A 72089-nucleotide genomic window follows, 5' to 3' on the forward strand; every position below is an offset into this window, starting at 1 on the left:
TTCTCTTGCCTCAGCCTCCTGAGTAGCTGGGTCTACAGGTGCGTGCCACCACACCTGGCTAATTATTATATTTTTAGTAGAGACTGGGTTTCACCATATTGGCCAAGCTGGTCTTGAACTCCTGATCTCAAGTGATCTGCCTCCCTAGGCCTCCCAAAGTGCTGGGATTACAAGCATGAGCCACTGCACCCAGCCAATTTTACCTATTTCTTTTTACTTTTTAAATGTGGCTAATAGAAAATTATAAATTAGGCAGTTGCAGTCGTGTTCTCCGAGTTCCTGTCTCTCTGCCAACACCGCCGGATGGCTTCCCAAAACCGCGACCCAGCAGCCACAAGCGTCACCGCCGCCCGTAAAGGAGCCGAGCCGAGCGGGGGCGCCGCCCGGGGTCCCGTGGGCAAAAGGCTACAGCAGGAGCTGATGACCCTCATGATGTCTGGCGATAAAGGGATTTCTGCCTTCCCTGAATCAGACAACCTTTTCAAATGGGTAGGGACCATCCATGGAGCAGCTGGAACAGTATATGAAGACCTGAGGTATAAGCTCTCACTAGAGTTCCCCAGTGGCTACCCTTACAATGCGCCCACGGTGAAATTCCTCACACCCTGCTACCACCCCAACGTGGACACCCAGGGTAACATATGCCTGGATATCCTGAAGGACAAGTGGTCTGCCCTATATGACGTCAGGACCATTCTGCTCTCCATCCAGAGCCTTCTAGGAGAACCCAACATTGATAGTCCCTTGAATACGCATGCTGCCGAGCTCTGGAAAAACCCCACAGCTTTTAAGAAGTACCTGCAAGAAACCTACTCAAAGCAGGTCACCAGCCAGGAGCCCTGACCCAGGCTCCCCAGCCTGTCCTTGTGTTGTCTTAATTTTTCCTTAGATGGTCTGTCCTTTTTGTGATTTCTGTATAGGACTCTGTATCTTGAGCTGTGGTATTATTTTTGTTTTGTTTTTGTCTTTTAAATTAAGCCTCGGTTGAACCCTTGTGATGTATATTAAATAAATGCATTTTGGTCCTTTTTTAGAAAAAAAAAAAAGAAAATTATAAATTACATGTGTTTTGTATTATATTTCTTTGGGATGAGCTGATTTAGATCATACAAAAGTATACAGAATAAAAGATGAAAGTTCTATTTCATTATCCACCTATGCCTCCATTTCTGAGTTGTCATTTACTTTTATTTTTATTTTCTAATATGTGTATTTAAGGCTATATTCTTTATCCAGACTTCTGCTTTGGGTGCATTCTTCAGATTTTATATGCATATGGTGCTTTTGTTTGTTTTTGACAAAGATTATTGTTTTCCATCAGTACTTTAATTACAAATAAAGTTACTTGTACTTAAGTAATGCATGACTAACTTTTGGTTATTAAAATAAAGACAGTGAACTCTTCCTGTTTCTCCATAACCACAATCATTTTCCAGTACTCATTATTTTGGATATTGGCATTGTTACCTACCCACTTGAGGGCAGAAATAAAAATACTAACATCTGAATAATAGGAATACTAAAAAGAGAAAAATACTAATGGAGAGAAGGAAATACTTCAAGAAATAATTGAGACACATTTCTCAAAAAAATTTTTTTTTTAAAAAGAGAAAGACCTTTGGTTGAAAGGGCCAAAAAAATTCAGACAGAAAAGAAAAGGAAAAACCCACCCACAGACGCATTATACAGTATTACAAGAATTTCAAAGATAAAGAGAAAATTGCCGGGCGAGGTGGGTCATGTCTGTAATCCAGCACTTTGGGAGGCTGAGGTGGGTGGATCTTGAGGTCAGGAGATGAAGACCATCCTGGCCAACATGGTGAAACCCTGTCTCTACTAAAAATACAAAAATTACCTGGGTGTGGTGGCAGGTGCCTGTAATCCCAGCTACTTGGGAAGCTAAGACAGGAAAATCACTTGAACCCAGAAAACAGAGGTTGCAGTGAATCAAGATCACGGCACTCCACTCCAACCTGGGTGACAGAGTGAGACTCTGTCTCAAAAAAAAAAAACAAAAACAAAAACAGAAACAACAACAACAACAACAACAACAAACAATACTGCAACGAATCATAGCAATTTCATTTATGGTAGCCAAACACTTGAAACAACCCAAATATTCATCAAAAGGATAATGGATAAGCACACCGCAGTGTAGTCTCACAATGGACTACACCTCAACAATAGAAAGGAATGAACTACTTACATGCTGCAACATGGACAGATATTGCAAACATTATGTTGAGTAAAAGCAGCCAAATATAAAACATTAATACTGTACGACTCTAGTGATAGAATCCAGACAGTATTTGGGGGTGGAAGGAAAGACTTTCTATAGGAAAGGGCATGTGGTAACTTTTTGGGGCAATGGAAATGTACTATATCTTGTTTTGGGTTGTGATAACTTGGGTTTTACAGTTTTTAAGAGTCACCAAACTGAACACTTAAGATCTGTCTATTTTATTGTAGTGAATTTTACTCTGATGTCTTTAAAAATGATGCTTCTTTTAAATAAAGAGCTAATTTAAAAAACTTAAGTGCCTAGAACTGAACAACAACAAAACAAACATTTTGTTTCAAACTTGTGGGCCGCAGCAAAATTGGTCCTTTAAGGGCAATTTGCAGTCTTAAATACTTACATTAGAAAAGAAGAAAGCCTCAAAATGAGTGAGCTAATGTCCATAGCTAAGAAGTTATAAGAAACAGGTTGGGCAAGGTGGCTCACGCGTGTAATCCCAGCACACTGAAAGGCCGAGGCAGGTGGATTACCTGAGGTCAGGAGTTCAAGACCAGCCTGGCCAGCACGGCAAAATCCCATCTCTACTAAAAATAATAATAAAAAAAATTAGCTGGGCATGGTGGCGCGTGCCTGTAATTCCAGCTACTGGGGAGGCTGAGGCAAGAGAATCACTTGAACCTGGGAGGTGGAGGCTGCAGTGAGCTGAGATCACAACACCACACTCCAACCTGGGCGACAGAGCAAGGCTCCATCTCAAAAATAAAATGAAGTTATAAGAAACAATAGCATTGGCCGGGCGCGGTGGCTCAAGCCTGTAATCCCAGCACTTTGGGAGGCCGAGACGGGCGGATCAGGAGGTCAGGAGATCGAGACCATCCTGGCTAACACGGCGAAACCCCGTCTCTACTAAAAAATACAAAAAAACTAGCCGGGCGAGGTGGTGGGCGCCTGTAGTCCCAGCTACTCCGGAGGCTGAGGCAGGAGAATAGCGTGAACCCGGGAGGCGGAGCTTGCAGTGAGCTGAGATGCGGTCACTGCACTCCAGCCTGGGCGACAGAGCGAGACTCCGTCTCAAAAAAAAAAAAGAAAAAAAAAAAAAAAAAAAGAAACAAAGAAACAATAGCATTAACCCAAAGAAAGTATAAGAACAGAAATAATATAAATAAGAGCAGATATCACTGAAATTAAGAAATGAAGATAAAATATAAAAGATTAAAAGTTGCTTCTAAAAATGTAGTTTAATTTTAGTAAAATGCACGTAACATATAATTCACCATCTCTTACATTTAAAACTTTGATCCATTTTGAGTTAATTCTTTTTCTTTTTCTTATTCCTTTTTGTTTATTTTTATTTTTTTAGAGAGACGTGGTCTCTCTATGTTTCCCAGGCTGGCGTGCAGTGGTTATCCACAGGTGCGATCATAGTTCTCTGTAGACTCAAACTCCTAGGCTCAAGCAATCCTCCTGCTTCAGCCTCCTGAGTATCTGGGATTACAGACACATGCCCTTGCATTCATTACTTTTTAGTTAATTTTTGTATTAAGAAAACATTTGGAGCCAGGTGTGGTGGCTCGTGCCTATAATCCCAGCACTTTGGGAGGCTGAGGTAGGAGATTGTTTGAGGCCAAGAGTTTGAGACCAATCCGGGCAATATAGTGAGACTCTGTCTCTACAAAAAATAAAGATAAAATTTAGCCAGGTGTGGTAGCTCACACCTGTAGTCCCAGCTACTTGGGAGGCCGATGCAGGAGGATGACTTGAGCCCAGGAGTTTGAGGGTGCAGTAAGCTATAATGGAGCCACTGTACTTCAGCCTGGGCAACAGTACAAGTGCTTGTCTTTCTCCAAAGGAAGAAAGAAAGAAAAAAGAAAGAGAGAAAGAGAGAGAGAGAGAGGGAGTGAGGGAAGGAGGGAGGGAGAGAGACAGAGAGAGAGAAAGAAAGAAAGAAAGAGAGAGAGAGAGGGAAGGAAGGAAGGAAAGAAAGAAAGGAAGGAAGGAAGGAAGGAAGGAAGGAAGGAAGGAAGGAAGGAAGAAAGAAAGAAAAAAAAAAGTTTTTAGGTTGGGCGGAGTGGCTCACGTCTAATCCCAACACTTTGGGAGGAGGAAGCAGGAGGATCACTTGGGCCCAGGAGTTCTAGATCAGCCTGGACAACATAGCATGTCCCTGTCTCCACACACACACACAAAGTAAATAAATGCACAACAAACATTTGGTGTAAGGTAAGGGTCCAACTTCATTCTTTTGCATGTGGAGATCCACCATCTGTGGAAAAGACTGTCCTTTCCCACTGAATGATCTTGGCACCCTTGTTGAAATCATTTAACTGTAGATGTCGAGGGTTTATTTTTGGGCTCTCTATTCTGTTTCATTGGTCTATATGTTTGTCTTTATTCCAATACCACATCATAGTAAGTTTTGAAATCAGAAAGTGTGAGACCTCCAACTTTATTTTTCTTTTACAAAGTTGATTTGTTTTGGTTTGGTTTTATATTTTGTCAAGATTGATCAGGAGTAGAAAGAAGAGGCGGTGGCTTGCGCCTGTAATCCCAGCACTTTGGGAGGCTGAGGAGGGTGGATCACAAGGTCAGGAGTTTGAGACCAGCCTGACCAACATGGTGAAACCCTGTCTCTACTAAAAATACAAAAAAGTTAGCTGGACATGGTGGTGCATGCCTATAATCCTAGTTACTCAGGAAGCTGAGGCAGGAGAATGCCTTGATCCTGGGAGGCGGAGGTTGCAGTGAGCTGAGATTGTGCCACTGCACTCCAGCCTAGTCGACAGACCAAGACTCTGTCTCAAAAAGAAAAAAAAAAAAGAAAGAAAGAAGAGAGACACAATTCTGACTGCTGGATGTGTGTGTGTGTGTGTGTGTGTGTGTGTGTGTGTGTGTGGTGGTGGTGGGGGATGTCTAAAGCCCCACTCCAGGATTTCCTATTAAGCAGGTGAGGCAGAAGTTGCACAGAGGAGCTGGGCTCCTATTTCACACCTAGAGACAAGGAAGATGGGAGTGCAGGCTAGCCTATGTCTGGGAAGAAGGCAGGGACAGAATTCCATGGACAGCTAGCAGTGTCTGCCACAGTTGTGTCTTACATTATTCTTCTTCCTCAGGACTAAATGGCCCTTGCAATCCAAAAAATCAGATCTTCAGATGTGTGGACACTTTTTTTTTCTATCATTGATTTGACTATTTGCTTTGCTCCAGTTTTAGAAATACTCTCCCAATTTCATAGCATTCTGTTTATCTCTAACTTTTTGCAAGTTAGTGAGAAACTGTCTCAGCTCAATTTCTCAGGTCACTGACAAAAGCTTCTACTGTGTCCATCTTTCATTAGATTAACAAATTTTAGCCATTACATGTTTTACTTTCCAGTATCTTGAGCTGATATTTAATGAATGCAACATAGTCTAGAAGTTATTGCTCTCTTAATGATGTGTCTTTAATCTTCAGGTTTGTCAGTTCTGCTGAGTTTGGCATAGTAAGACCCTTCCATAATGTGGTGTTTCAAAACACAAATGGTAAGATGTGGGGCTGTGTAATTGTGAGGTTAGTGAGAGGATTGCTCTGAGCCTCCAACTATAGCAGGTTCTCAGGATGTGGCTGTGGGTCCAAATTCATCCTGGTCATGGCTGTGGTTTGATACTCCCTGGTAGCAATTGTCCACCCTGGCTTACATATTGATGGGTTCAGTTTGGGGTCTTGTGGCTTCCTGGAACTTACAGAGAACAGCAGTGTTTTCAGGAATCTCTTCTGTTTGTGGCCTGTTCCAGGGAGAGTCGATCTGGAGAATCTTTGGGACAACAAGGACTGTACCACTTCCTCCCACTTCTGAAGAGGGTCATGTGCTATTTCCCTACCTGGATGTGCTCTCCTCCATGCTCTCCTCCCTTATCCGCTTATCGCAAGATACGATTTATCTTGCTCCTATTTGAAAATGAGGTGTGGGGGAGGAAGGGCACCATCACCAGTCACCATAACACTGAATCCAAGCTCACTGTGTTTATTGTAGGTGTCTTTCACAGTGTTGATGGTTTTCCACCATTCAGTTCTTGCTTATCTGCTCATTTGTGTATTTGAGACAATCTTGATAGCCATCTCCTGCTTTCTTTCCACAGCTATGTCTGGTGGCTTTGTGTGTGGGGAGGTGCAGGGTGGGTGTGTGCCCCTGTGGTGGGGGTGCCAGTGGGTTGTCTCTGGCTGTGGGAGTTCCATCTTCCCCAGGGGTCAGTAGCAGCCTGGAGCCACAGAGCCTCCCTCATCCCCACACTGGCTGTGCCCACACCACCTTGACAAATGCCAGGACGCCCTCCTCCTTGCCTGGGTTTGCAGTTTCCTTACTCACTCCTGGCTCTGCAGCAGGCCCCTCCTTGGCTGCTATCTGGGAGTCTCCCACATACACCTAATCCTGTGTGCTGTCCATCCTGCAGGGCTTCCTGATATATAGGTCCACTTCTGATTGTGAGGCCTGTGATTCCATCTTTGGGCCTCACAGGGCCTAACATGAGTTCCCAGGCACTAACTAGATATTTCCCCACCCAGCAGGAAAGGCTCCCCACCAGCTAGTTCCCCAATCAACTGGATCTGCTGCACCCTACCCACCTAGACCCCAACTTAATGGATTTCACCTTTTGCCAGCTGGGCAAAAGATTCAAACATGCCAATCACATCCTCATGTGGGATCCAAAGGTCACCCCACCGTCTCATCACTACAAAGCCTGCCTCCCACAGTCCCTGCTGGCTCACTCTGCTCCCCATGGCAGCCCCTATGTAGCCCTGCAGGGTTCTACTCCTGATCAATCTTGACAACTCCTCCAGACTCTGAGCAATAAGCTGCTACCAGCCTCTTCTGTCCAGTGTCAGGTACCATGTCTTTGGCCATCACATCCTATTGAGGGCGGGAGATCCCTCCTCCATCAATGGGGCGAATAGGAAGTGATCCAAAAGCACTGATGACACACTTTGCTGTATGCTTTTCCTGTACTATTATGGATACATTAGTTTATTTTAAGATATTTCTTCTCTGACTTCATGGGATTTGGGACAGGAGGGGTGTTAATGACATGTGCTCAGTCTATCTTCCCATTAAGTTACTTGGCTTTAAAAAAGATTAGGTTGTTTAGGTTTTCTTTTTTTTCTCTTAAAAAATGTGAAAAATAGGCCAGGCACAGTGACTCACACCTGTAATCCCAGCACTTTGGGAAGCTGAGGTGGGCAGATCACCTGAGATCAAGAGTTCGAGACTAGCCTGGCCAATATGGTGAAGCCCCGTCTCTACTAAAAATACAAAAATTAGCCAGGCATAGTGGCCCATCCCTGTAGTCCCAACTACTCTAGAGGCTGAGGCAGGAGAATTGCTTGAACCTGGGAGGTGGAGGTTGCAGTGAGCTGAGATCATGTCACTACACTCCAGCCTGGGTGACAGAGCGAGACTCTGTCACACACACACACACACACACACACAAAAGTGAAAAATAATGCTGTCATTTTCACCCTTCTACATTTCTCTTTGTATACCTTTGCTATGATTTCTTTGAGATGGATTCCTAGAAGCTGGGTTGCCGATGAGGTGTGTACATTTAAAATCTTAAGAGATTCTGACAAATTGCCCTTTGGAAAGGCTGTACCCATTTATACATCCACCAGCAACACATCTGGGATTATAGGTGTGAGACAAATAATATCCACAGCTGTGAACATATGGGGAAATGCACAATCCTTTAAATTTTGAGAAGTAAATGATTTTCTGCTTTTATTTTATTTTATTTCATTTCATTTTATTTAGACAGAATCTCACTCTGTCACCCAGGCTGGAGTGCAGCGGTGTGATCTCGGCTCACTGCAACCTCCACCTCCCACATTCAAGCAATTCTTCTGCCTCAGCCTCCTGAGCAGCTGGAATTACAGGTGCATGCCACTACGCCCGGCCTACTTTATTTTTTTGAGACAGGTTCTCACTTTGTTGCTCAGCCTGGAGTGCAGTAGCGCCATCGTGGCTCACTGCAGCCTTGACCTCGAGGACTCAAGCGATCCTCCTGCCTCAGCTCCCCAAGTAGCTGGGACTAATTTTTGTATTTTTTGTAGAGATGGGGTTTCGCCATGTTGCCCAGTTGGTCTTGAACTCCTTGGCTCAAGTGATCCACCCACCTTGGCCTCTCAAAGTGCTGATATTATAGGCATGAGCCACCGTGTCCAATCGATTTTCTAATTTTATTTGTAATGATGTTTTTGAAGAATAATGTACAGTGACATGTGTGTACCTGGAGTGTACAGTCTGATGAAGTTTTTACTGATGGATTCACCTGTATGACCACAAGCCAGGTCAGGGTGTAGAACACTTCCAGCTCTTCCCCAGCAATTACCTCCCACCAGCCACAGTTCTGACTTCTATTGTTATAGTTTTGCTTTTGAGCTTTTTATAAGTGGAATTATACACTACGTGATCTTGTGTACTTGACTGCTTTTGCTCAACATTATGAATGTGAGGGTCACCCACATGGTTTCGTGTGGGTGCAGTTTGTTCATTCTTGTCGCTATGTACTATTTCATTGGGTGACCAGATATCAGTTTACTTTCCATCCTTTTGTTGATGGAGGTTTGGGCTGTTTTTAATTTTTTTTTGGGCCATTTCAAGTTTTTTTTGCTATCCACTTGAAGGTATTTACCTTTTGGTTCTCCTTCATGTTAGTTTCGGTTAGATGTTTACTTGGGAGTGGGATTACCAAGTCATAGGGTTTACATATGTTTAGCTTTGGTAGATTCTGCCAGAGTTTTCCAGGATGGTTGTGTCAAGTCACATTTTCAAGAGCAACATATGAGAGCTAGTGTTCCACAACTGATACTTAATATTGTCGTATTGTCAATTATTTATTTATTTATTTATTTATTTTTTAGAGACAAGGTCTCCGTCTGTCACCTAGGCTGAATGCAGTGGTGCAGTCATAGCTCACTGCAGCCTCAAATTCCTGGGCTCAAGTGATTCTCTGGACCCAGGTTCCTGAGTAACTGGGACCACAGGCGCACACTATCATGCCCAGCTAGTTTTTTTCTTTTACTCTAGAGACGAGGTCTTACTTTGTTGCCTGGGTTTTTCTCAATCTCCTGGCCTCAGGCAATCCTCCCACCTTGGCCTCCCAAAGTGGTGGGATTACGGGTGTGAGCCACCGTGCCTGGGCTGTATTATCAGTTTTAGTGTGTGTGTTTTCTTTTTTAAGATTTTTTTAGACAAACATCCTCAGGGTGTGGTTTTTGGATGGGGGCCATTTGCAGTGTCTCCTTCCCTCAATTCTTTTTTTTTGGGGGGGGAGGGACAGTGTCTTGCTCTGCCCCCCAGGCTAGAGTGCAGTGGCGTGATCTCAGCTCACTGCAACCTCAGACTCTTGGGCCCAAGTGATCCTCCCACCTTAGCCTCCAGAGTAGCTGGGACTACAGGCTCGTGCCACCACGCTTGGCTAATTTTTTTGCCATGTTGGCCAGGTATACCTTCTGGACTCAGGCGATCCACCCTCCTTGGCCTCCCAAAGTGCTGAAACTACAGGCGTAAGCCACCATGTTATTTTTATTTATGTAGACTTTGGTTGGCAATAAGGTTGAATATCTTTTTATGTTTCATTGGCTGTTGCAATTTCTTCTGCTGTGAATTTCCTGTATCACCTTGTGCCTATTAAAAATAATTCCCAATGTTGTTTACTTTAAGCTTCACAGTCTTTTTAAAAAAGTGATATAAACATGTCTTACTTCATTTCCCTTGTTTGCTCTTAACTTCCAAATGCTCTTCAACATGCATTATGTTGCCTGGTTTATTAAAAGAGTGAGACTAGAGAGAAAAAAGATGTTCTCGCATGATGAAGAAAGAAAGAAATGCTTAAGGGAGCCTGTGGTGGGTGGATTGAAGCCAGAGTCCTGTGAGGTGTGAGAGGCAGAGGGGGCTTGGTTTCCATGGCTGCCTCTACCACATTCCGCCTCCCCTTCTTTTCTTTTTTTCCTTTTTTAAAAAATCCACAATGTAAACAGCCTTCTTGTCTCTTTTTCTGATTATATAAATAATGCACAAAGTCTGTGAAAACAAGACAAAACCACACTCTATTGAAGTATAAAGACCACACCTGCAATCAGACCCCCTTAACGCTTTGATGACTACCCCAGAAGGCAGGCATCCTGTGAGCAGGAGCCCTGGGTCTCATTCCCATTCAGGACTCCTCTTGCTTTGATGACTGCTTCCCAAGCCTCTGCAAGGGAGAGATGTATGGTTTGCACTAAAGGGGCACCTTGGGCACAAAGCCCTCCTGGGACTCAGGGTGGAGGAAAGGGTATAGCCATGAGATTCTTTTTTTGATATGGAGTTTTGCTCTTGTCACCTAGGCTGGAGTGCAATGGTGTGATCTCGGCTCACTGCAACCTCTGCCTCCTGGTTCAAGCGATTCTCTTGCCTCAGTATCCAGAGCGGCTGGCATTATAGGCGCCCGCCACCACGCCCAGCGAATTTTTGTGTTTTTAGTGGAGAGATGAAGTTTCACCATGTTGGCCAGGCTGGTCTCAAACTCCTGACCTCAGGTGATCAGCCCACCTTGGCCTCCCAAAGTGCTGGGATTACAGGTGTGAACCACAGTGCCTGGCTCTTTTTAAGTGCTTGACAACACTTGAACATAGATCTATTCCAAAGGGACAGCTGGTACAGGCATCTTAGAAAAACCAGCCTCTCCAGAGAAGAAATAAAAAATACATTAATTAAAGGCAGCCCTCTGTAACTGTCCTTACCATGACAATTCCATTTCCTTATTCCATTAGAAATTCTTTGAGGACTGACACTTTCTGCTTGAGAGTCTTACTCATTTTATACCCCCACTGCCTGGTGAATGAATGTATAAATGAGAAAATGAATGAACAGCATAGCCCTCTTACTTAGCAATATAGGTTAAGTTTTAACATGTGAAGTCTTTTGTATTCTTAACACTTAGCCTAGTACCTGGCACAGGTACTAGGTTGGTACTCAGTAAACATTTGTTGAGTAAATGAATGAATGATTGAATATGTTTATAAATATGTCAAATGAATTTTTTGGACTTGCCTTTAAAAAAGTCAGGGTAAGTCCATCAGGGCATGATGAAGGGCAGAGCCCATTGGGTGGCATTGAGTTAATTCAGTTCAGCTGATGCTGGTTGAATTTGCCACGTGCAGAATGCTCTGCCTGGCACCACTGCAGCAACTCTGCCCACGTAGACCAGTTCTACTGAGCACATTTCTCACACAGAAAATAAGCCCAGTTATTTTAAAACATGAGGCCAGCATACAGAAACTCACAACTGCCTCCAAAAATTATGTTCCCTTCCAAGCCCACGCAATTGTCCTGGATGCCGATTTTCTGTCAGGAATGGGGCTTTGTTGTGAGGGAATCAGACACCCTGGAAATCAATGCCAGGAGACCACTGCTTCATCTGTAGGACTGGGGCTGATGCAGGAGCCTCGGCAGCCACAACCAGCTGACTTCTCAAATGACAGCAAAGCCGTGAGAAATGTAGATTTTTTCATTTCCTTGATTATAGTTTGAGAACCTTTGTCCTTGTTTTCTTAGTGACTGAGTGGATCTTATTTTACTACTTTCTTCTTTTAAACACACCATAAAGGAGGAAAGGAAAGAAAATAAAGCTACAGATAGTTTACCAATCCAAGGGGGAAATAGCTTCAACAAACCACATTTACATTATGACCCAGCTGGGCATCTTTGCTTTTATGAAACAGAGCTGCTTTGGAAATTGTTACATAATTCTAACCAGAGTGCAGATTTCCTAACCATATTTACACAGAAACTTTTTTCAATTTTTATGATTTATTTTCCAATAACTCTTCTTTAAGAAAAATAGCATCAAAATTCTGTGATTCTTCTTTCTTTACAGTTTCAGGGGGCAGAAAATTCAGCTAGAACTAAACACAAATAATCTAATGTTTTGAGATTTGATTTTTTTGAATTACAGCAGAACCCTATTGTGGTAGGATTTGTTATTTGACATATTGAAAACTAATTGAGTTGAATTTAATTCTCTAGTATACAATTACAAGTGCCAAAATCCTCAGACCTTTTTTTTTTTGAGACAGGGTATTGCTCTGTTGCCCATGCTGAAGTGCAGTGGCGTGGTCAATAGCTCACTGCAGCCTCTAACTACTGGGCTCAGGTGACACTCCTTCCTTAGGCTCCCAAGGCGCTGAGATTACAGGCATGAGCCACTGCTCCTGGCCCAAAACATACAGACTTTTGAAACAGGGAGGGCTTGTGGAGACATGCCTGGTCTGCTAGATTTACAGCTGAGGCCAGAGGTAATTGCTTTTCCAAAGGTCACCCAAGGCCTATGCCTTCCTCGTGCTGGCCCAGCAGAGACAATTAATTTATGAGTTGAGGGCAAGTGTTCTGGAAAGAGGCATTCCATAATTGTGAGATGGGTAAGTGGGCAGGGATCTAAGGAGGTAGCCACGAGCAAGCCTGTGATGATTCCAGCTCAGGACGCAGGGTTGACCCAAGACAGGGTTGGTCACCTTGATGATACCACAGACAGGCACAGAGCACAAGGCCTCTATTCAGATTCAGCAATGGGACTGTGTCCAGTGGACATGACCCAAGAGGCCTTTCTCTCAAAGCTAACCAGCCAGCTATAGTTAAGAACCCAAGATAGTGGATTGGCATTTGCGCAGAGTCACCTAATCTAAACTCACAGATTTCCCCCTGCCATGTGCGGAATTCCCTTTTTTTTTTTTTTTTTTTTTTTTTTTACAATAATCTGCTCACATATCTGGCTTTCCCATCTGTCTTAGTCTGTTGAGGCTGTAATAACACAATGATGTAGACCAGGTGGTTTACAAACAACAGAAATCTGGAGTCTGGGAAATCCAAGATCAAGGTGCTGGCACATTCAGTATCTGGTGAGGGCCACTTCCTCATAGATGGTGACTTCTCATTGTAACCTCACATGATGAAAGGGAAAAAAACTTTTGTATTTTTCTTGTAGAGACGGGGTTTTTTCCATGTTGCCCAGGCTGGTCTGGAACTCCTGGGCTGAAGCAATCTGCCTATCTCGGCCTCCTAAAGTGCTGGGGTTTCCTTTATATATGGGCATTAATCCTATTCACAAGGGCTATGTCCTCACGGCCTAATCACCTCCCGAAAGCCCCACCTCCAAATACTGTCCCCTGGGGAGTTAGGATTTCAACATATGAATTTGGGGGTGACATAAACATTCAGTCCATTGTACCATCTAACCTGTGAATTCCTTTAGGACAAAGGCAGCATCTTGCTCATCTTTCAAACCCTAGTACCTAACACAGTGATTGACACAAAAATAACTCAATAAATGTTTGCCAAATAAATAAGCAGTGGCAACGGCCCCATGTAGAGCCAACACCAGGGGAGCATAAAATAATAGCCAGCCATTGCTTAATAAATGTGAACTTGATCGTCCTCTCTGACCCGTAATTCCAGTTTTAGGTTTATCCTAGGAAAACTTTCCAGGGGCACCAGGAAGACAGGGAGATTGCCAAAATGTTTATAGTAGGATTGTCTATAATAGCCCCAAATGGAAACAACCCAAATATCTACAAACAGTAGAATAGATAAGTATATTGTAGTATAGTCATTCAATAGAATACCGTGTTGCAGTGTAAATGAATGAATTACAGCCCACATGTCAATAATGTGAATCTCAAAACACAAGCCTAAGTGAAATGAGTAATTCAGAAAATAATTCATTTAGTGTGGATCCACTTATACAAAATTCAAAGTCAGGAAGAATGAAACAATACTTTGTTTAAAGTTGCATACATATATTGTAATACATTAAAGAAAAGCAAGGAAATGATTAACATACATTTTCAAATAGTGGTTATTTCTGGGGTGATGGAGGGAAATACAACTGGAGAAGAAAACTCAGGGAGCTCCAAAGTTATTGGTATTATTCTATTTCTTAAACTTGATAATGAGTACATGACTGTATTATTACTAATCTTTAAAAGGGTTATATATAATATTCACGTTCATGTATTTCATAATAACAGGGTTTTTTTGTTTGTTTGTTTGTTTGTTTGAGACAGGGCCTCACTCTGTTTCCAAGGCTGGAGTGCAGTGGCGGGATCTCAGCTCACTGCAGCCTCAACTTCCTGGGCTCAACAGATCCTCCCACTGCAGTCTACTGAGTAGCTGAGACTACAGGCACCCACTAACACACTGGGCTAAATTTTGTATTTTTTTTTTTTGTAGAGATGGGGTTATACCACATTGCCCAGGCTGGTCTCGAACCCCTGGACTGAAGCAATCCACCCATCTCGGCCTCCCAAAGTGCTGGTATTACAGGCGTAAGCCACCATGCTTGGCCCAATTTCACAATAAAAAGTTTCAAACAGCAAATCAAAAACAGAAAAACCCAATGGAAGCTCTCCCCAGCACTTCTGCCCTGGGTCTGCCCTGCGGGTGGGAAGCAACATGTTGTGGAAGGCAGGGCTCTCAGGCAGTCTGATTGTCCTTGTAATGAGTGAGTCTGCTGGAGTTTGAAGCTGGATCCATCGCATGGTGCCCATCTCCTTGAGAGGTCTGCCTATAGTGTAAGCGAGGACCATGGAAGGGCAGATGTCCTTGGTCCAGGGAACTCTCTCTCCATAGGATCACTTCTTTCTGGGCATCCTTAAAGGGGAAATAAATTAACAGTCCTACCCTGTAACCACAAACTATGGTTTACCAAGGGTCTGTGCCCAGTGGGTGCTGGTGTCTGTTAACAGACAGGTTCTTTGGGGCCCCTCATCGATAGGACCTTGTTAAAAGTAAGGACTGAGCTGATGCCTCTGGGAGGTTATAGAGCTAGCCATTCAACAAGTCCAGTGTATAGTTTTCTCAGAAAGTAAGGGAGAAAGAAAGCTTTTGACTAGGTCCCTGACAGATAATCTAGGTCCTCATTCCAGAGTCACACAAGGCATGGTAGTTAAATTGCCCAGGTTGTAAAGTCCCAGGAGGTCCTGCCTCTTGCTAGCTCTGTGTCTATAAGCAAAGTTCTTCACCTCTCTAGGCCCATCTGCTCACCTGTAAAATGGAGATAATAGTAGTATGTACCTAAGAGGCCAATGTGAAGATTAAGAAAGATAATGCATGTAAGCCTCTAGTGAGGCCCACAGAGGAAGCTCCATAAATATTTGATATTAAATGAATGCCTTCTGGTCAAGACTTGTCAGCCTGAGAAGAGGGCATGCTCTGAGCACTCACATTCTTGGGATGTAATTGTGGTGGTGACAAGATGGCCATTCCACAGGGAGGTCATGCTCAAGGAATGACCAGGTGGCCTGACCTTGATGGGCTCACCATGTTCTAGGGTCTGACACTGAGCTTTCTTAGTCTTGTAACTCAATTTTGTCCACGTATCCGGAAGGAATCCATTGGGAACCAATTGGGAGATTGATATGAAAATCAGGACACCAATTTATTAATTTACCATGGGAAACAGCAGTGATTGGAGGCCGAGTATGGTGGCTCACATATGTCATCCCAACACTTTGGGAGGCTGAGGCAGGGGGATTGCTTGAGGCCAGGCATTCGAGACCAGCATGGTAAACACAGAGAGACCCCATCTTGACAAAAACATTTTTTTTTTTGAGTCAGAGTCTCGCTCTGTTGCCCAGGCTGGAGTGCAGTGGTGTGATCTTGGCTGACTGCAGCCTCCTCCTCTTAGGCTCAAGTGATCCTCCCACCTCAGCCTCCCAAGTAGTTGAGGCTACAAGCACGCACAACCATGCCAGGATAATTTTTGAATTTTTTGTAGAGATGGGGTTTCACCATGTTGCCCAGGCTGGTCTTGAACTCCTGGGGTCAAGCGATCCCCTTGGCTTGCCCTCCCAAAGTGCTGAGATTACAGGTGTGGGCTACAAAACCCAACCATTCTACAAAACATTTTAAAAAGTTAGGTGGTCACGGTGGCATGGGCCTGTAGTCCCAGAGGTTGAGGTGGGAGGACAGCTTAAGCCCAGGAGCTCAGGGCTGCAGTGAGTTGCGATTGTGCCACTGCACTCCAGCATGGGTGACAGAGTGAGACTCTGTCTCTTAAAAATTAAGACAGGAGAGAGAGAGAGAGAGAGAGAGAGAGAGAGAGAGAGAGAGAGAGAGAAATAGCAGTGCTTGGTAGGCTGAAATTTGAAATCTGCTAGGCAGCGGTGTTATCCTTTCAGGAAAAGTGATGGGAAACCAGCTGAGAATCTGAAGCTACAGGGAGAGCAAGGAACCAGCATCCGGGGTGTGGACAAAAGGATCTTAAGGGCCAAAGTTACCTCTATTTGGCACCACCCCACTCCTTCTTTCCCCCTGGCCTATTGGCAGAGTGGAGCTTCTGAAGGAGGCTGCAAGTTGCCTTTGCCTCTGATCTTGTTATGGGGTCAAAAACAATCTTTGCTTTTAAAATCTGGCTACTTATTAAATCTTTGAAGTTAGAAAGATTGACTAGGGCTTGGGGGGTTCATTCCATAGCCTGGAAATAAATTGCCTTATTGTCCACTAGATGGTGTTCAAAATACACACACACCCAACACATGTATCTCTGGAAGCACACAAATCAACCTAATGAGGTGTGATGTTGATGAAAGAAACCCGCAAGATCTACTCCAGCCTGGGTTGGTTGTCTTGTTTAATTTGCCGGGAGCACACTTGGAGAAGAGATTTGGAAACTGGCAAGAGAGGAGGAAGATGTGCCTTTTAGACAATCCCTCTGGTTGCATTGTGAGGAGAGCTGCAAGGCTGCAGGCAGGGAAAACTGGGAGCTGTTGGAGCCATCCTGGTGAGAGGTGATGGCAGCCTGGACCAGGACTGTGGCAGTAGGAGGCGAGAAAAGGACAGACCTATGAGGCAGAAAAGGCAGGCTTTGAGGGCAGACTGGATATAGCATTCTTCGAATTTGCTTAGTTTTAATGTTTTTTTTTTTTTTTTTCACCCCCGTCTGCAAGTTGTAAGCTCTGAAAGAGCAGAGATGTGGGCTTGTCAGTGTCAGTATTTCCAGTGCTACACAGAGTAGATAATAGACTTTTTGGGTAATAATGAATAACAGAGCTAACATTTTTTGCATGCTAATGTGAGCCCTTCTAAGCACTGTACATGTATTAATTTCATTTATTATCCCCCAAATACACACTTGGGCTGCCCAGATCAAAATCTCTGGGACAGCAAAACTTAGGCCAGTGTATTTTGAAAACCTTCCACAGGAAATCTTTTTCTGTTTAAATTTTTAATTATTATTTTTAGAGATGGGGTCTCACTGTGTTGCCCATTCTGGAGTGTGGTGATTATTCACAGGTGCGGTTCCACTACTGATCAGAACGGGAGTTTTGAACTGCTCTAATTTTGACCTGAGTCAGTTCACCCCTCCTTAAGCAACCTGGTGGCCCCTTGCTCCCAGGAGGTCACCGTATTGATGTCAGACTTAGTGCGGACACCCCACTGGCATAGCACACTACAGTCCAGAACTCCTGGGCTCAATCCACCCTCTGGGCTCAAGCAATCCTCCTGCCACAGCCTCTCAATTAGCTGGGATTACAGGCACACGCTTCTGTGCCTGGTTCCACAGGCAGCCCTGAAATCCTTCAGACTGCTGCTCGTGTTTTCTTGTCTCCTTTCTCCCTTTCTTCATGGAACACGGCAAGCCCCACACAAGCCCCTCTCTCCTCATTCCTATCCCTCCTGGGAATTGTGTGCATCGTGGAGTCAGCCCTGGTCCCACATGCACAGAAGCCCTACCTACTAGGTGGCCTCCAGGGAGGCTGTCCTTGGCACCCTGGCTCCTGGCTCTCCTTGCAAGGTGGGTGCCTGGCCTCTGACCCTACCCCTACATTTAGTCCTTAGGCCCACTGTTGCACATCCTGGCCTTCCTTGTACCCTCTTGCAGTTCACCTTCTTCAGCATCCACAGTGGCCCCAGCTTCAGTCACTTTGGGCCTCATTTCAGTGACCATGTCTCTCCTACCAGTGCTCGGAGCACACAAAGTCCAGACAGCAGAGAGTTGCGGGGACCTGGGCCCACAGGGGCCCACATATAGAGCCATTGGCAAGACCCTAGCTCTTGCCGTTCCCTCCCCAACAAAAGTGTAAACTGTAATTGCATTTAGTTCAGTTAAACAGTCATTCATCGAGTACCTACAGTGCACCAGGCATAGTACTAGGCCTATCACCTATTACCAAAGTGAGTAAGATACGTGGTTTGCACCCAAGCACCTCACCTCTGCAGATGCAGTCACATAAGCATCTAACTGTTACAAGGCACTTGGTAGAGAAAAGGTGCAGCATGTACAGGGAGAAGGAAGATATTGATTAATCTGGGGAATTCCATGGTCCCTTAAAACTCAGCTCAGGCTGGACACAGTGTAACCCCAGCACATTGGGAGGTCGAGACGGGTGGATCAACTGAGGTGGATCAACCGTCTCTACTAAAAATACAAAAATTAGCCAGGCGTGATGGAACACACCTGTAATCCTAGTTACTAGGGAGGCTGAGGCAGGAGAATTGCTCGAGCCCGGGAGGCGGAGGTTGCAGTGAGCCAGGATCGCACCAATGCACTCCAGCCTGGCTGACACAGCGAGACTCTGTCTCAGAAAAAAACCAAAACACAAAAAACTCAGCTCAAATGTCATCTCCTCCCAGAAAACCTTAAAGCCCCATAGGCAGAGCCCAGGGTTGATCACTTAGAGCCCCATCACTGAGCGCCCAGGCTCTGACAGCACTTACTGCACTGTAAGGACTGCATGGTTCCTGGGGGTCACTTTCTGTCTGTGAGCAGCTTCAGGTAGGCTCCAGATGTCTCCATCTTTCCCTTCCCAGAAACCGGGGCCTGACGTGTAGTTCATACTCTGTCTTTGCTTGTGGAATGAAAAGGAGGTGCCATTTAAGGGGAGTCTTTGTGAACAGGGAGGATTTAGAAGGTGAAGAGAGTGGTGGGGGTGCAGGGAGCAGGGTGAGATTAAGAAGGACAGAGGCAAAGGCATGAGGCCTAGGCTGTTTTGATGTCCCCTCCCGCCTTACTCTCTGGGGCACCTGAGCAGGAGGGTCCCCCACTCTGCCTCCAGAATGCTGAGCTTTTTAGGGACACCCTTCTCACTTAGAGCCAGGTACACATGCCCACGGTTTATGCCACTGTGCCCTGGCTCTCTGCTGCATGGCCTTGAAAGGGAGGTGTGTGGTCAACCTAACATTCCTTTGCCTAAGTGTGTTCCCATCCCTTGTCTCCCTCCCCAGCAGCTGCAGCTGAGCCTGTTACTCTCATCCCTGGGTCAACTTTAGAATCACCAGGGGAGCTTTTTGAAAATACGGATGCTTTATTTAATTGGTCTGGGGTGGGGCTCAGGTATCATTAATTTTTAAAGCTCCCCAGGTGACTCCAATGTGCAGCCAGTGTGGAGAAGCACTAGGCTAGCCCCTGGCTGGGGCAGGATTCTTCCTACCCACACCTCTCCGCCAGCCTGCTTTGATCTCTCCAAGCCTCCTTTCCAGTAGTTTCGTCTCAAGCAGTGTCTCCCTGGGCTCCTTTGTGTCCGCACATCCCAGAGCCCTCTCAGCACTGAATTATACACATCCCAGCAGATGACTGCCGTGTGAATTACTGAGGGCAGAGCTGTAAAGACATCTCCTGGCAAATAAATTAAAGCATTCAATCATTCAGCCAAGAGCCAAGGCAGACAGACGCTGAGCCCCTAGAGAGAAGGGAGCTGGGGAGAGAGTGTGGGGGAAGAGGAGAGGCAGTGAGAGGTTGTCTCACTGAGAGAAGCCACAGGGGTCGGAGGAGGGAGGAGCGAAGGAAGCGTGCTGGGGGTACATGTTATAGCGAGCCAAAAGGGTCCTCCCTCCCTTGAGTCACCTCTTTGGAAGGCTGGGATGGATGATACATGTCTGGGACAGGGAGGGAGGCCCAGGCAGGCAGCCGCCAGTATGCCCACTGCTTGGGGGATGGATTAACTGGGTACAGTCACCTCTCCAGGTGGACAATGTGCTGTTAGCCAATTAAGAGTAGGGTATCTGGGCTGAGTATGGTGGCTCTCAGCACTTTGGGAGGCTGAGGCAGGGGGATTACTTGAGCCCTGGAGTTCGAGACCAGCCCAGGCAACATATGAGACCCTATCTCTACGAAAAATACAAAAATTGGCCGGGCCTGGTGGTGCTCACCTGTAGTCCCCGCTACATGGGAGGCTGAGGCAGGAGGATCACTTGAGTCCAGGAGTTCTAGACCAGCCTGGGCCATAGAGCGAGACCCCATCTCAAAAAAAAAGTGGATGTCTGGAATGCCACCCTTCTTGCCGGGCAGCCTGTCTATTCTCTGTAGTCATTCGGGGCCTGAGCTAAAAGTTTCTTTCCTGAGGAATAAGCATCCTGCCTCCCCAGCCCTAGAACACAGGCCAATAGGACTTCTAGAGGCAGGGGCTCCTGGGAACTCACAAACTACTCTTGTTTAATGCACTGCTGAGCAACTCCCCTAACAGAAGTCCTGGCTTTGAGCAGAGGACTGGGACATGGTCAGATGGGATCGGCTCCTTAGCCTGACACCCATGCACCAGAAACTGGCGGCTCAGTGCTGATGTCTTGACCTTGAGGAATCATGGCCTCATGATAGAGGCCTGGGGATCCCCACAGGGCACAGGGAGAGCAGAAGGTGGTGGTGGCACATTTGCACTCACTGGGACACATCATTAAAGCATGCCTGTCTTTCTCTGTCAGCAAGTATCTGGGGCCTTTATCCAGGAATTGTCAATGGGGAGTCAGCTACTGGCCATAGATCTGTTCCACATGGCTGTCCTGTCTGCGGACTCTGCCAGGCAGCGTGTAAGAGAGCTGGCGAGACATGGTGACCTTGGGATGGGTGCCCTGGGGCAGTACTGGCTCTGTTACTTGACCATAGATGGTGCCTTGGCTGGCAGTTCATCATCTATGCCCTTGGTGGTCACAGCAGCGTGCTGAGCCAAACCTTTTCCGCTCACCAGACAATCAGATGCCCAAACACACCATTGCAGTCCAGGAGCTTCATTGTAACACCCTAAGGGCAGCTTGGTTCTGGTTCTGGAAGGCCCTCAGCAGGCAGTGGTAACCCCAGCACGAACAAGAATTGCATCCTGGTGGGAGAGAGTTCTGTGAAGTCACTGATAGACCAGCTGCTCAGTTAGGTGGCCGGTGCATGGCACTCTTAAAGTTTTATGGTTACACAAATTAGACGATCACGGTGGTGGGCGCCTATAATCCCAGCTACTCGGGAGGCTGGGGCAGGAAGAATTGCTTGAACCCGGGAGGCAGAAGTTGCAGTGAGCTGAGATTGCACCACTGCACTCCAGCCTGGGCAACAGAGCAACACTCCGTCTCAAAAAAGAAAAAAAAAGTTTCATGGAGTATTTGAGAGCTAAACAATGGGTACATGTGGGCATACAAAATGGAATAACAAACACTGGAGACTCCAAAAGGTGGGAGTGTAGGAAGGGGGTAAGGGCTGAAAAATTACCTATTAGGTACAATGTTCACCATTGTGATGGGTTCACTAAAACCCTAGACTTTACCACTATGCCATATATGCAAGTAAGAAACCTGCACTTTTACTCCCCAAATATATATGTTAATATTCTACAATACACTTTAAACATATGTGGCTTTTATTTGCTAATTCTACCTCAATAAACCTTTTTATTTTTTATTTTTTTGAGACAGCGTCTGGCTCTGTCACCCAGGCTGGAGTGCAATGGCACAATCACAGCTTACAGCAGCCTTGATCTCCCAGACTTAAGCAATCCTCCCATCTCAGTCTCCCAAGTAGCTGGGACTACAGACCATGTGCCACTAGGCCTGGCTGATTTTTTTTTTTTTTTTTTTTTTAAAGTAGAAATGAGGTCTTGCTGGCTGGTCTTGAACTCCTGAGCTCAAGTGATCCTCCCGCCTCGGCCTTGAAAAGTGCTGGGATTATAGGAATGAGCCACTGCACCTGGCCAAAAAAATACTAAACAAAAAAAAACAAGCAAACAAAGTGCCTAAGTTTGGATTGGCTAATTGTTAAATTAAGTCACTACTTTGATTGGACTATATTTAAGAGTTAAGTATATACATATATGAAAGTAAAACATTCAAATCCAACTATGAAGGGAAGTAAGTGGGCTGTCCATACCTCCTGGTTAAGAATGTCATGCTGCCCTGCACAAGCTGGAATTGCACAGGGATCATGGTGGGGCACTACAGGGTATGTTTAGTGTTGTTCCCGGTTTGGGCAACTGGACACACAGCCCTGCTTGAGGATCCAAATCCCACAAGCTTCCAGCAGAGCCTCATGCAGAGGTCATCATCAATTTCCAATTAGCTGGAAGCTTGGCAGGCAGCTTCAGGCTCCAGACTCCACCACACTCATGAAGGCGAGGCCCCTGCTGGAGACAGCGCTGTACGAGGATGGCGGTCAAATTAGGTTATTCCTATGGAGGGACATCCAGTCTTTGTTTTGAGGCTGCTGGCTTACCTCTGGAGGGAGGGGAATTCCTCTGGGCTCGTAGGGTGAACTCGGCCCAACATCTTGCTCTGGGCTGGGGTGCTGGGAGTGAGAGGTGAGTGAGCCTCAAGGCTCTGTGTCTTCCTTCCGGAGGGGACAGGCAGAGCTGAGGACAGAGCTGTGGCATTGTCTGTTGCATTGGACTTGTAGCAAGGAGAAACATGGGTCCCTGAGCCTGGGGGAAACCCCTAGAGGGGGTTGCAACATTTGTCCACAGCCAGATGAGGCGAGGGGAACTGGAAATGACTTCTCCTTCGGAGTGACAGGGGTAGCCCAGACTCCATCATGGGGAGCTGACCAAACCTCAGGCCCTAGGTACACTGACAGGACGGAGCCTGTTTGCAGTGGCAGGAAAGGAGAGGCCAGAGACCTTCATTCTCTAGTCGGGAGGCTGAAGGGTGGCACCAGGCTTCAGAGCTGTTGCTAGAGAGTCTGTAGGAGCAGCCGCACTCCCTTCTTCCTAGGCAGTGCCCCGGGAATACCAGCTTTCCTTATTGATTTGCTCTAGTCTGTTAGATGCAAACAGGCTTTCATAGAATCCAAGGAAACATCTGCTGAGAAGAATTACAGTAGGCAGTGAAGCATTTCTCTGGGGAGCTTCTGTGCTCATTCTTTCCTCTCCCTTCTCCTCCGGCTTCTGAAGGGTCTGAGATACAGAGAAAGACTATTCTGAGTACCCTCATGGTGGACCGAGGGTCAGGACCAGCCCTTTGCCTTCTTGCCATGGGTTCTTAGGAAGGTGGAAACAACCAGGTGCCTTGATGGGCTGAGACCTAGCAGAGGGGACAGGCACGCCGCTCATCCTGACCCCATGCTCAGCATCTGGGTCTCCACCTGGGATCCCCATCAGCCCTCCTGTGTGCTGTTGAGCATGTCCAGCACTACACAAGGGGATTATGGGAGGAGGGGAGAAATGAAGGATAGAGCTGAAATAATACTTCTTCAGTGAAGACTTGGGGATAAAGAACTAAGGCCTGGGACCTGCATTCACAGCATGTGAGATGGGTCGAGGGGCCATGTCATGCTGGCTCTGGCATGGAGGCACCTGAGTGGAGCCATGTGTGTCCACAGACATGGGGTCAGTGCCTCCACGTACGTGATCTCCTGCGCCCTTCACAGAACCCCTGCTGGCCAAGCTGGTCAGGCGTCACCTCCAAGAAGCAGAAGGGTCGAGGCCAATGAAGTCATGGCAGAATGGGGACAGGAAAGGGGGAGTTCATCCTGAAACCCCATGCTTTCTACACGTGTTGCCTGATTCTAGTGGTTCTTAATCTTATTCTTATTTATTATTGTTTAAAGAGACGGGGGTCTCTAGGAGTTCCAGGTTATAGTGAGCTATGATCACACACTGCACTCCAGCCTGGGTGACAGGTTGAGATCCTGTCTCTAAATAAATAAATTCATTAATTAAAAAAAAAAAAGAAAAAAAGAGACAAGGTCTCACGTCTAACTCTGTTGCCCAGGCTGGAGTGCAGTGGCATAATCATGGCTCATTGCAGCCTTGACCTCCCGGGCTCAAGCAGTCTTCCCGCCTCAGCTTCCTGAAGACCTGGGATTACAGGCATGAGCCACCATGTTTTGCTTGTTCTCAATTTTAAAGCCTAGAAGGATCATGAGGTGTACAAACGAAATTCACAGGCCTCACTCCCATAGATTCTGATTAAGAAGGTCTGGGGTGGGGTGCAGGGATCTGCCTTTTAACAGAAGGGGGCAGATGAAACCATACTTGGAGAAGCACTGTCTCAGTCTAGGAAAACTAACAGACATCCATAAAGATCTCCAGTTGCTTTAAATTCACCAAGAGGCTTAGATTAATTAACAAGCATTTTCTGAGAGGCTATAGTTATATCCCCAAATTATTAGGGCCTGCTTCACGGGTGAGTGCATTGCACAAGGCCCCACACTTGAGGTTTAATGCTCTGTGGTTGCTGTCCTTGAAATTCTCCATGATTTAATCTTTGAATCTGTGCTTTTTGAGATAGAGTCTCACTCTGTTGTCCAGGCTGGAGTGCAGTGGCGAGATCATGACTAGCAGCCTTGAATTCCTGGGCCCAAGAATCCTCCTGCCTTCCCTCCCGAGTAACTGGGACTATCGGCCTGCCTGGCTAATTTCTAAACTTTTTGTTGAGACATGGTCTTGCCATGTTGCTCAGGCTGGTCTCAATGATCCTCCTGCTTCAGCCTCCCAAAGTGCTGCGATTATAGGCATGAGCCACGGTGACTAACTGGATCTGTGCTTTTGTAAGTGAAGTCTAACGGGACAGTGGAGCACGTAAGGGGTCTTGGTGCCTGGGCCTCACAGCCGTTGCCTCTGGCCTGTGGGCTCTCAGCCTCACTGTTCCCAGCCCATCCCAAGATCGCAGCCACCAGCCTTTCCAGCAGAAGTCAGGAAGAGCCAGGGTCTGGCATGGGCACCCCATGGTGTCTTAGAGCGGGCCATGGTGGCAGCTGGCCAGCCTACCACCCCTGGTCCCAGGTACTGATGTGTTCTGGTGTGCAGGTCTACACATCCTAGCGGTCCTCCCTCTGCCAGGTTGGGGCAATGGGTCAGCAGAAAAGGCATATGCCTGCCTGGACTTCCCCAGACCTGGCTTCCTGACCTCTAGGAGGTTACAACTGACATAAATGGAGAGGAAGGAAGCTGGCATTGATTGAACGCACACTCCCCTCTAAGACTCATTTGATTTTCGCTGATATATCCTAGTGCCTAGGACACTGGCATCTGAGCAGTGCTCAAAAACACTCAGGGAGAAATGAATGCATGGAGAAACTCTTTGAGGTTAATTTATTTCTTCCATTTTACAGATTAGAAATTGAGGGTTAAGGAGGCTAAACAAGCTGCTGGAGGTCTAAAATCAGTAAATGACAGAAATAAGATTTAAATGCAGGTCAGAACTCCAAAGCCTTTGCCCTTTCTATGTCACAAGTCTAAAGTCATGGCTTACGCACATTGGCTGCTGGGCCGCCAGGGTTTGGCTATGATGCCAGTACTGACCCACCAAGTGTCCAATCGCCTGTGAGTTGGAGCTACTCCCAGGAATGGTTTCCTGGTTGTCCCTGGATGACCAAGGAGGAGAAGGATTCTGAGCCCAGTATGAGATTTGTGATTTGGATTTTCACTGGTTCTGCTCTTCATGGACCATGTCTCAGTCCAAGGAAAAGAGAGGACTAAAGAGACATATTCATGAAAATCCTCTAATTCAACTGACTCAATTAAGATTTTCCAATTGCTCAAAATGAAAATCTCAACCCAAAATGACTTAAAAATATTTAATCTTATTTCATGTAATGGAAAAGTCCAAGCCTGGGTAACAGAACTTGACCCCATCTCTACTTAAAAAAACAAAACAAAATTATCTGGGCATGGCAGCATGCGCCTGTAGTCCCAGCTACTCAGGAGGCTGAGGCAGGAGGATCGCTGGAGCCCAGGAGGTTGATGTTGCAGTGAACCATGATTGTGCCACCTTACTCCATGATTGTGCCTGGGTGACAGAACAAGACCCTGTCTCAATAAAAAAAAAAAAAAAAAAGAAAAAGAAAAGAAAAAGAAAAGAAAAGAGGAAATTCCAGAGCTAATCAGACTCTAGGTGAGTTGATTCCAGGGCTCAGTACAAAAAAATCCTCATATTCTTGAAAAGTTGCCCTTTGTGAAAGGGCATGATAATACCATAATTTAAAAAAATTGTCTCCTGTTAATGGGCCTTGAGTTTGTTTTCAAATTTTTGCTAATCCAAATGATGTTGCACCAAAAAAACTTGTGCATACGTTATTTTGCATATATGTAAGTATTCCTGTAGGATAAACTCCTAAAAGTGTAATTGCTAAGTCAAAGGACGCACGTGGTTGTGATATTGACTGATTTGGCAAATTGCCCTCTATAACTGCTGCACTAATTTATACTACCACGGGGAGTATTTAAGAGTGCCTTTTCCCCACAGCTTTGCCGACAGAGCATGTTATCAAATTTTTGGAATTTTGTCAATCTGATAGGTGAAGGTTATCTCAGTGTGGTTTTAAAATCATCCTTATTGGGCTATGATTTTAATACAATAGAATGGACTCATTTTTGTTCTACTGTTCAAAGAGTTTTTAATCAATCAAGGTATAGAACATTTCCATCACACCGAAAGATTAACTTGTGCCCCTGCCCAATCAACACCCTCCATGTCCTGTCCAAAGAAACCACTACTGTGATTTTTATCACTATAAATTAGTTTTGCTTTTTAGTTTTGCTCTCTGAGCCCTTTTGGTTCTCTGAGCAGCACCATGGCAGTTGGCAAGAACAAGCGCCTTAAGAAAGGTGGCAAACAAGGAGCCAGGAAGAAAGTGGTTGATCCATTTTCTAAGAAAGATTGGTATGATGTGAAAGCACCTGCTATGTTCACTGTAAGAAATCTTGGAGAGATGCTAGTCACCAGGACTGAAGGAACCCAAATGTATCAGATGGCCTCAAGGGTCATGTGTTTGAAGTGAGTCTTGCTGATTTGCAGAATGATGATGTTGTATTTAGAAAATTCAAGCTGATTACTGAAGATGTTCAAGGCAAAAACTGCCTGACAAACTTCCATGGCATGGATCTGGCCCGTGACAAAATGTGCTCCATGGTCAAAAAATGGCATGGATAAAATGATACAACCACTTTGGAAAGCAGATGGCTAGTTTTGAAGCTCACGTCGATGTCAAGACTACCAATGGTTACTTGCTTCGTCTGTTCTGAGTTGGTTTTACTAAGAAACACAACAATCAGATACGGAAGACCTCTTATGCTCAGCACCAACAGGTTCGCCAAATCCGGAAGAAGATGACGGAAATCATGACCTGAGAGGTGCAGACAAATGACCTCAAAGAAGTGGTCAATAAATTGATTCCAGACAGCACTGGAAAAGACAAAGAAAAGGCTTGCCAATCTATTTATCCTCTCCATGATGTCTTCATTAGCAAAGTAAAACTGCTGAAGAAGCCCAAGTTTGAACTGGGAAAACTCACGGAGTTTCATGGTGAAGGTAGCAGTTCTGGAAAAGCCACTGGGGATGAGACAGGTGCTAAAGTTGAACGAGCTGATGGATATGAACCACCCAGTCCTTGAATCTGTTTAAAGTTAGGACTTACAATAGTGGCAAATAAAAAAGTCTTATTTGTGAAAAAAAATTAGTCTTGCCTGTTTCAGAATTCACAGAAATGGAATCAGATAATGTGTACTCTTTTCTGACCAGCTTCTTTTGCTCAGCATGTTTTTGAGATTCACCCATTTTATTGCAGAGTAGTATTCCATTGAATATTCAAATATGCCACACCTTTTGGGTTTGTTTTTCATTCATATGTTGATGTTCTTTTTTTATATAAACTTTATAATCAGCTTGTCTGGTTAAAAAAATGGTGTTGGTAATAGACTGCATCACCTTTATCAAGTAAATTATGGAGAACTGAAGTTTTTGTTATGTTGAGTCTTCCTCTTCAGAAACATGGTATATTTATTCCCTTTGCGCCTTCCTTTGTGTTCCTCAGTGTGTTTTAAAGCTTTACCCAATTCTTGTTATAGTCATTACTAGTTGTTAGCAGGTGGCAGGTTTCGCTTTTCCCCCAGTTTTCCTTGCTTAAATTTAGAAAAAAAATTGAATATGTATACTTTTATTTTTTATTTATTTTATTTTATTTTTTGAGATGGAGTCTTGCTGTCTTTCAGGCTGGAGTGCAGTGACGTGATCTCAGCTCACTGCAACCTCTGCCTCCTGGATTCAGGTGAGTCTCCTGCCTCAGCCTCCCGAGTAACTGGGACTACAGGAGCGCACCACCGTGCCCAGATAATTTTTATATTTTTTAAAAAATACAAATTTGATGGATATATAATTTCCAGCTTGGGACTATTATGGATAAAGCAGTTATGAATAATCATGTACAAATATTTTTGTGTTTATATGCTTTCATGTGTCTTCAGTAATTTCCAAGAAGTGAAATTTCTGAGTAATATGATATAATATATGTTTAACTTGATACAAAACTAGCCATCTGTTTTCCAAAGTGGTTGTATCATTTTATCCCCCCATCAAAAAAGTACAAAAGTTCAATAGTCACATATCCTTATCAATACTTGATATTGTTATTATTTTTATTTTGCTCATTGTAGAAGATATGTGGTGGTACCTAATCATAGATTTAATTTGCATTTCCCTGATGATAATGATGTTGAACGTATTTTCAAGTACTTACTGGCTATTCCTAATCTTTTGTTTGTTTGTTTGTTTTCTTTATAAGACAAGGTCTCTCTTACAGGCTGGGGTGCAGAGACTGGTGCAATCATAGCTCACTGCAGCCTCGAATTTCTGGGCTCAAATGATCCTCCCACCTCAGCCTCCTAAGTAGCTAGAACTACAGGTGAAGGCCACCATGCCTGGCTAATTTTTAAATTAATCCTAGAGACAGAGTCTTGCTACATTGCCCAGACTGGTCTCGGACTCCTGGCCTCAAGTGATTCTCCCATCTTAACCTCCCAAAGTGCTGGGATGACAGACGTGAGCCACTGCACCCAGCTCTGTTCCTAATCTTCTGTGGAGTGTCTTTTCAAATTTCTTCCCCATTTTGTATTGAGTTATTTGTCTTTGTAATACTGGGTTATGGGAGTTCCTTATAGAACTCTCAGTGAAGTTTTAATTTGCCTTCTTTTGTGATGTATGAAGTTGAGCATCTTTTCACATGCTTTCGAGCTGTTTGTATTTTCCTTTCTGTGAACTGTCTATTCATATCCTTTGCCTCTATTTCTATTGAGTTGTTAATCTTTGTCTTACTGATTTCTAGGAAGCCTTTAGACATTAGAAAGGTTAACCCTTTGTCTGAGATAGGAATTGCAATTATTTTCCCCAGTTGCTTGCTCACCTTTGACTTAGCTTACTGATGTTTTTTGCCATGCAGAGGTTTTAATTTTTATGTATTTGAACTTATCAATCTTCTGTGGCTCCTGAATTTTTGAGTCATAGTTCCAAGGGTCTTCCTTACTCCAAGATTCAAAGAAATTCTATCATGCTTTATTCCATCATGTCTTCTCTTACGTCTTAGCCCAGATTACCTAGAGAACAGATTTTTTTTTTTTTTTTTTTTGACACAGAGTCTTACTCTGTCACCTAGGCTGGAGTGCAGTGGTGTGATCTCAGCTCACTGCAACCTCCACCTCCTGGGTTCAAGCGATTCTCCTCCTCAGTCTCCCAAGTAGCTGGGATTACAGGCGCACGACACCACACCAGGCTAGTTTTTGTATTTTTGGTAGAGATGGGGTTTCACATGTTGGCCAGGCTGGTCTCTTAACTCCTGAGCTCAGGTTATTCACCCATCTCAGCCTCCCAAAGTGCTGGGATTACACGCGTGAGCCACTATGCCCAGCCAGAGAACAGATCTTAAAGCAAAGCAATAGAGAGATGCAATTACAGTGAAGCAAGAGAGAGTAAAAGGGGATAAAGAAGGGGAGGCAGGAAGGCACATGCAAGGCAGCTGGCCAGGCTTCACAAGAAATGGCAGGAGGCTTCCAAACAGTTCTTTGGCCACAGTGGGAGGAAAGGAGGGGGAGTTATCCATTTCTTCCTTCTATCTCTTTTCTACCATTGGTCTGAGCTTGTCCTGTGGCTGCTACTGCTCTACCCTTCAGGCGTGGGTGTGTTTCCCAGTTCCATTTACTGACAAGTTCCTCTTCTCCATTGATTTGAAAGGTTTCTTTTATTATACACAAAATTTCTGTAACGGAGTGTCCATTTAAAATTTTCTTTTCTATTCCATTGGTCTTTTTCTTCAAGCTGTTTTATGCATGTATGTATGCATGCATGTATGCATTTATTTATTTATTGAAACGGAGTCTTGCTCTGTTGCCCAGGCTGGAGTGCAGTGGCATGATCTCGGCTCACTGCAACCTCTGCCTCCTGGATTCAAGTGATTCTCTTGCCTCAGCCTCCTGAGTAGCTGGGACTACAGGTTTCTGCCACCACGCCCGGCTAATTTTTGTATTTTGGGTAGAGACGGGGTTTCACTATGTTGGCCAGGCTGGTCTTGAACTCCTGACCTCAAGTGATCTGCCTGTCTTGGCCTCCCAAAGTGCTGGGATTACAGGCATGAGACACTGTGCCAGACTCCAAGCTGTTTTAATTATTGAAATTTTGGAATATGTTTTAGTATCTGGTAGGCCTTGTTCCTCATCTTCTTTATCAGTGTTTTCCTAGGTATTCATGTTCATTTTTTCATAAACTTTATAATCAGTTTGTCTGGTTAAAAAAATGGTGTTTTTAATAGACTGCATCACTTTAAAAAATTAAATTATGGAGAACTGAAGTTTTTATTATGTTGAGTCTTCCTCTTCAAAAACATGGTATATTTATTCCCTTTGTTCTAGCCTTCCTCTGTGTTCCTCAGTTGTTTTAAGGCGTTTTAAGGCTTTACCCGATTCTTGTTATAGTCATTCCTCATTGTTAGCAGGTGGTAGAATTGACTTTTTCCCCCAATTTTCTTTGCTTTGAATTTAGAAAAAAAATGGAATCTGTATACTTTTAAATTAAAACAATAAATAATTAATTTTTGAAAGGTAAAATAAAGGGGAAAAAGGATAGTTTTAAAAATTTTATGCAGCACTTTATGCAGAACTTTTCACAATAGCACTTTTCACTTTTCACAAGAGCCTTTATGCGGGACTATTCACAATAGTAAAGACTTGGATCCAACACAAATGTTCATCGATGACAGACTGGATTAAGAAAATGTGGCACATATACACCATGGAATACTATGCAACCATAAAAAAGGATGAGTTCATGTCCTTCGTAGGGACATGGATGAAGCTGGAAACCATCATTCTGAGCAAACTATCACAAGGACAGAAAACCAAACACCGCAGTTCTCACTCATAGGTGGGAATTGAACAATGAGAACACTTGGACACAGGATGGGGAACATCACACACTGGGACCTGTCGTGGGGTGGGGGAGGGGGGAGGGACAGCATTAGGAGATATACCTCATGTAAATGAGGAGTTAACGGGTGCAGCACACCAACATGGCACATGGATACATATGTAACAAACCTGCACGTTGTGCACATTTAGCCTAGAACTTAAAGTATAATAAAAAAATAAAAAAATAAAAAATAAAAGACAAGAACATACTATGTACCTCATAAATAAGTACAATTATTATGTGTCAATTAAAAAATAAGATAAAATAAATTTAGAAATAAATAAATAAAAATTATAAAACAAGGACAAACACCAAAACCAAAGTTTTGTGGGGTTTTGATTGTTCGTTTGTTTTAGAGATGGGGTCCTACTAAGTTGCTCAGGCTGGTCTCATACTCCTGGGCTTGGGTGATCCATCCTGTCTCGGCCTCCCAAAGTGCTGAGATTATAGGCATGAGTTACCATGCCCTGCCCAAAACCAACATTGTACTTTCTTCGGTCTGGCGAGGCTGAGTTCTGGTAGCCTAAAATGCTGATGCAATCATTGACTGGGTTTGGCCCAGGAGCTCTGAGGGGCCCTGAGAGCTCACAATCTGGCAGGAGAGGGTGGAATGGATGAGCGGTTGTTGCTTCTGCTCAGCTAATTTGAGAGTCTACACTAGCCTAAGGCTATTCCCAGGGTTACAGAATCTACTTTACCCACTGCCCTCATCTTTGGTAAAATGCCTCTCCCCACTGAAGAATAAACACACTTGCTTTCTCTCTTACTCTTTATTTTTAATTTTTTTTTTTTTTTTTTTTTTTTTTTTTTAAGAGAAGGGGGTCTCATTATGCTGCCCAGGTTGGTCTCAACTCCTGACCTCGACTTCCCAAACTGTTGGGATTACAGGCATGAGTCACTGCACTCGGTCACTCTCTCACTCCAAGAACCTCCTTGCTCAACTAAATTTCTTTCTTTTGATGCCAGGAAGTCATAGGCCGGGAGCTGGCATCAGACTTGCTTTGGAATCTATTTTTATTACCTATGTATCACTATGTGAGTCAATAACTTTGCCTGCTGAGCATCAATCACAAAGAAACCGCTTTTCCCAGCCAGAGTGCTGGGTGGTGATCTGGGAGATGGAGGCAAGGAGAGGAAAACTTGGGAAGTTTTCTAGGTTCTGCCCTGGGGTCACACAGCAAGTTGCCTTCCTTTCCATGTGTCCTCTGTCTGTGTCTTCTCTTCTCCAGCCTTTCTGCTTCTTTAGCAGAAGACATCTGGCCAAATGTCACTTTCTTACATAATCTTCATGGCTATCATATTGTCTTAAAATGGCATGTTAAACATACCCTTTTAAATTGGGAAAGAAATGAAAACAAGACGTAGGGAAAAGAAAACAGACTGTAACTAATTAAATTGTTGTAATTCATAAACCAGCCTTGAATAGAAAATGTAATCCTGTTAAATTTATTTGTTTTCTGCCTATGTAAGCAACCATGTAACTTTTAAATTTGGAACAGTGACTCCATTTCTCTGGAGTCTGTCTCCTGAAGAGCCATTTCCAGTTTTCCCCCTGAATAAACTCTTTAAAATTGGAGTCTAAGGCCAGGTGGGGTGGCTTATGCCTGTATTCCCAACATTTTCAAAGGCTGAGGTGGGAGGATCATTTGAGGCCAGGAGTTCATGACCAGCCTGGGCAACATAGTGAGATCCTGTCCCCCCAAAAAATTAAAAATTAGCCAAATGTGGTGGTGCACGCTTGTAGTCCTAGCTACTTGGGAGGCCTAGCCCAGGAGGTCAAGGCTGCAAGCAGCTATGATTTCACCACTGCACTCCAGCGTGGGTGACAGAATGAAAAAAAAAAAGGATTCTGATTCTTTTGATTATTTCAGGTTGACACCCTCTTCTGCATCTTTTGTTAAAATCAGCCTTGAATGATGGCGGCAACTTGAATACACAGAGAAGGAGGTAGAGAAGGGACCTGTTGTGTGAATATGCAAGAATTTCTTAAGAAGTCTGCAGCCCTGTTGGAGAGGGTCAGAAATGACTACCTGACCACTAGACAAGCATGATTCATCTCATTTTTCCAGCTTGATGAAAATAAGCAACATGATTATCCAAGATCATTCATCTTGTTTCATATTTACCCAATGGTCTTCTTAACTAAATTTCTGCAGTAGATTTTCTTACTGTGGAGACAATATTCAGACTGGCCAAAGTCAATTCTCTAACCCTCTGGTCAATTAGATATGAAATGTCATATTTCTCATTCTAAGTTAATAACTAGTCCTTTTAGTTCCTTAAGCAATTTCTTTGGAATTTTGGTTAAATCAGTTTGTGACCGGATCGCCCCTGGTGAATTGAGGACATGTGAATCTCCTGAACTAAATAACTAGACAGAGGAAGTAACATGCCTTAGCATATCTAAAGAAGTATAAATGCATGCTATTACCATGATTGTGACTGTTGGCGTGAGGTTCTCTGTGACTGTAACAGAGTGACAACAAGTTGGGTGGGCTCATTCTAAAAACGGTTTCCTCTTTTTCTTTTTTTTTTTTGGAGTGGAGGGACAGGGTCTTGCTGTTGCCCAGGCTGGAGTGCAGTGATCTCCACTCACTGCAGCCTCAACCTCCTGGGCTCAAGCGATCCTCCCACCTCAGCCTCCCAAGTAACGGGGCCTATAGGTGCGTGCCACCACACCCAGCTAATTTTTGTGTTTTTTGTAGAGACAAGGTTTCACCATGTTGCCTAGGCTGGTTTCAAACTCCTGGGCTCGAGCAATTCACCTGCCTTGTTTCTCAAAGTGTTGGCATGAGCCATGGCACTGGGCCTGTTTCCTTTTTTTTAATCTATACAAACCTCGTTGGCCAAGGTGGCAATTAATAAGTTGACAGGTAAGAAGACTGTGCAAGAGACATTTGGACATTTTCTAGGGGCATGTTGCAAAGTGGGGAGGTGGTGTGGAAGCTGGTATAAACTACAGTCCTTGGAACTCTGTCCTATGGCCTGGACCCATTTGAATTAGCTTAGCTACCTTGTGAGGGCAACTGTGGGTATAGAAAAATGTGAGCTACTGTGTACCACTTTTGCTTAGTAAGTAAATGAGCATTTATTATTAATTGCCTGTGTGAACATGAGAAAATATGGAAATAGCATGAATATACAACCATCACATTATCAGAACTTCTGGGTTTGACAGAAAAACCACACTAATTCCTTTAGAAATATAATTTCCATTTGCTTATTTAACAGGGCTGTTGTTACTTTAGGCACAGCTAGGTTCAGTTGCTCAGATAAGGTTCCAAGGTGTCCTTTCCCTCTTTCCATCTGGCCTATCCCACCCCTGCTTGTATGCAGGCACTATGGCTGCCACCTGGACTCACAGTCTCCTGGCTTGACAACTCCAGTTGAAAGAGAACAAGTCTTAGTTTTACCCAATGTTTATAAATTAATTCCAGAGAAGCCTATGATTGGCTATAATTAGGTCACATGTCTATTTCTTTTTTTTTTTTTTTTTTTTTTTTGAGAAGGAGTCTCACTCTGTCACCCAGGCTGGAGTGCAGTGGCCAGATCTCAGCTCACTGCAAACTCCGCCTCCCGGGTTTACGCCATTCTCCTGCCTCAGCCTCCCGAGTAGCTGGGACTACAGGCGCCCGCCACCTCGCCCGGCTAGTTTTTTGTATTTTTTTAGTAGAGACGGGGTTTCACCATGTTAGCCAGGATGGTCTCGATCTCCTGACCTCGTGATCCGCCCGCCTCGGCCTCCCAAAGTGCTGGGATTACAGGCTTGAGCCACCGCGCCCGGCCCACATGTCTATTTCTAAACCAATTACTATAGCAGGAGGATGAGGTACAATGATTGGTCCATTTTGGGCCAGCCTTACCCAGACCATATAGGATTCTGCTAGAGGACATGTTCTGCCATTATCATCCAGATCATTTGAGTCCCTGTGCAGTTTCCTGTGGAAGATCTCATGCTAGTGATGTGGGAGGCCAGAGATGGTCCCTGCACTCCACATGTTTACAAGCTCTGTCTTTGGCTGGGGGACTATCTGATTAGGGTCTGGTTTATTCCCCGCTCCTGAAGGGGCTTGTTGAGAAGGGGGAGTTTGAAAAGCACCGAGAGACATGGCATTGCTCTTAGAGGTTTGGTTCTGTTCTAAGGGACACTAAAGTATATTTGTGTAGAGGAAAAATAAGAACTATGACACAAAGCTGAGAAATAAAATCCTAAGCCCCTCAACCGACTGAAGGGACCTCCTCTTGGCCAAGGAACCCCAGAGTTTTCACTGAGTTCTCAGCAATGATGGAATGGGGAACTCAAGACCTTGTTATACTCCCTCCCTTGTTAATCACCATTAGGCTTTCTTCTGAGGGCTGAACAGAAACCAGCCCTTTCGAAAGATTCCACGCGGATATCAACCAACCACCTGATGTTGCCCCTCTTTTTTTGCCTGATAAGAGACCACCAACCACAGAGTGGTCCTGGCCAGTCTACGGAGAATGCTCAGTGAGGGTCTTCATGTCCTCTGCTTCACCTTTTGATGTCAGAGGGTAGAATACTCCACCCCCAGATCACTCTAACACAGCCATTTTTTGGTACATTGGTCCTATGAAAGGGCATGAAGCTCAACTGTGCAAGAGCATATTCTTTCTTTCATAAATATTCATGACTCCTCCTCTAGCTTACTGAATATGTATAACCAGCCACCCTGCTCAGCATAAATTCCTGACCCCTCTGCCCCTCCCTTGGAGTATCTGTTTCTGGCTTCTGACTGGAGGCTATCCTTCCCAATCTGTCAAAATGACTATCCTGTAGGCTACAGCCCTTTATGAGAAATAAGGCTCTCCTTTCTAATTGTATGAACCTTAACATTCTTCAGTTGACAATACCAACCCATGAGAGCTATCTGCATCCTAAGGAAGGGCAGCTTATCTTAGCCACATCAATATATTAGGGTGGCCTAATTTGCATGTCTGCAAAACCCACCACTAGATGTGTGGGGGTGACAGAGCCAGCATGCACAATGATCAAATCTAGGATCATTGTAATTAACTTTGCTACTTCAACTACAACCCATCATAGCAAGCATGTGAACAGCAGGACCCATAGAGACACCAATCTCAGAGAGGGAGTCCCACCACAGGGTATAAGAATGCACAACTCTCATAGCTTGGTGGCACTTGCTGTCACTGCAAGATGCATGCCATCCTTCTGCTAAATTAGCTAAATTAACACCTGAAGGTTCTGGATACTCTCTGAAGAAAGTCTTCATACTGGATCCAATGCACAGGTTAGCTTACATAGCTGTGGGGTAGGGAGAACAGCTGCGTTACAAGTGACAAAAAGGAACCCTTGGAGACACCCACCTGGAAGTTAAGGTTCTGAGTGACCATTCGCTTTCATTCCTCAAAGGAATGTGTGTGCATTTTAAATTAAAAAAAAAGAGTTCATTTAGATAATTTTATACTGGACATCTTTGTTATGTTGAACAATCCTATAACAAATATAAGTACAGTCATTTGAAAAGCCTGCCTTTTGTTGGGCTCCACTAATTACTATGTCAAAGCCACTGATTGTAGCCAGGGCTCCTGAAGGTTCACCTGTATCAGGCCCCTCTGCTTTGACAATTCCCAGTTGGGTCCCCATGCTACATCCACTTGGCCAAGTGAGGGAGTAAAGAGGAAGATCTTTGAACTTCATCAGCACTCCCTGGGGAGAACAAAGGCTGTTAGGTAGGGGCCAGCTAGTTCACCCTCAGCACTACCCTAAAGTCCACATGCTTCCTGTGCAGGATGCCCAGCAACGCCAAGTTCAAGGTCATTTATTTCCCCCAGTGTTCCTGGGGGCTGAGGGCAAAGCTCGACTTCCCCACCTGCTGCCACACACCTGGATAATGAAGGTCTGTACCTCCTACAGTTTTTTGTTTGTTTGTTTGTTTTTATTGTACAGGCAGGGTCTTGCTGTGTCACACAGGCTAGAGTGTAGTACTGCATGATCATAACTCACTGCAGCCTCCAACTCTCAGGCTTAAGCAGTCTTCCTGCCTCAGCCTCTCAAGTAGCTGGAATTATAGGAATGCTACAGTGTCTGACTAATTTAAAAAGCATTTTGTAGAGATTAAGACTTGTTACGTTGGCCGAGCTGGTCTTGAACTCTTGGCCTCAGTCCTCCCACCTTGGCCTCCCAAAGTGCTGGGATTACCGGCATGAACCACGGCACACGAGCCTCACAGTTTTTATTACTCTTCACAGATGTTGCTCAGAAGAGATGGAGGCATTTAGGATATCTGTCCCATTTGGCTTTCTCTCCAGGCCTGAGAGCCGGGTAAAGGGGCCATCATTTCAGATCTGAGGGCACTGACAGGCGGGAGCTGGGCCATGGTCGCGGTCAGGTGGTGGTGATGGCTCAACCAAATCACTGAGCCATCTAAACCTCATCACCCAACGCTCAACAAAGAGAGAGGGAGAACTCCCATTTCCAGTGGGCAGTCTTTTACAGAAAGCTCTTGGTTGCTGAAGGAAGTTTCTGAATAGCAGATAATAGCCTTCTGGACTTGGTCAAGCTCTGCTCTCAGACAGGGGCTCAGGGTGGGCTGGCTTGGGGGAGTCTCCCTGGGTGCTTTAGCAGCACTTCCCTGCACTGTACCCCATTAGCTCACACGCTTACCTAGAGCAAATTACAGACAGCACACTGTGGAAGGAAAGAGGTTTATAGATTCTGACACTGTAGAACCCCTTTTCTGTTTTTAATAGTATTAGGACTTAGAAAAGAGGATAGCATACTTCAGGGCTTGTTGGATTGGCTATTTTTACTTCTCCCTTGTTAGCTTTTAAGCTTGCGGAACATTTTACTTTCATAATAGTCGTAATAATCCTAATGCCAGCAGTTTGCCTGTGCGGGATGCCTTTTCTTTTACAGCAGCCTCATACCCATCGTCTCATTTGAACAATCCTGGTGATCCTCTGTGAAGCCTCTCCAGGGGATCTAGAGCCAGCACTTCTAGGACTCTTTGAGGCCCAGGAAGCAGGGCCTGGGCCAGGGCGGGGGATATGTAATTTATAATTTGACAAGAGCAGATTGTTCCCTAGAGCTCTCTGCTCCAGCCCAGCACAGGGCCTCTGGCTGAGTGTTGGCAGCTTAACAAGCCAAGACATTTCTTTCTTCTTATGTCCTTAAATCATTCAGGGTAAGGGTTGTGACGCTCCTGCCTCATGTTTTGCTAAATGATGTATCTATTCTGGGGGCTGAGTGCCTATTACCATGTGAGGCTAGCTGTGCAAGGCCCACCAGGACAATGACAATGTCAGCCAAGACCTTGGGCTGCAGGGGAAGAGAGGACAAGGGGCCAGGGCAGGACTGCCCACCTGCCCACCCCTGCATACTCACTGCTGACGGTGGGCACAGGAGCACCCGATTGGAATACTGATGAGACAGGCCTGGGCCAGGCCCTGACTCTGGGCCCTGTCAGGCTCCTAAGGGAAAGCCAAATGAGCAAGTTCAAGTAGAAGGTATTGAAGAAACCGATGGAGAAAGCAAAGAATTATTTAAGGGCATTTTTGAAAGCAGGTAGTTTTTTTTTTTTTTTTTTTTCCCTGTTTTTTTCATTTTTGAAAGTAGGTGGCTAGGGAGGCAAGTGCACTGGGAGACAGACAGTGACAGGTTCAGATGAGGCTGTACTTGCTGGATGATGGCTGGGATTCATGCACAGGGATCACAAAAGAGGCTGTCAGGCACATGGGGACAAAAGCAGGCTTTTCGTGGTCCGGGAGGAAGGGCAGGATTCGAGGGTGGGTGGGGAAGAGATAGAAGTTGACTGTCTCAAAGCCTGTGCAGAAATATGCTAGTCATATGCAAATCAGGTACAAATGAACTCGAGACCTCATTTCACACATGTCTTTGACTCTGGGGAAAAGTCTTAAATGATATCAAGAGTTTCTCAGGAGCAGAGGCTGGCAGGGAAGGGAGAGGGTGATTAAGGGTGGGTACCTCTGTGGTCTGCCCAAGGGGCTGTAGTGGCTTCTGTCACTGGTCAGCTACAACTGGGCCATCGGCTGGGCTGGGATATTTTCTCCTAAAATTTCAGTGTTGGGTTAATAAAGGCCTATCTGTGTTCTGTTCTGCTTCCCCATTTGGCAGAGCAGCCCTGGCAGGGGAGGCCCCAGGCCAAATGGACAATAAGGCTCGTGTGTGTGTGAGTCTGTGTGTGTGAGTGTGTGTGTGTGTGAGAGTGTGTGTGTGAGAGTGTGTGTGTGTGAGTGCATGTGCACGCGTGTGGCTATGGTTACAGCCTGGTCTGTACAGCTCTGGTGCCCTGCTTGTTAGGCTGTGCTAAATGGTGAAAAAAGCTCTTACTTAGGAGTCCAAATATGTGGGCTGAAGTCCCAGTACCATCACTTGTGAGCCAGAATGGGGCTGGCCTTTCTGTTATGAGCCTGAGTGTTTCAGGTAGAAGTAGACACAATGAGTCATTCCTTTCTTTGATAGCATCTTTAAGGGATAAAGCCTAAAACTGCCTCCCTTTCCTCTCCAACCCTTTTCCCCAGATGTTAGAGAGCTTTGGGTAATGCATAAGAATACCTGAAGTTCTTGGACAAGCTGTTATTACATTTCCTTTGTCAACTTCATGTCTGCAAAGCACTTTAAAATGATAGTGAAGACAGCAATAACAATTCGTGCGTACAGAGGGCTTCTGCTTTTAGGGAACCTCTACCCTATTATTTCATTTTGAATAGTCACAGGATTCCACTAGATGACAAGTTCTGGGGGTTTTTTAAACCCACAGTTGATCCATTCAGCAATTTAAGGACATTTGAGTTGTTTTCAATTTTTTCTTTCTTTTATTATTATTTTAATTGATACATAATAATTGTACATATTGATGAGGTACAGTGTGATATTTTGATACATGCCTACAATGTGTAATGATCAAATCAGGGTACTTGGCACATACATCACCTCAAGCCTTTATCATTTGTTTGTGCTGGGAACAATGGCAAGTTGTTTTGGGGAAGCACCAACAATTCTGGAGGTTTACTGGGTCCCAGGCACTGTGCTGGCGCTTCGCACATGTTCTTATGTAATTTCCACAGCCTCACACCTGGTTACCATGACACCTGGACACCTCTCATCTGGTGTCAGGAGCCCAATTTGTCAGAGGAAGAAAAAAATTCAGAGAGATTAAATGTTCTTGCCTCACCTCAAGTCACTTTTTTGCAAAGTGGCAGATATAAATTAATCAATACAAATAAAAGCCACTTACCCAAGGCAACCCTGTAGAATCCTCGACCCCCACAGTTCTGACTTGGAGCTGGGTCATATCTGAAGACACACTTACAGAAACAGAGTAAATAATTGAAGAATAATTTTCAGCTTTGAATCTTCTGAAGAACATGTAGGAGGATCCAATTTCTAATTCCCAGCTGTATCTCTAGTCACTCCCGTTTCACTTTCTAATTCCAGTCGCCTGATACTCTCTGGAACTCCATGTTCACCCCAAAACTGCTACCCTCCTCTGGCCCAGCCACATCTTACTCCCCCTTTTTTCTTTTCTCTTTTGTGTTCTTCTTTTTTAAATATTTATTTATTTATTTATTTATTTAATTTTTTTAGACAGAGTCTCATTCTGTTGCCCAGGCTGGAGTTTAGTGGTGCAATCTTGGCTCACTGCAACCTCTGCCTCCCAGGTTCAAGTGATTCTCCTGCCTCAGTCTTCCAAGTAGCTGGGACTACAGGCATGTGCCACCATGCCCAGCCAATTTTTGGCCATGTTGACCAGGCTGGTCTTGAATTCCTGACCTCAGGTGATCCACCTGCCTTGGCCTCCCAAAGTGCTGGGATTACATGTGTGAACCACCGCACCAAGCCAGCTGCAGTGCCTTCATGGAGGTGTTGAACATACCAACTGTGCGCCTGCTATGGATAGAGTAAGAGGGCCACATGTATCCTCCGCTGACCTGCTGCTGAGACACATCCCTCATTCCTTACCCCCAACAGCTGCCCTCCAGGGCACACACATGCACGTGCCCTCCAGGGCACACACATGCGCTACCCCCTGCCACACACATGCGCGTGCACCACACACAGCCTCCACCCCAAGAACCAAGCCTACCTTTGGAGGTCACCTTTTCCTTCTCTTTCTGAAGATTGACTTGGCCTCTCTCTTACCCTCTGTCCCCATCTCCCAGGGCTTGTCTAGACTTTCTGGGTACCTCCTCAGATTCCTTCTTCACTACAGGAAACCTCATTGTTAGTCTCAGGGCCTGTCACAGAGAATGGCAGATTCCGCTGGCAATTACAGGCTCTCTGGGGCTTAGAGGAGGGGGTCTCTGTGAGGATTTCCCTCATCCATTTCAGTCGAGAGATTCATTCAAATCCAGATGTCTTTGACTTAACACTGAGAGTCTCCTCATTGTCCTCAAGACTCCTGTATTTATGGAGCAGCTGTGGTATGTTCAGTGTAGGCCTGGGAAGGAAGAAAAGGGAGAAAGCAAGCCCCAAGAAGGACATTGTTTCTTTTCTTTTCTTTCCTTTCTTTTTTTTTTTGACACAAGGTCTTGGTCTGTCACCCAGGCTGGAGTGCAGTGGCATAATCATGGCTTCACAGCTCACTGCAGCCTCGATCTCCTGGGTTCATGGGACCACAGGTGCATGCCATCACAACCGGCTAATTAACATTGTTTTTTTTTTTAATTTTTTTTTAGAGATGGGGTCTCATTGTGTTGTCCAGGTTAGTCTCAAACTCCTAGGCTCAAGTGAACCTCCTGCGTCGGCCTCCCAAAATGCTGGGATTACAGGCATGAGCCAACCACACCCGACCAAGACATCGTTTCTGTTCTCAAGAATTTCCCATCTAGCTGGGAACCCAAGGTTAACACAATAATGCGAATATAAATAAAAATAATCTCCTCTATTTGTCTAGCACTGCACAGTCTACAAAGCATTTTAACATAATTCTGTTTTTCTCAGCCATTCCCCAGGAGCAGTCCCTAGTAGCCCAGGCACAGGATGGCAGAGGATGGTGATTTTGCTCTCAGGTGGTATTGCCCAGTGTGGCTTGTGTGCAGGTTTCAAATCTCTCTAAAGTCTGCTGTTGTCTTAAATACTCATAGGGATTTCTGGTTCTACTCCATACTGAACCTGTGTTGGCATAAGTATAATAATAATGTGCTAAATTGTTTTCCTTGGAGTAAAACTGAGGTTCCTGCTGATCCTTTAGTTTGAGACAAGAAGATACCCCAGCTAACCTCAGACCAGGGCGGATGCTTATTCCTGTTGAGATGCATGTGATCACCCAAAGACTCCCTGGGTGAAGGATAACTCCTCCCATGTAAACAAGACAGCTAGTTCGCAGAGAGAAGGGACCAGCTCAGTGCCCCTGGCTCAGAGGGGATGGGGCTGGCAGTTCAGTCCAGGTCTTCTGGTAGAAGGCTCTTTGCATGTGCAACCCAGCCTGATGGGCAGGGAGCCACAGCTCTGGGCTCAGTGGGTTTAACTAACCAAGAAGAGCTTTAATGTAAGGTCTGTAGGGGACCCTGCCAGGGCTGCCATGGAAGAGGGTTCTTTTTTTCCTCCGTCTAACACAGTGAGTTGAGCAGGGCAGATTCTTTTGCCGAGTGATGGGGAATCAGTGACTTTTTCTTCCGTGGTTAAGGTACCTTTGCAAAGATAAAAGACAAGCCCTCAGCCGTTTGGTTTCGATCATCTCAGGAGCTGCCAATGGGCTTCCAGATGCTTGAGTGGCAGCCTTAGAATGGAATCTGTCTCACTTTCCCCCAGTGGCTCTGGCCGCCTGACCTCATCCTCTGCAGTCGGCAACCCTCAGCCACATAAACACAGTCCCAAGTGCTGGTTCACCAGCTGCTGGCTGGGCCCAACAACTACTTCAGGTGTGCTTTTGTCAAAAGGCAACATTACAGCAAAGTTAGTTTAAAGATCTCAGCTGGCTTTATTTGTGATTGTAGAATCCATAAATAGAATAAATGCCCCAATGAGTTGAGCAGAGGGGGTTGGTTTTTATGGACAGAAGAAGGACTGAAGGAAGCAGAAACAGAGAACAAAAAGTGGATTGGCCGTTTCAAGTTATTTTCGTTGTAAGAGAGGCAGAGCCAGACAGAACAATAGAGAAAGAACTGTCTGGTTAATACCAGGTTACTTCAGGTTAAGGACTAGTGCAGAGGGAACTTTGTTTTGCCCACTGAAGACTGAAACTGGCCTGTTTGGGAAATTGGCTGTTCTCTCTCTCTCCTCACTTCTTGAAAGGTTAGATGACAACTTAGTTTAGGCTTGGTGACATGGAACTTTAGCATAGGTGACTCTATTTTGATTTTTAGTCTAATCTGTTGGGGCAAAGTGCAGGAGCTTAGTAAAAAATGATGTCTTCTATAGGAGTTTTTTAATTTTTAATTTTTAAATTTACTCCTAGAGACAGCGTCTTGCTCTGTCTTCCAGGCTGGAGTGCGGTGGTATAATCATAGCTCACTGCAGCCTCTAACTGCTGGCTCAAGCGATTCTCCCATCTCAGCCTCCAGAGCAGCTGGGACTATAGGCTGTGCCACCATGGCTGGTTTACAGGAGTTTTTGTTTAACATGTTGAAGGCAAATGTTTGGTAGAGGCCCTTTTACTCAACCTCTGCTTTGCACAGTCACCTAACTGACCTTCACTCCCAGGCCCTCTGTAAAGGATAACTGCCCACAGCCTACTAGACCTGGCATGCTTTAGCTTCCATAGTTGATATGAATTATTTTTTACCAAGAATTCATTGTTCCCAAACCTGATTCTGCCAGTTGGAGTTGTTACTACACTTACATAATTTAATTTAATTAATATGTATAACCTGAGTGCAAACATTTTTCTTGGAAAACTAACCTAAAAGCTTTCAGAGGATTTAATAAAGGCAAGTCAAATCACACACACAGACAAATTAGATGTAGATGAGAGAATTGAAAATATTGAGGAAAAGATATTAAAAAACTAGGCTTCTGAACTGGGATTGCCTCACAAGTGTCTTCACCATTGATAGCGAACAGGGCTTATTTTGCTCATTGCTCAGTGTGCCAATCACTGAGACTGTGAGTTTTGCAGCAGAGAAAGGGTTTATTCACAAGTCATCTGTGATGGTTAATATTAAGTGTCAACTTACTGGATTGAAGGATGCAAAGTATTGTTTCTGGGTATATCTGGGTGTTTCTGGGTGTTAGCAGAGGAGATTAACATCTGAGTTCATGGACTGGGAGAAAAAGACCCATCTTCAATGTGGGTGGGCACCATCCAATTGGCTGCCAGCACAGCTAGAAAAAGCGGGAAGAAGGTGAAATGAGCTGGCTTGCTGAGTCTCCTGGGCTTCATCTTTCTCCTGGACTGGATGCTTCCTGCTCTTGAACATCTCCCTTTACTTTAAAGAAGCAGAGACTGGAAATCCTCAGGGATAAACAGTAGGTCTGCTTCCCATGAGAAAGACTCTTAACTCCACACTACAGATCTATGAGCAAGGAAGGTACCCTAACTCCACACTGAAAGATTGGAGGAATATTTACACACACACACTATATATATATATATATATATATTTTAGACGGAGTCTCGCTGTCACCCAGGCTGGAGTGCAGGGGTGCAAATCTCAGTTCACTGCAACCTCAACGTCCCGGGTTCAAGCGATGCTCCTGCCTCAGCCTCTCGAGTAGCTGGGATTACAGGCACACACCACCATGCCTGACTACTTTTTGTATTTTTAGTAGAGACAAGGTTTCACCATATTGGCCAGCTGGTCTGGAACTCCTGACCTCACATGATCCTCCTGCCTTGGCCTCCCAAAGTGCTGGGAGTACAGGGGTGAGCCAGTACACCCAGCAAAAAATAAAATGTTTTAACAGATATATATATGTGTGTGTATGTGTGTGTGTGTATATATGTGTATATATATGTGTGTGTATATATGTATATTTGTATATATATGACACACACATATATAATTTTTAGTGAATTCACTCTTCGACTGTTTTGATTAACATACCAACTTCTGTATATGATTGTGATGGATATGAGAGCTCCACTCACTACAGTTATGGGATGACAGGGTGCTGATCTACTGAATCACTGGACTTCAGAGAGGGAGGTGAATGGGAACCTGAGAAATCAATGGTATGTAGACTTCATCTTAAATTAAGTCAGATCTGGGATTGTAATGTTGATGTTACACAACCATAGGCGCCACTATTTTCATATGTGTTTGCTCCCCATTGCATCTCCAAGGTGTCTGGCACATAGGAGGTTCTCAACTACTGTTGGCCCAGTGAATGAATAAATGAAAGGGTCTTGTGAACATTAGAGAAGTTCTTGGGTTACTTGTGTTTTAATAAGTCCAGATCTACATTCCCCGAAGGTAGAAGATGGAACAAAAAGAAATGTTCTAAGAATTCTCCCTTGGAGCTGTCTGGGAACTGCATGATAGTGGAATAGCTACTGATGTTTCACTTATCACATCTGGCAAATGGAGATGAAAAAAGAAAGTCACTTCCCCTTCCCCCAATTTAGCATGTAGAACATAGGAACTCACGCTGACTGAAGCCCTTTGGTCAATATGAAGTGTTATACAAAAAGGTGGAACAAATATAAAGTATTGATATATTAAGTTATGGTGCAGTCCCTGACTTAAGAAAGCTCGTATTTAGGGGGGTGTGGAGCAAGATGGCCGAATAGGAACAGCTCCAGTCTCCAACTCCCAGCACGAGCGACACAGAAGACCGGTGATTTCTGCATTTTCAACTGAGGTACTGGGGTCATCTCACTAGGGAGTGCCAGACAATTGGTGCTGGTCAGCTGCTGCAGCCCGACCAGCGAGAGCTGAAGCAGGGCGAGGCATCGCCTCACCTGGGAAGCGCAAGGGGGAAGGGAATCCCTTTTCCTAGCCAGGGGAACTGAGACACACAACACCTGGAAAATCGGGTAACTCCCACCCCAATACTGCACTTTAAGCAAACGGGCACACCAGGAGAATATATCCCACACCTGGCCGGGAGGGTCCCACGCCCACGGAAGCCTCCCTCATTGCTAACACAGCAGTCTGCGATCTAACCGAAAGGCAGCAGTGAGGCTGGGGGAGGGGCGCCCGCCATTGATGAGGCTTAAGTAGGTAAACAAAGCCGCTGGGAAGCTCGAACTGGGTGGAGCTCACAGCAGCTCAAGGAAACCTGCCTGTCTCTGTAGACTCCACCTCTGGGGACAGGGCACAGATAAATAACAACAACAAAAAAGCAGCAGAACCTCTGCAGACGCAAACGACTCTGTCTGACAGCTTTGCAGAGAGCAGTGGATCTCCCAACACGGAGGTTGAGATCTGAGAAGGGACAGACTGCCTGCTCAAGTGGGTCCCTGACCCCTGAGTAGCCTAACTGGGAGACATCCCCCACTAGGGGCAGTCTGACACCCCACACCTCACAGGGTGGAGTACACTCCTGAGAGGAAGCTTCCAAAGTAAGAATCAGACAGGTACACTCGCTGTTCAGCAATATTCTATCTTCGGCAACCTCTGCTGCTGATACCCAGGCAAACAGGGTCTGGAGTGGACCTCAAGCAATCTCCAACAGACCTACAGCTGAGGGTCCTGACTGTCAGAAGGAAAACTATCAAACAGGAAGGACACCTATACCAAAACCCCATCAGTACATCACCATCATCAAAGACCAGAGACAGATAAAACCACAAAGATAGGGAAAAAGCAGGGCAGAAAAGCTGGAAATTCAAAAAATAAGAGCGCATCTCGCCCTGCAAAGGAGCGCAGCCCATCGCCAGCAACGGATCAAAGCTGGTCAGAGAATGACTTTGACGAGATGAGAGAAGAAGCCTTCAGTCCATCAAACTTCTCAGAGCTAAAGGAGGAATTACGTACCCAGCGCAAAGAAACTAAAAATCTTGAAAAAAGAGTGGAAGAATTGACAGCTAGACTAATTAATGCAGAGAAGGTCATAAATGAAATGACAGAGATGAAAACCATGACACGAGAAATACGTGACAAATGCACAAGCTTCAGTAACCGACTCGATCAACTGGAAGAAAGAGTATCAGCGATTGAGGATCAAATGAATGAAATGAAGCGAGAAGAGAAACCAAAAGAAAAAAGAAGAAAAAGAAATGAACAAAGCCTGCAAGAAGTATGGGATTATGTAAAAAGACCAAATCTACGTCTGATTGGGGTGCCTGAAAGTGAGGGGGAAAATGGAACCAAGTTGGAAAACACTCTTCAGGGTATCATCCAGGAGAACTTCCCCAACCTAGTAGGGCAGGCCAACATTCAAATTCAGGAAATACAGAGAACGCCACAAAGATACTCCTCCAGAAGAGCAACTCCAAGACACATAATTGCCAGATTCACCAAAGTTGAAATGAAGGAAAAAATCTTAAGGGCAGCCAGAGAGAAAGGTCGGGTTACCCACAAAGGGAAGCCCATCAGACTAACAGCAGATCTCTCGGCAGAAACTCTACAAGCCAGAAGAGAGTGGGGGCCAATATTCAATGTTCTTAAAGAAAAGAATTTTAAACCCAGAATTTCATATCCAGCCAAACTAAGTTTCATAAGTGAAGGAGAAATAAAATCCTTTACAGATAAACAAATGCTTAGAGATTTTGTCACCACCAGGCCTGCCTTACAAGAGACCCTGAAGGAAGCCCTAAACATGGAAAGGAACAACCGGTACCAGCCATCGCAAAAACATGCCAAAATGTAAAGACCATCGAGGCTAGGAAGAAACTGCATCAACTAACGAGCAAAATAACCAGTTAATATCATAATGGGGGCCGGGCGCGGTGGCTCAAGCCTGTAATCCCAGCACTTTGGGAGGCCGAGACGGGCGGATCATGAGGTCAGGAGATCGAGACCATCCTGGCTAACACTGTGAAACCCCGTCTCCACTAAAAAATACAAAAAACTAGCCGGGCGATGTGGCGGGCGCCTGTAGTCCCAGCTACTCGGGAAGCTGAGGCAGGAGAATGGCGTGAACCCGGGAGGCGGAGCTTGCAGTGAGCTGAGATCCGGCCACTGCACTCCAGCCCGGGCGACAGAGTGAGACTCCGTCTCAAAAAAAAAAAAAAAAAAAAAAAAAAAAAAAAAAAAAAAAATCATAATAGCAGGATCAAGTTCACACATAACAATATTAACCTTAAATGTAAATGGACTAAATGCTCCAATTAAAAGACACAGACTGGCAAACTGGATAAAGAGTCAAGACCCATCAGTCTGCTGTATTCAGGAGACCCATCTCACATGCAGAGACATACATAGGCTCAAAATAAAAGGATGGAGGAAGATCTACCAAGCAAATGGAGAACAAAAAAAAGCAGGGGTTGCAATCCTAGTCTCTGATAAAACAGACTTTAAACCAACAAAGATCAAAAGAGACAAAGAAGGCCATTACATAATGGTAAAGGGATCAATTCAACAGGAAGAGCTAACTATCCTAAATATATATGCACCCAATACAGGAGCACCCAGATTCATAAAGCAAGTTCTTAGAGACTTACAAAGAGACTTAGACTCCCATACAATAATAATGGGAGACTTCAACACTCCACTGTCAACATTAGACAGATCAGCGAGACAGAAAGTTAACAAGGATATCCAGGAATTGAACTCATCTCTGCACCAAGCGGACCTAATAGACATCTATAGAACTCTCCACCCCAAATCAACAGAATATACATTCTTCTCAGCACCACATCGCACTTATTCCAAAATTGACCACATAATTGGAAGTAAAGCACTCCTCAGCAAATGTAAAAGAACAGAAATTATAACAAACTGTCTCTCAGACCACAGTGCAATCAAACTAGAACTCAGGACTAAGAAACTCAATCAAAACCACTCAACTACATGGAAACTGAACAACCTGCTCCTGAATGACTACTGGGTACATAACGAAATGAAAGCAGAAATAAAGATGTTCTTTGAAACCAATGAGAACAAAGATACAACATACCAGAATCTCTGGGACACATTTAAAGCAGTGTGTAGAGGGAAATTTATAGCACTAAATGCCCACAAGAGAAAGCTGGAAAGATCTAAAATTGACACTCTAACATCACAATGAAAAGAACTAGAGAGGCAAGAGCTAACACATTCAAAAGCTAGCAGAAGGCAAGAAATAACTAAGATCAGAGCAGAACTGAAGGAGATAGAGACACAAAAAACCCTCCAAAAAATCAATGAATCCAGGAGTTGGTTTTTTGAAAAGATCAACAAAATTGATAGACCGCTAGCAAGACTAATAAAGAAGAAAAGAGAGAGGAATCAAATAGACACAATAAAAAATGATAAAGGGGATATCACCACCGACCCCACAGAAATACAAACTACCATCAGAGAATACTATAAACACCTCTACGCAAATCAACTAGAAAATCTAGAAGAAATGGATAATTTCCTGGACACTTACACTCTCCCAAGACTAAACCAGGAAGAAGTTGAATCCCTGAATAGACCAATAACAGGCTCTGAAATTGAGGCAACACTTAATAGCCTACCCACCAAAAAAAGTCCAGGACCAGATGGATTCACAGCTGAATTCTACCAGAGGTACAAGGAGGAGCTGTTACCATTCCTTCTGAAACGATTCCAATCAATAGAAAAAGAGGGAATCCTCCCTAACTCATTTTATGAGGCCAACATCATCCTGATACCAAAGCCTGGCAGAGACACAACAAAAAAAGAGAATTTTAGACCAATATCCCTGATGAACATCAGTGCAAAAATCCTCAATAAAATACTGGCAAACCGGATTCAGCAGCACATCAAAAAGCTTATCCACCATGATCAAGTGGGCTTCATCCCTGGGATGCAAGGGTGGTTCAACATTCGCAAATCAATAAACGTAATCCAGCATATAAACAGAACCAAAGACAAGAACCACATGATTATCTCAATAGATGCAGAAAAGGCTTTTGACAAAATTCAACAGCCCTTCATGCTAAAAACGCTCAATAAATTCGGTATTGATGGAACGTACCTCAAAATAATAAGAACTATTTATGACAAACCCACAGCTAATATCATTCTGAATGGGCAAAAACTGGAAAAATTCCCTTTGAAAACTGGCACAAGACAGGGATGCCCTCTCTCACTACTCCTATTCAACATAGTGTTGGAAGTTCTGGCTAGGGCAATCAGGCAAGAGAAAGAAATAAAGGGTGTCCAGTTAGGAAAAGAAGAAGTCAAATTGTCCCTGTTTGCAGATGACGTGATTGTATATTTAGAAAACCCCATTGTCTCAGCCCAAAATCTCCTTAAGCTGATAAGCAACTTCAGCAAAGTCTCAGGATACAAAATTAATGTGCAAAAATCACAAGCATTCTTATACACCAGTAACAGACAAACAGAGAGCCAAATCATGAATGAACTTCCATTCACAATTGCTTCAAAGAGAATAAAATACCTAGGAATCCAACTTACAAGGGATGTCAAGGACCTCTTCAAGGAGAACTACAAACCACTGCTCAGTGAAATCAAAGAGGACACAAACAAATGGAAGAACATACCATGCTCATGGATAGGAAGAATCAATATCGTGAAAATGGCCATACTGCCCAAGGTTATTTATAGATTCAATGCCATCCCCATCAAGCTACCAATGAGTTTCTTCACAGAATTGGAAAAAACTGCTTTGAAGTTCACATGGAACCAAAAAAGAGCCTGCATTGCCAAGACAATCCGAAGTCAAAAGGACAAATCTGGAGGCGTCACGCTACCTGATTTCAAACTATACTACAAGGCTACAGTAACCAAAACAGCATGGTACTGGTACCAAAACAGAGATCTAGACCAATGGAACAGAACAGAGTCCTCAGAAATAATACCACACAGCTACAGCCATCTGATCTTTGACAAACCTAAGAGAAACAAGAAATGGGGAAAGGATTCCCTATTTAATAAATGGTGCTGGGAAAATTGGCTAGCCATAAGTAGAAAGCTGAAACTGGATCCTTTCCTTACTCCTTATACGAAGATTAATTCAAGATGGATTAGAGACTTAAATGTTAGACCTAATACCATAAAAACCCTAGAAGAAAATCTAGGTAGTACCATTCAGGACATAGGCATGGGCAAGGACTTCATGTCTAAAACACCAAAAGCAACGGCAGCAAAAGCCAAAATTGACAAATGGGATCTAATTAAACTAAAGAGCTTCTGCACAGCAAAAGAAACTACCATCAGAGTGAACAGGCAACCTACAGAATGGGAGAAAATTTTTGCAATCTACTCATCTGAGAAAGGGCTAATATCCAGAATCTACAAAGAACTCCAACAAATATACAAGAAAAAAACAACCCCATCAAAAAGTGGGCAAAGGATATGAACAGACATTTCTCAAAAGAAGACATTCATACAGCCAACAGACACATGAAAAAATGCTCATCATCACTGGCCATCAGAGAAATGCAAATCAAAACCACAATGAGATACCATCTCACACCAGTTCGAACGGCAATCATTAAAAAGTCAGGAAACAGCAGGTGCTGGAGAGGATGTGGAGAAATAGGAACACTTTTACACTGTTGGTGGGATTGTAAACTAGTTCAACCATTATGGAAAACAGTATGGCAATTCCTCAAGGATCTAGAACTAGATGTACCATATGACCCAGCCATCCCACTACTGGGTATATACCCAAAGGATTATAAATTATTCTACTACAAAGACACATGCACACGTATGTTTATTGCGGCACTATTCACAATAGCAAAGACTTGGAATCAACCCAAATGTCCATCTGTGACAGACTGGATTAAGAAAATGTGGCACATATACACCATGGAATACTATGCAGCCATAAAAAAGGATGAGTTTGCATCCTTTGCAGGGACATGGATGCAGCTGGAAACCATCATTCTTAGCAAACTATCACAAGAACAGAAAACCAAACACCGCATGTTCTCACTCATAGGTGGGAACTGAACAATGAGATCACTTGGACTCGGGAAGGGGAACATCACACACTGGGGCCTATCATGGGGAGGGGGGAGAGGGGAGGGATTGCATTGGGGAGTTATACATGATAAAAATGATGAATTGATGGGTGCTGACGAGTTGATGGGTGCAGCACACCAACATGGCACAAGTATACATATGTAACAAACCTGCACGTTATGCACATGTACCCTAGAACTTAAAGTATAATAATAAATAAATAAATAAATAAATAAATAAATAAATAAAAAGAAAGCTCGTATTTAAAAAAAAAATCAGAGTTAAGATAGACGAGGGAACAGTTGTTTGCATTACAAGAATGTCTTCACTTTGCAAATAAAGTCAACAGAGGTGATTTAAAATTAATTTTGAGCACTTTAAAATGCAATGCAATTAAAAATAATAAAATGAAAAATATTTTCCAAATTTAGAAATGGTTGTAAGGCTAAATCTAGTCAGGTCAATTGATAGTTGTGTGTGTGTGTGTGTGTGTGTGCGTGTGTGTGTGTGTAGTAGGTGTTCCTGCAAAGGCTTTTGCCTCACCTGACAAAGTAAGCTTCTAGGGGTCATAGACTCAGTCTTACCCATCTAGAGTGTGGATCATCTCCCACACAGTCTAGTATATCTGTAAAATGTGCATAATAGAATGATCTTGCCATGTTCTTGGGAAGGTATATGTGTAGTATGCTGAATAATGGCCTCCAAAATATACAGGTTCCAAGGATTAGGATCTGATATCAGATCTGATCTAATACCTGCAACTTGTAAGCTTTACTTTATTTGGAAAAAAGACCTTTGCAAATGTGATTAAGTTAAAGATGTCAAAATGGGGTGATTATCCTAGATTATCTGGGTAAGCCTTCACACAATCACATGAATCCTCTTAAGAGGGAGGCAGAGGGAGATTTGGCCACACACAGAGAAGAAGGTGATGTGAAGATGGAGCAGACAAGATTTGAAGACTCTGGTCTTGAAGATGGGAGTGATGTAGCCACAAGCCAAGGAATGCTGGCTTGTAAATTCTTTCCTAGAAGCTCTGGAGGGAGGGTGGCCCTGCTGACACCTTGATTTTGGCCCAGGGATACTGATTTCAGGTGTCTGGCCTCCAGAAGTATGAGAGAATACATTCATGTTGTTTTGCTTTAGTTTTAAAAAGAGAATGTTGTTGTTGTTGCTTTTGTTTTGAGGCAGAGTCTCTCTCTGTTGCCCAGGCTGGATTACAAGCCTCTGCCACCCAGGTTCAAGCATTTCTTGTGCCTCAGCTTCCTGCATAGCTGGGATCACAAGTGTGTGCCACCATGCCTGGCCAATTTTTGTATTTTTAGTGGAGATGGGGTTTTGCCATGTTGGCCAGGCTGGTCTCGAATTCCTGGCCTCAAATGATCTGCACCCCTCAGCCTCCCAAAGTGCTGGGATTATAGGTGTGAGCCACTGTGCCTGGCCTACATTTCTGTTGTTTTAAACAATCAAGTTTGGGGTAATTTGTTGCAGCAGCCATAGGGAACTCTATATGATATGCAAATTAACAGGCACAGTGCCTGGACCCAAAAAGGTTTTAGGAGTCTGACAGATCTTGGTTTGAATTATCACTTCATCTATTGCTTTGTGCTTCGGGTAAATTACTTAATCTCAGTCTAAGCATTAGGTTTTTCACTGTAAAAGAGTAACAACAACTGTTTCATAGGATTGTTGTGAGGATTAAATGAGAAAATGTAAAGTGCCTAAGATAGAGCAGAATTTGCCAACCTTGGCACTATTGACATTTTGGGCTGGATGATTCTTTGTTGTAGAGGGCTGTGCTGGGCATCATAGGCTGCTCAATAGTATCCTTAGCCTTTACATATTCAATGCCAGTAGGTTTCCTCACTACAGTGCTGATGGTAGAAAAATGTTTTCAGACATTGCCACCTGCTCCCTGGGGGCAACATCACTTTGATTGAAAAGCACTGGTACAGAGTTTGGCTCGTAGAAAGTGCTCAGCAGATAGTAACAATTATTATTTACTGAATGAACGGGAGGCAGTAGAGTATGGTGCTTAGGAGCTTGTGCTTGGGCCTCTGACTGCCTGGATTCTAATCCAATCTCTACCACTTACCAACCCTGTGACCTCAGTTGTGTTATTTAACAACTCTGTGCCTCAATTACTGGTATGTAAAAAAGGAAATATAATAAGATGTACTTCATAGGGTTATTGTAAGGATTAGATGAGATGATCCAGATAAAGCATTTAGAATAGAATCTGCCATATTGGCCGGGTGCAGTGGCTCACACCTGTAATCCCAAAGCTTTGGGAGGCTGAGGCGGGTACATCATTTGGGGTCAGGAGTTGAAAACCAGCCTGGACAATATGGTGAAACCTCCTCTCTACTAAAAATACAAAAATTAGCTGGGGGTGGTGGTGCATGCTTATAATCCCAGCTACTCGGGAGGCTGAGTCACAAGAATCACTTGAACCTGGGAGGCAGAGGTTTCAGTGAGCCAAGATCATGCCACTGCACTCCAGCCTGGGCGACAGAGTGAGACTCAGTGTCAAAAAAAAAAAAAAAAAAAAAAAAAAAAAAAAAAATCTGGATTATGTTACTGAGAAGAAGGGGAGCATGGGTGCTGGGAAAGGCTATCAGCAGATCTTGTCCTAGAGGGTTGAGTAAGTTTTCCAAGACAGGGGCAGTTTCTACTACTAAATACTGTGATTTTACAGAAGAATTTTGAAGTCCAAACTTGTGAACCAGAGGAGGTACATCTAGGAGATGACTGGGGAGCAGATGGTAGAAGGAGAGTAAGTGAGGCTGTCAAGCTGTCCATATACTCTCCAGCTAGGCATTAGAGATCGACATTTCCCCCATCTAACCTCAGACCAATATCAGATTAATACCCTATCCAAGCATCCCTTCCTTAACACTAACCCTAACCGCAATCTCACACCAACCCTAATTTTCTTTCTTTCTTTATTTTTTTTAAGACAGAGTTTTGCTCCTGTTGCCCAGGCTGGAGTGCAATGGCGTGAACTTGACTCACCACAACTTCTGCCTCCCAGCTTCAAGTGATTCTCCTGCCTCTGCCTCCTGAATAGCTGGGATTATAGGCATGTGCCACCATGCCTGGCTAATTTTGTATTTTTAGTGGAGATGGGGTTTCTCCATGTTGGTCAGGCTGGTCTCGAACTCCCGATCTCATGTGATCCATCTGCCTTGGTCTCCCAAAGTGTTGGGATTACAGGTGTGAGCCACCATGCCCAGCACACCAACCCTAATCTTAACCTGATGTCCATGCTGCCCCTGGGCCTGTGAAGATAACATCCCTGATGTGGTTTTGTACTCTCCTCCCCATTGTGCCAAGGCGAGGATCCTTCAATCCAATTGGTATCCTAACCTTAACCCTAACCATAGTCCTAACCCCAACACTAACCCTAACATTAACTATAACTGACTCCAATCCTAATCCTCACCCAGACTCTAACCCAAATCCTGACCTTAACCTTGATACCAACCCTAACCTCTAACGCCTCTTCAATAATAACCCCATCTCTTACCTCAATTTTAACCTTTTTATCCTATTTCTAATCTTAACTGTAATTCCAATGCTAACTGTAACCCCTTCCTTAACCCTAAATTTAACCCTAAATGCAATCACAACTCCAAATTCAGCCCAAATTGCAACACTGATCCTAATCTCCAAAAAGAGCCCATTCTCCCTACCAAGGCAACTTTACCTCCACAGATGGGGTGTCTAAAAGGGCCCAGTTGGGTGGTGGAGAGAGTCTAGACCTTGGGCCTCATCCAGCCACCCTGCCTTGGCTCACTGGGGTTAACAACATTGGACATGCAGGAATCATATTGGAATGTTATCATCTCAGACCCAAGACTAAAGCGTGAACACTGGTGGGAATTGGTCTATAAGATGGCAAAAACCTGGAATGCCATTTCACCAATTTGGTCTTCCCATTGAGTTTAAATATAATTGCAGCAAATTGTGCTGATTTGTATTTCACAGGCTTGGATTTACTGGCTTTTGAATTCTTCATCTAAATGTGTGTAAATTATCCACTCTGGCCCAGAATCCAACAATTTTTATAAGAGGACTGTAATTTTTGTAGGAGGGCTTTAAGCCACCTCCTACTAGCACTGACTAGCTGGGCATGGGGCCAACTGAAGATTAAAATGAAGCATTAAAGAGCGTTACTGAAATTTATAGGAACAAGGACCGCTTTTTAGAGAGCAGAAGAAAAGCAATAGATGTTCTTGATTCTATACAATGCAACAAATGTTGCAGTGCAAGGCACTGGGATTGGCACTGCAGGAAATCAAACACAGGAAAAGATTGTTATTAGGCATCAGGCATGGGAAAAGTGGGGAGGGGAAGCAAGACCCACGCAAACCATGTCTCACTCCATCAGCTCTTTGGCTTAATGTTACAGTACAAGAAAGGCCATCTTGTACATCTCATAAAAAATGACCACCGTGCTGCCTGAGTCACGGTCCCACAGGAAACAGAAGGTACGTTCCATAGGGATTTTGAAGAGCATTCACAAAGAGGTGGGAGAAGGAAAAGGCAACTAACTAGGGACACTGAGGCTCCCAGGAACCAGCATCGTTGAGAAGTCATTCCCAATCCTGGGCCGGAAGGGTAGGAGAAGGGCATGGTGTATGTGCATCTAGTTGCAACTGAATGACAGAAGAGGCTCTTCTGGATAGAGCTGTAATCATAGAGGGATGCAGCCCTGCCTGAACTGAGGGTGGGAGTAAGTAGGGAAGACACTCCTGGATCTCCCTCTCCTCTCACCAGTGGTGTATTGAAACTGACCCATACTGGTTTATGAGGACTGATTGTATGCAGCGCATTCTAACTCCAGTGTCAAGTTGGCAGTTTGGAGTCTCTCATAGTGGGAGTATTTGCACCACAGAAATGGGCAAATACTACAAATCGGGACATTTTTTTCCCTAGAGAGTGGGCTGATAAGCATTGACTAGGGCACCACTGCATCCGATTTGCTCATCTCCTCTTCCTGCCTCTCATTGACTGAATCCAACAGAAGTTAGAGGGCAGGGGAGCTTGAGCTAAAGTCATTATGGGTCAGCACCTGCGGTCACAGAGCTCAGAGGCAGGAGAATGGATGGGAAGGAGGGGCAGCAGATGGAGAATAACCAACACGCCCCATTGGCACTTTTTAATTTTCTTGCTCTGCTTTAATTTTTTTAGGAACATATCACCTTCTGCCATATTGCAGAGTTAATTGTTTACCATCTCTCTTCCTCACTAGAGTAGAAGCTCCTTGAAAGAAGGGATTTGTTTTCTTCTCTAAGGTGTCTCTGGCACTTGGAGCAGTGTCTAATAGCTAGCAGATGCTCGGTAACCTGTTGAATGAAAGACTACAAGGCAGAATTTGTTGAATGGCTTAAGCAAAATTGGAAGTTCTGGGTTATGTGGGGGAGAGATTCCCTGCAGTGTGGAATGTGAGGTTCCTGTGGAACACCCAGAGAGAAATGTCTAGCAGACAGTTGGAAATGCAGAGACTGGGGCTGAAGATACAAGCTTGAGCAGCTGATTGTGAAGGACACCAGTCTGCTAGATGAAGGGACTGTTGGAAGAGGAGACAAATGACAAGGATAGAGACTTGAAGAATTCCTATACCCAGGAGGGAGCAGGAGAAGAAGACCCAAGGCAGCAGACAGAGAAAAAGGAGAATGAGGATGAGGTGCAGAAGTTAAGGAAGGAACATCTCAGGGAGAGGAGGTGAGTAATGCCAATGGGAATTGGCATTTAGTCAACACTCAGCTGTTTGTGCTGAATGAGGTTGAAATGAAGCTTGAGAAATGGCCACTAGACTGTATGATGACTTGTGGCCAACACCAGGGTCATTTCAGATGGCTTAGGTGTGTTCAGGGTGGTATGGCTGTAGACAGGGTCATTTCAATCAAGTGGTGGGTTCAGAAGCATGATTCCAGTGAGCTGAGGAGTGAATGGACTACTTGAAAAAACATGATGCTGAGTGTGAGCAGCAGACAAGAAAGATCACATATTGTATGATTTATTTACATGAAATTTCCACAATAGGCAAATCTAAAGAGACAGGGAGTAGAGGAGTGGTTGCCCAGAGCTGGGAGCATGGGGTGAGAAGAAATGGGGAGTGACTGCTAATGGGCAAAGGGTTTCTTGTTGGGGTGATGAAAATGTTCTAAAATTGATTGTGGGCTGGTTGTACAACTCTGTGAATATACTAAAAACCATCAAATTTTTAGTATATTCACACTTTAAATGGGTGAATTGCATGGTATGTTAGCCTCAATAAAGCTTTTATTTAAAAATTAATTATGAAGTACTCTGTATATATAAATATATACCCTGTATTTAGTCTTCTCTAAGCTACCATTGACTGAGTGTCAGAAGTATCATTATTTTATGTACCACAAAAAGAGATAACACTCTACCAAATAAACTAAGGCTATTTTTTTTCTTATCACGTTGATGTGAGATGCATCCCAATTTCAGAGAGGTTAAATTTTAAAAATGTGTACCTTAGAACAGATGAAATAAGGTGCATAGCATATATGTGTGGTTATGGAGGAGAAGGTGAGGCTGGATATAGGCAGTGAACTAAACAAATATTAAAGAATGAGCACCCAGGATACCAATAGAATGTGCAGCAGTATAGCTGTGGCTCTTCATGTGTCCTTCCCAGTTCTATCCCTCCCCTGTGGTGGCCACCATTCTTGACTTTGTTTCCTTAAATCAAACATAAGTATACATAACAGAAAATTCACCATTTTAACCATTTTTAATTGTGTAGTTCAGTGGCATTAAGTCTATTAATATTGTTGTACAAGCATCACTCTCATCCATTTCCAGAACTTTTTTAGCTTCCCAAACCAAAACTCTGCACCCATTAAATAGTAACTTTCCCTTCCTCCAGCCCCTGGCAACCATCATTCTACTTTCTTTCTCTGATGTGGTTTGAATGTTTTGTCCCCTCCAAATCTCATTTTGAAATGTGACCTCCGATGTTGGAGGTGGGGCCTGGTGGGGAGTGTTTTGGTCACGGAGGCAGATCCCTCGTGAATAGCTTGGTGCTGTCCTATGAGTTCATGTGAGATCCAGTTGTTTAAAGAGGCTGGAACCTCCTTGCCCTCTGTCTTGCTCCTTCTCTGTTGCTGGCCCTCACTGTGTCATATGCAGGCTCCTCTTTTGCCTTCTACCGTGATTGTAAGTTTCCTGGGGTCTCACCAGAAGCGATGCCAACATCATACTGCTTGTACAGCCTGCAGAACTGTGAGCCAAATAAACCTCTTTTCTTTATAAATTACCAAGTTTCAGGTTTTTTTTCTTTACAGCAACACAAAGTAACAGTTTCTATGAATTTGACTATTCTAGGAACCTCAGATAAGTGGAATCATGTAACACCTGTATTTGTCCTTCTGTGTCTGCCTTACTTCACTTAGCATAATGTCTTCACCACAGTTTATCCATGTTGCATTATGTGACAGAATCTCCTCCCTTTTTAAGGCAGAATAATATTCCATTGTATGTATAGACCACATTTTGTTCATCCATTCATATGGTGATGGACGTCTGGGTTGCTTCCACCTTTTGCCTGCTATGACATTGTGTAAGGCTGGGCATAGTGGCTTATGCCTATAATCCCAGGACTTTGAGAGGCTGAGGTGAGTGGATCATTTGAGGTCAGGAGTTCGAGACCAGCCTGGCCAACATGGTGAAATCCCATCTCTACTAAAAACACAAAAATTAGCCGGGTGTGGTAATCCCAGCGGGTGCCTGTAATCCCTGCTACTCAGGAGGCTGAGGCAGGAGAATTGCTTGAACCTGGGAGGCAGAGGTTGCAGTGAGCTGAGATCATGCCACTGCACTCTAGCTTGGGTGACAGAGCGAGACTCCATCTAAAAAAAAAAACCAAACAACAACGACAAACAAACAAAAAAAGACATTGGTGTACAAATAACTGTTTAAGTTCCTGCTTTCAATTAAAAAAAATTTTTTTTTTATAGAGACAGGGTCTTGCCATGTTGACTAGGCTGGTCTCAAACTCCTGGTCTCAAGTGACCCTCCCACCTCAGCTTCCCAGAGTTCTAGGACTACAGGTTTATACCACCATGCCAGGCTTCAATTTTTTGTGTGTATATATCCAGAAGTGGAATTGTTGGAGCAAATGTAATTCTACATTTAATATTTTAAGGAACTGCCATTCAGTTTTCCATATGGCTACACTACCTTGCATTTCCACCAGCAATGCACGAGGGTTCCAATTCCTCCACATTCTCTCCAACACTTTTATTTTCAATGAGTGTTCTTTAAAATGCTAGTCATCCTAATGGGTGTGACTGCCATTTTGAACACACAGTTCCTTTGTTTTTCTTCATGGTTTTACTAAATATATGTACCTCTAAATAATACATTGTTTAATTTCACAAGTTTTTGAACTTTATTCCAAGAACTCAATTCAACAAATATTCACAGAGCATTTGCTGGATGAAGGCAATGGCAGTGAATAGGATGGGTGGGCGAGTCCCTGCCCTATGGGGCTGGTGGCCTGGTGAGGACAGTGCTGTTCCTATAGGGAATTACAAGAAGGATGCAGTTCCAAAGGGGGTTTGCAGGAAAGAGTTGCTGGGGGTTTAACTTAGTTCACGGGGTCAGAGAGGGCTTTGGAAGAGTCACATTAAGTTTGATGATAAAGAATAGGAACCGAATAGAGAACAGCTGTGTAGAGGGGAGGCTGGATCAAGAGGTCTTTGTTTTTGGAAGAGGAAATCTGCCCAAAAGAACAAGAGAAGGGGAGCGTGAACACACCCTTGTGTTGCCCAGGTCCAGAGGAGACAGGCAGGTGGAATGTAAGTCACTGACCACATGGCCGGCTGCCACCTTTCTGCAGGGCTCTTAGAGGAGTTGGAGAGGTCGCCTCCCAGAGACACTGATTCTAAGGCCTGAAGGGACAAGCTCACCTCATAGCCTCACTCCCAGAGGCCTTTGCAGGATCTCTGGGAACATGGAAAAGCCAGATTCTAAATGAAGCAACTCTGTTCAAGTGGGCTGAGGGGTTAGGAGGAGGGAAGGGGAAGTGGGGTGCCGACAGCAGCAGAGTCTCTCACAACCACCCAAAGCACGATTGAGAGCCGCTCCACCACCCCCTGCAATCTGCCACGGCGGTCACCTTCTGCCTGGTTCTATTGATAGGCCCAGGGCACATGTTCCCCTTCAGGATAAAAACAAATTGGAGATCATTAAAAGATCCTCTGTGTGCTGTGAATGGGGAGCTGTGGGGTAGGAAGGGCTCATGCCTTGGGGTTCCTGCCCTTTTCCTTTAACCTTTTCTCTTCCATGACCAATGTGCTGGGAGTCTCACAGCGAGTCCAAGGTTCAGGCCCTTTTCCACTGTGCTCCAGAGCCTGTGGGGTGGAGCTGGAAGGGAAGGGAAGGGAAGGTCAAAGATATCTTGGTTTTGAGGAACCCGGGACACCTGGAATGACCAGAACCTCTAAGGGAAAGCCGCACACTGCAACATCACTTGGTTGAACTGATTTTGCAGCCAGACTTAAGTTCAAATCCTAGCTCTTCCACCCCTCAACTGTGTGACCTCTGGAAAGTTACTTAACTTCTCTGAGTCTTGCTTGCCTCAACTATAAAGTGGAGATCACAGTTCTTCTCTGCAGATCAATTTGAAAATGAAAAGAGGTAAGACATGTAAACTAATTGGTATAGTGCCTGGCATGTAGGTAGCACTTAATAAAAAATAATTATGTTCATATAATAGGATACCACTCAATAATAAGAAAGACTGAATTGCTGATATATGCAGCAATGTCGATGAATCTCAAAATAATTATGAGTGAAAGAAGCCAGACCAAGAAAGAATACAAACTGCCTGATTCCATTCATATGAAACTCTAGAAAATGCAAACAGCTCCAGTGACAGAAGGCAGATCAGTGGTTGCCTGAGGATGGGAATACAGGCCTGGGGAGGATTACAAAGAGTCCTTGGGAAGCTCTTGGGGGTGACGGCTATGTTCATTATCTCGATTGTATTGATGGTTTCATGGTGCATACATGTGTCAAAACTTATAAAATAGAAGACCTTAAATATGTGTGGTTTATTGTATGCAAATTATATCTCAACAAGAATTTTAAAATCAACTCAAATGTAATGATGAGGGTGATGATCTTGTTGAGTTATCCTTCCCCACCACCACCCTCTCCACCCTCCATACCTAGAGGATCACCATTCTCAAAAACCACAGAACTTCTCCTGAGAGGAGGGGCTGACATAGAAACATCAGCAGAACTCCTCCAGATTCCTAGTAGGGAAGAGATTTGGAGAGAAAGAGCCCCAGGGAAAATTCTATGGGTTTCCGGGATGTGACCCCCTTTCACTGAGAACTACGGGCAGGAGGAGCCATGAGCAGGGGCTCCTGTACCTCTTGGGAGCTCACCCATCAGTTTATGGGCAAGAGGCTGTTGGAGGTGGGGATGCAAGGGGGGCACTTCTACCCTTTAACTTGGGGGCTGTGGACCCACAGATGACAGCTCTGAAAGTTCCCTGGGCCCCTTTAGAACTGTGCTTCTCTTCTGTTGTTTGTGCTCTACATATTTGTTAGACAATAGTGGCCCACTATGGCCATGATTGTAAGTCTGGGGCTGAACCTCGAGTGGAGGATCATTGGTTCTCATCAGAGAAGGTGTGAAGTGGAAGGACCAGATCCAATTCAAGTGCTGCACCCCCCACCTTTTTTTGAGACAGGGTCTCACTCTGTTGCCCAGGCTGCCGTGCAGTGGCACGATCATAGCTCACTGCATCCTCTGTCTCCCCGACTCACATGATCCTCCCCACCCAGCCTCCAGAGTAGCTGGGACTACAGGTGTGCACCACCATGCCTGGCTAATTTTTTTGATTTTTAGTAGAGATGGAGTCTCCCTACGTTGCCCAGGCTGATCGTGAACTCCTGAGCTCAAGCAATCCTCTTACCTCAGCCTCCCAAAGTGCTGGGATTATAGGCACGAGCCATCATGCCCAACCAAGCCTATTTTTGCTCAGGGGAGACAGAGCCCCAAGGAAGCCAGGAGATTCTAATTTTCATGACCAGCTCCTCCTGCTCCTCCCTTGTGTAGAGGCTGAGCTGCCCAGTGTCAGGTGCTGTGCTTGGACACAGGCTTCTCCCTGGCAGCCATCTGCATGGAGCTCCTCGCTCCCAGCTGCCTAGCTTATGCTTGCCACTCTCCTTGCCAGGCTGGAAGGGCAGCCAGCCCATTGTCAGGTTCAAGGACTCAGTCAGGGACGCAATATCCCTAGGGTGCTTCTTGAGCTTGTGTGTGTCATAAGGGGTGCTGGGACACAAGGAGACCTGGAAGACTCTGCCATGGCCAAGTTCCTAATCCCTGAAGGTGGTGGGATCCTGGTCTCAGAGCTATGCCAGGCCCCAGGCAGAGGGTGCAGACTGGTGAGAGGCCCACAGGCTGATACAGACTGATTGGGTCTGGTCCACACGTGTGTTTGTTTTTGTTCTAATTACTTTAGCTGCGGCATTAATCAGGGTTTGCCAGAGAAACAGAAGCACTGGAATAGGTAGATGGATGGATGAGAGAGGATTTGCTAAGGGAATTGACTCCTGCAATGATGGAGGCTGAGTGCCGCACACCATAGGCCATCTGCAAGCTGGAGAATCAGAGAAGCTGAGAGTGTGGCTCAATTCAAGTCAGAAGGCCCCATAACCAAGGAAGCCAATGGTGTCACTCTCAGCCCAAGGCTGAAGGCCTGAGAGTCCCTGGGAAGTTGCTGGGGTAAGTCCCAGAGTTCAGGGGCCAAGGACTGGGAGTTCTGATGTCCAAAGGCAGGAGGAAAAGGGCATGTCACTCTGGGACAGGGAGAAAGCATTCATCCTTCTTCTGCCTTTTTGTTTCTTCCAGGTCCCCGGCTGATTGGGTGATGGCCACCTACGTCGAGGGAGGATCTTCCCTCTCAGTCCACCCACTCACACTCCAGTCTCCTTTGGAAGCACCCTCGCAGACACAGCCAGAAACAGTGCTTCACCAGCCATCCAGGCATCCCTCAGTCCAGCCAAGTTAACACCTAAAATTAACCATCACAATTACTAATATGGGAAAATTGGGGGACTACTAATAAAACTCAGATTCTCAGCTTCTTTGGATGATTGGAAGTCTGACATCACTGTGCCCAGCCAGCTGAATGACAATAGTTGTCTGGGACTGAGTAACAGCTGCCCTGCTAATAGTAAGAATAATAAGGATGGCAAGAGCTAACACACAGCTCTGACGATGTGCCAGGCACGCTTCCCATGTAATTCACTTACCATGGCCTCCTAGGGCCCACTTCCCTACTTAGGTCTCAGCCCCAGCATGTAGGAGGCTCCAGGTGTTAACCTCTGCTCCAGAGGAGGAAGGAAACCCTGGAGGGAGGAGCCCTGGGCCCCAGTCGGTCTCCAGGCTGCTGCCCTGGGCTGAAAGAGCAGACCTTCTTACCACTGTGCCAGTCACTTTTCAGATCCATTTTAATCTTCTCAGTCCTGCCACTTGGCAGCTGCCGTCATACTTTACTCTCTGCTGCTGCCTGCTAACATTGCTCCTTGTCACTTCCAAACACCATCAGCCTTTTGATCTGGCTTTCAGGAGGGCAGAGGAGCTCCTTGATTGGGGCCAGACTCGTTCACCACATGTGACGGCTTAGGCAGGACTTGGGAGTGAGCTTGCTGGACTCATGTTGGTTTATTACTTAGGGAGCTTGGGAGGAAAATCCTTGATGAAATCTCATGCGGGGATGTAGCCTTGATTTTAGCAAGGCATTTGATGAAATGTCTGAAGTCCTGCAGCCAAGCTGAAGAAATGTGAGCCAGCTGGTAGCAGGATTTAAGTGGATTTTTAACTAGTAGAAAAGCTGCACCCAGACAGATGAGATGATTGGATGCATGTCAATGTGGCTCACTGGAAAGAAAACAGAAAATATGTTTGCCACATGTTTAGAGAACAAGCCTTGAAACACCGAGGTGGAGAGTCTCCATCCAGAGACAGCAAAACCCCCTTGAAATACCAGCTCTGCCACACACTGGCGATGTGGTTGCAGGCAGACTTCCTCCACCTGCTGGGGGCTGGTTTCCTCATCTATACAATAAGGATAATAGCAATACTATCTCCAAGGGGTGCTGTGAGGATTAAATGGTTTAATGCCCAGGGGACGCTCAGAAAGTGTCACTATGGTAGTGATCACGTTTGCAATGACAGGTTGCTATGGAGAAACTGAGACAGAGAACTAGGCTCTGAGTCCTAATTTTTCTCCTAGTTAAGTTAGGTAGGTATGTGTCTACCCCACTGCTGCAAACGCTAAACTCTGTTGTCCACCTGGGACAAAGGTAAATGGGAAGGATACTCACAGGTCTCAGCCCCTGTTGGGCACACAGTGACATGACTGAAGCCCAGATGATCACTGGGTGAGAGGGAGAAAACAAATTGTAACTAAGAATAAAATGGAAGCTAGGAGAAAGGGGACAGAGAAAGATGAGTGACAGCAAGGGAGGGAGACACAGAGGGGCCCCCTAACTTTGTCTGTTCATGGGGGAAGGTCTTACGGTTTGACAAACGATGACCTTGAGAGGGCTTGGCAGTGTCTCAGAAGGGATTGATGAGGTTCTTTTTTTTTTTTTTTTTTTTTACTTTTTAATTTTATTATTATTTTTTTGAGATAGTCTTGCTCTGTTACCCAGGCTGGAGTGCAGTGGCACGAATATGGCCCACTGCAGCCTGGAACTCCCACTTTCAAGCAGTTCTCCCGCCTCAGCCTTCTGAGTAGCTGGGACCACAGGCGTGTGCTGCCACACTCGGGTTTGTTTTTTTTTTTTTTGAGACAGAGCCTCACTGTCACCCAGGCTGGAGTGCAATGGTGAGATCTTGACTCACTGCAACCTCCACCTTCCAGGCTCAAGCCATCTCTTGCCTCAGCCTCCTGAGTAGCTGGGACCACAGACATGCACCACCGCTAATTTTTTGTATTTTTAGTAGAGACAGAATTTCACTATGTTGTCCAGGCTGGTCTCAAACTCCTGGCCTCAAGCGATCCACCTACCCCAGCCTCCCAAAGTGCTGGGATTACAGGCATGAGTCACCATACCCGGCCCTGATGAGGTTCTAGAAGGGGTGGGTGACTGTGATAAGGTAGGTGCACAGCTGCCAGGGCTGCCCCTCACTCAGATCCACTGGAAGGTAGGACTTGAACACCGGATAAATTCCCAAATCTCCAAACTTGGAGGACGCCGCTGCTGCTGAGCTGCCTGTTCTCTGAGGGGGTCAGCAGCCCATTTCTCTGCTGAGTGTCTGGGAGGACTGTGCTCATGTTTGAACTCATACATGAAGAAGGACAGGTGGACTATTTTGCCTGAAAAGAGAAGTGCTCCTTTTCTCAGAAGCCCCAACCTTCAAGCACCTGGCACGTAGTCGATGTTGGTTAAACATTGAGAAGAGGAAACAATGAAGCCTAGAATGGAAGTAGGGGTGGCAACTCAAAAGGGACTTGAAACTCTGTTCTGATGGTGGTGAGGACAAGCGGGGTTCTCAGGCAGCCAGCATCAACCCCTGCAGAGATCACAAAGCCCTTTTTTATAGCTATCAAACTATGATGTACCCACGTTTTTTGTTTTTTGTTTTTTTTAAATCACAGGGTCCTGAAAGACTTAAAACAAAAGCAGTAGATCCTTGCACTTTCCTGTCCCACTCCATAGAGACGACACTATTATGACTCCCCTCAAAGATACTTATTCCTGCATTGTTTGTAACAGAAGAGGGTTGAAATGAACTAGATGTCCACAAAAAGGTCAATGAATGCTATGCAGCAGCAGAAAAACAATAAAGAATCTATGCACCGAGGGAAAATGATCTTGCTATATATTACCTGCAAAAAGCAAGATGCAGATGAGTTTGCAAAGTGTGCTACCAGTCATGGGAAAAAGGGGGAGAAAGATACGTGTGTTGCCACTTGTGCAGAGCACTCACTGGAGGCCCAGGCAGCAACGTCACACTTGAGCAATGAGCTGAGAGAGTGCAGAGTGATTCATGTGTATGGGCGTATGCATTATATACATTAAATCATTTTGTTAGATTATGAAAGAAACCCATCATATCTGTTGCCTCCCAGGCGAGAGAACAGGCTAGGAAACAGGGTAGGAGGGACTCATTATACTCTTCTATGTATTTCGGATTGCTTAATTATAAAAAATAAAAGGTTAATAATCTCATTGTGGCCAATAGGCTTTAGGGTGGTCCCAAAGATCCCCCTATCCTGGTGTTTATGCTCCTTAAGTGAGGACAGGATTTACATGGTAAAGGTGATGGGATAGTACTTCCCTGATTATGTTATATTTTACACAACTCCATCTTAGCAGAAGCAGACTGGAGGCTCTCTTGGGTGAGGGTGGGACGGGGCATGATAAAGTCAGTAGCCATGTTGGAGAAGCAAGGAACTGGGGGTGGCCTTCAGGGACTTTGGGTGGCCCATAGACCTGAGGGAGGCCTCCAGCCCACTGCCAGGAAAAAGCAGGCACCCTCAGTCAAGCAACTACTAAAAAATGAATTCTCGGCTGGACGTGATGGCACACACCCATAGTCCCAGCTACTGGGGAGGCTGAGACAGGAGGATTGCTTGAGCCCAGGAGTTTGAATTCGGCTTGCGCATTACTGTGAGACACCATCTCTAAAAAACTTTGGGTTGGTTGGTACTAAAGTAATTGCATTTTTTGCCATTATTATTTAATATTTAAAAAAAGAATTCTGCCAACAATCTGCTGAGCTTGGAATAGGATTCTTCCTCAGTTGAGCTCCAGATCAGAAAGTGGCCAGGCTGATGCTCTGATTTCAGCTGGGGGAGGACCTGTGGAGGACCTCACTTGAGCTGTGCCCAGACTCCTGACCCATAGAAACTGCGAGACACTAACTATGTGCTGTAAGTTGCTAAGTTTGTGGTGATTTGTTATGTAGTAATAGAAAATAGATACCCTCTTTGAGCTGTTTCTTCTGGTATTTACCTCTGTATTTCAAAATAATGTGTTTATATTGCTTTTCTTGATTTATCAAGTTTAGAAATTATCTACTTATGTCCTGTTATGGCAAAGAAGGATGTGTTCTCTTCCCATCCCACTCCCTCTGCTACTGAGCAAAAGAGGCTAGCTGCCTAATGTGCTAGAAGCCAATGCTAAGACACCGGGTTTTTAAGAAAAGCTTTTTATAGCAAGTTGACTAACAAGGAGACAGGAGTCCCGCTCTAATCTGTCTCCCTATGCTGGCTCTAAGGCAGTGATTTTATTCAAAAATCACTGATGGGTGATTTATGGGTGGGTCTTGGGATTAGCAGTGATTTGAAGGAAGGAAAGGGGAGGTCTAGAAAGGCATGCATGCTTTAGATAAGCGATCTCCCTTTTCCTCCATTCCACCAATCCCTGCCAGTACAAGGAAAGGGCAGGTCCTCAGATGTGCACAGTTATCTCTTCCTGCTACTTCATGGATTGCATGTGTGAATTTGGGGAGCGTTACTATGAAACACAGTGAATATTCAGGCTGTGACATCAACAAGTTCATTCTGTGCAAACTCCAGTTGGCCATATTAGTGCCCATCAATTTCAACCAGTTTTTTTTTTTTTTTGAGATTGAGTCTCGCTCTGTCACCTAGGTTGGAGTGCAGTGGTGTGATCTCGGCTCACTGCAACCTCCACCTCCCGGGTTCACGCCATTCTCCTGCCTCAGCCTCCTGAGTAGCTGGGACTACATGCGCCCGCCACCACGCCCGGGTAATGTTTTGTATTTTTAGAAGAAACAGGGTTTCACCGTGTTAGCCAGGATGGTGTTGATCTCCTGACCTCATGATTTGCCCGCCTCAGCCTCCCAAAGTGCTGGGATTACAGGCATGAGCCACCTCACCCAGCCAATTTCAGCCAGTTTTAAAATCTCACAAGTAGAGGGAGTTTCAGCATGTCAGCAAGTTATTTCTTTTTCTTACCTGCCATCCTGCAAACTCAATAATTTCTGCTGGTCATTGATTTCCTTAACTCTTTGGGCCTCTTTCACCTCCTCCTACCCTCCCAGGATAGTGACTTTAATATCTTAATTAAATCAGCGGTCAGTGTTTAACTATTACAACAGTGTACATATTGTTTATGACAGACCAAGTCATGTGCAGTGATTGTATTTCCTTTCCTCGTTTGTTTGTCCTAGGATTAAGAATGGCCTCATCTAAAAGTTTATTTAGTGTTCTCTGTACTTTGCCTTATCTTTTCCCCAGTTGCTCCCGTAGCTTGGGCAGATGCCCGATGATCTTGTTTCTGAATGGCAAGACCTATCACTTCATGTACTGATCCCATATTCCCCCCGTGATCTTCCTCCTGCTCCAAACTGAGCAGCTTGCATTTGAGGCCTGAGCACAGCTGTCATCCAAGGACTTGAATTCAATGCTCTGCTGACTCCCACCTCCTGTTTCCTGAGACCCACCCCTTCTTTCTTGGTCTACAGCCTAGTTTTAGTGGTGTACAGTCTCCAGCAGTTTCTTAAGACAGGGTGTATGGGAGGTTGGTCGATTTGTTGTGAGTCCCTGCACATCTGAAAAACATCTTTATTCTACCCTTGCACTTGCTGACAGTGGCTGAATGTAGAATCTCAGGTTGAGCAAAACGTTCCCTCCCTTTAGAATGTTGAAGGCGTTGTTCCCTAGACTCCTGGCTTCTAGAAAAGCCAATGCCATTCTGATTCCTGGTTTTCTTCCTGTGCCCTATTTCAGCTCCCCAGAAGCTTTTTGGATGTTTTCTTCATCCTCGGTGTTCTGAAATTTCAAAATTGGGGTAGGTCTTTTTAAAATTTGTAGTGATGGGCCCAATTTCCAATTGGGAAATTCATTTCTGTTCTAGGGATATTTTATATATATATTTAAAAATTATTTCCTCCTGTGATGGCTAATTTTAGGTATCAACTTGACTGGATTATGGAATACCTAGAAAGCCGGTAAGGTATTATTTTGGGGTGTGTCTGTGGGGGTGTTTCCAGAGATTAGCTTGGGGGTCTTAGTGGACGAAGTGGGCAGATCTGCCCTTGATGTGGGCAGGCACCACCCAGTCTGCTGTGGGTCAGCGAGAACAAAAACAGACAGAAGGTGAGTGTATGGGGCTGCCTGCTGGAGCTGGGAGGCACTCTTCCCCTCCTGTCCTTGGATAACACTTCCAGGCTCCCTGGCCTTTGGACTCAACCAGCACCTCCACTTCCCCACCTCACCCTGGTTCTCAGGCCTTTGGCCTCAGGCTAAGAGTTGTACCATCAGCCTCCCTGGTTCTGAGGCCTTTGGACTTGGACTGAATCATGATACCGACACCCCAGCTTGCGGGTCTCCAGCTTGCGGATGGCCTGAGTGGGATTTCTCAGCCTCTGTAACTGCATGAGCCAATCCCTCTAATAAATCCCTGTCCTGTCTCTCTCTCTATAGATATCCTATTGGGTCTATCTCTGGAGAATCCTAACTAATATACCTCTCTCTGTTTTATTTTTCCTCTGTTTTATTTTTCCTCCTTGTCTTTTAGTTCTCTTTTCTGGCAGATTTCCTTTTATTGAATGTTTATTTCAATGGTTATGATTTTTAAAATGTCCAAGAGTTCTTTCTTGTTCTCAGATTATTTCCTTTTCTGTAAAGGGCAAAGTCTCCTTTGATTTCTCTGAAGAGCTCTCACTAGAGTTCCTTTTGAAATTTTTTTCTGGTCCTTGCACTGTTTCTGACATCCTTTGACACTCACCCCATCCTGGCTTTATTTGGATCTTTTTCATGTTGGAGTCCTTCCTCAAATATCTGCTGATCCGTGACTGTTCATGTTTCAGAGAGACCCGCAAAGCTGATCAGCAGCTCTGAATGCTTTCACAGAGCGTGAGAACTCATAGGGCTTTTGACACTGGAAATTGCCAAATGCTAGTAGGTAGAGATCTTGCTCTCTTGAGGCATTCATCTACTCAAGAGAAGAACCTTCTTCTCTTGGGACAGGGTTGATTCCCAACCCTTGTCTCGCGGAAGGTTGCAAGCAGCAGGAGCAAAACACGGGACTTTGGAATCCACTGTGAAATGTCTAGACTGCTGTCCTGAACCTAACCTTCCCCCTACCCTCTCCCCACCCACCCCCTGTCCCCTGACCCCTGCCTCACTTTGCCAGGTGTCCTGAAGTTGGGAGTTCTCTCATCTGCTTCACTGCAGAGCAAGCTTTGGGCTCTTGCCTGGGGCAGGGGGAAGAGAAAAGCCAGCTGCCCAGCTGTGTGGGGCGAAGGAGGGAACTGGGGGCGTCTAGCTCAGCATACAGACTTGCACTTGAGCCCCTCTTCTCGGCCCTGCACTTGACCTTAACTTCCCCCTGTATCTGTTGCCTCTGAGTTCCAAGCCTCTCGGGCTTTCTGCGGGGCAAATCAGTTTCCTGCTCATCTAGATCCCCCTTTGCAGGCACTTTAGCTCGTATCTTCCTCTGCTAATGT

General features: G+C 44.8%; 1 protein-coding gene and 1 pseudogene across 1 annotated transcript; both read left to right on the plus strand.

The window, feature by feature from the left end:
* Positions 1-260: 260 nt before the first annotated feature.
* On the plus strand, positions 261-1034 carry LOC104677049 (ubiquitin-conjugating enzyme E2 C). The gene has a single exon (XM_010381962.2). It carries the CDS (start codon positions 304-306, stop codon positions 841-843), a length of 540 nt encoding a protein of 179 aa, XP_010380264.1. The 5' UTR covers positions 261-303; the 3' UTR covers positions 844-1034.
* Positions 1035-27009: 25975 nt separating this feature from the next.
* On the plus strand, positions 27010-27829 carry LOC104677179 (annotated as a pseudogene).
* The last annotated feature ends 44260 nt before the right edge of the window (positions 27830-72089 follow it).

This window comes from Rhinopithecus roxellana, chromosome 8, assembly GCF_007565055.1.
Source record: "Rhinopithecus roxellana isolate Shanxi Qingling chromosome 8, ASM756505v1, whole genome shotgun sequence".
NCBI classification, from domain to species: domain Eukaryota; kingdom Metazoa; phylum Chordata; class Mammalia; order Primates; family Cercopithecidae; genus Rhinopithecus; species Rhinopithecus roxellana.

Bases quoted from the DNA above. Each gene is read 5' to 3' on its own strand.
- LOC104677049 (XM_010381962.2), top strand. From the start codon at position 304: ATGGCTTCCCAAAACCGCGACCCAGCAGCCACAAGCGTCACCGCCGCC.